The 51,338-nt window shown below is 43.4% G+C and overlaps 6 protein-coding genes and 1 non-coding gene across 12 annotated transcripts; 3 read left to right on the top strand and 4 right to left on the bottom strand.

Moving 5' to 3' along the window:
- The first annotated feature begins 730 nt into the window (after window positions 1-730).
- LOC117850823 (E3 ubiquitin-protein ligase ORTHRUS 2) lies at window positions 731-5,930 on the top strand. 3 transcript variants are annotated; one of them, XM_072292279.1, is made up of 10 exons: window positions 731-1,153; window positions 3,084-3,616; window positions 3,715-3,840; window positions 4,096-4,195; window positions 4,334-4,398; window positions 4,507-4,609; window positions 4,816-4,954; window positions 5,083-5,297; window positions 5,383-5,548; window positions 5,591-5,930. In XM_072292279.1, the coding sequence occupies exons 1-10, from the start codon at window positions 731-733 to the stop codon at window positions 5,896-5,898; spliced, it is 2,178 nt and encodes a 725-aa protein (XP_072148380.1). In that variant the 3' UTR covers window positions 5,899-5,930. The 3 variants fall into 3 exon arrangements, with proteins under 3 accessions (XP_072148380.1, XP_072148379.1, XP_034588590.1); XM_072292278.1 differs by having other exon boundaries at window positions 3,724-3,840; window positions 5,383-5,930; XM_034732699.2 differs by having other exon boundaries at window positions 5,383-5,930.
- A 10,089-nt stretch (window positions 5,931-16,019) lies between these two features.
- TRNAL-CAG (transfer RNA leucine (anticodon CAG)) lies at window positions 16,020-16,100 on the bottom strand. The gene has a single exon. It is a non-coding gene; the product is annotated as a tRNA-Leu (tRNA).
- A 1,013-nt stretch (window positions 16,101-17,113) lies between these two features.
- Window positions 17,114-23,707, bottom strand: LOC117849653 (uncharacterized). 4 transcript variants are annotated; one of them, XM_034731277.2, is made up of 9 exons: window positions 23,289-23,707; window positions 21,369-22,217; window positions 20,116-20,882; window positions 19,622-19,901; window positions 19,316-19,537; window positions 18,659-18,832; window positions 18,377-18,565; window positions 18,129-18,242; window positions 17,114-17,650 (listed from the first exon to the last, which is right to left on the bottom strand). In XM_034731277.2, the coding sequence occupies exons 2-9, from the start codon at window positions 22,068-22,070 to the stop codon at window positions 17,354-17,356; spliced, it is 2,745 nt and encodes a 914-aa protein (XP_034587168.1). In that variant the 5' UTR covers window positions 22,071-22,217; window positions 23,289-23,707; the 3' UTR covers window positions 17,114-17,353. The 4 variants fall into 4 exon arrangements, with proteins under 4 accessions (XP_034587168.1, XP_034587171.1, XP_034587169.1 ...); XM_034731280.2 differs by having other exon boundaries at window positions 23,327-23,707; XM_034731278.2 differs by lacking the exon at window positions 23,289-23,707 and adding an exon at window positions 22,747-23,062.
- A 6,068-nt stretch (window positions 23,708-29,775) lies between these two features.
- Window positions 29,776-33,164, top strand: LOC117848555 (adenylate kinase 4). The gene is made up of 6 exons (XM_034730002.2): window positions 29,776-29,984; window positions 30,957-31,102; window positions 31,193-31,312; window positions 31,439-31,606; window positions 32,266-32,355; window positions 32,826-33,164. The coding sequence occupies exons 1-6, from the start codon at window positions 29,882-29,884 to the stop codon at window positions 32,922-32,924; spliced, it is 726 nt and encodes a 241-aa protein (XP_034585893.1). The 5' UTR covers window positions 29,776-29,881; the 3' UTR covers window positions 32,925-33,164.
- Window positions 33,165-34,105: 941 nt separating this feature from the next.
- LOC117848554 (probable aspartyl aminopeptidase) lies at window positions 34,106-40,111 on the bottom strand. Its single transcript, XM_034730001.2, has 11 exons — window positions 39,951-40,111; window positions 39,714-39,852; window positions 39,466-39,544; window positions 39,057-39,259; window positions 38,804-38,876; window positions 38,437-38,523; window positions 38,168-38,323; window positions 37,019-37,195; window positions 36,807-36,881; window positions 36,476-36,616; window positions 34,106-34,775 (listed from the first exon to the last, which is right to left on the bottom strand). The coding sequence occupies exons 1-11, from the start codon at window positions 40,024-40,026 to the stop codon at window positions 34,554-34,556; spliced, it is 1,428 nt and encodes a 475-aa protein (XP_034585892.1). The 5' UTR covers window positions 40,027-40,111; the 3' UTR covers window positions 34,106-34,553.
- Window positions 40,112-43,837: 3,726 nt separating this feature from the next.
- LOC117850167 (fructose-bisphosphate aldolase-lysine N-methyltransferase, chloroplastic) lies at window positions 43,838-48,729 on the top strand. Its single transcript, XM_034731973.2, has 13 exons — window positions 43,838-44,368; window positions 44,458-44,533; window positions 45,494-45,699; window positions 45,817-45,903; window positions 45,992-46,084; window positions 46,735-46,889; window positions 47,034-47,118; window positions 47,194-47,280; window positions 47,353-47,472; window positions 47,821-47,922; window positions 48,012-48,180; window positions 48,258-48,443; window positions 48,550-48,729. Exons 1-11 carry the CDS (start codon window positions 43,853-43,855, stop codon window positions 48,177-48,179), a joined length of 1,695 nt encoding a protein of 564 aa, XP_034587864.2. The 5' UTR covers window positions 43,838-43,852; the 3' UTR covers window position 48,180; window positions 48,258-48,443; window positions 48,550-48,729.
- A 666-nt stretch (window positions 48,730-49,395) lies between these two features.
- Window positions 49,396-50,488, bottom strand: LOC117850169 (thioredoxin H2-2). The gene is made up of 3 exons (XM_034731974.2): window positions 50,232-50,488; window positions 49,919-50,059; window positions 49,396-49,832 (listed from the first exon to the last, which is right to left on the bottom strand). Exons 1-3 carry the CDS (start codon window positions 50,310-50,312, stop codon window positions 49,698-49,700), a joined length of 357 nt encoding a protein of 118 aa, XP_034587865.1. The 5' UTR covers window positions 50,313-50,488; the 3' UTR covers window positions 49,396-49,697.
- Window positions 50,489-51,338: the final 850 nt, after the last annotated feature.

Genomic DNA, 51,338 nt, shown 5'->3' with positions numbered 1-51,338 from the left:
TTCCTTCATAAAGTATAGGTTCCACACCCATCCCTCGCTTATCCACTACCAAACTGTGGCGATGAGCATGGATTCATAGTTTAAGATTTTCTCATATTGATGATAAGTAGTGGTTATCTAATGACTTAACTGATATCTTCAACCTTCAGCTTGCTTTTCTCTTATTCGATTGCAGTGTTCATCCATGCCTCCCGCGTCCACGACAACAGGTAGGAGGCTGCCTGGTCCGACCCCGTTGCATTGACTCGATGGCGCCATCACCCCCACCCCCGCCCATGTCCGCGCACTTCCTATTCGCAAGCCAGCAGCTCCCTCCTCGAACCACCACTATGGCGCTATCCTCGGTCCTCCCTTTCCACCGAACCGCCCTTTCAAAGTCCAATGAAATCAAATTTTGCCTCTTTTAACCTTAGAGCCCTAACCCTATAACCCTAATCTTGAAGCTTATTTGAGGTGTATGAATGTGGTTCATTTTTCTTACCCCTTAACCTTTTTTCCCGGTTTAGCACCGACAATTTGCGGGCAAACCAGCGCCGACGGCGGGGTGTGCGCGACACGGCAGCGGGCAAACCGAAAATTTGAAGCAAGCGAAACCCTCGTTTTCCTCTTCCTTTCCGCTTTCGTCACCGTCTCACGCTCCTCACATTTCCCCCCTCCGGCGCCCCACGCCAAACCCTAGCGCACACCGAACCCTCCCCCATCCCCGATCCCCCCACCCGCCGCAGCCGCCATGCCAGACCTCCCCTGCGACGAAGATGGCGTCTGCATGGTCTGCCGCGCCGCCGCCCCGCCCGAGGTCGACCTCCTCCGCTGCTCCACCTGCGCGACGCCATGGCACTCCCCCTGCCTCTCCGAGCGCCCCGCGCTCTCCGACGCAGCAAGCTGGAGCTGCCCCGACTGCTCTGGTTCCAGCGCTGCTCCCGCCGCCGCCCCCGCGGCAGGAGGTGAGCTCGTCGCCGCCATCCGCGCTATCGAGGCCGACGCTACTCTCTCCGACCAAGAGAAGGCGCGACGCCGCCAGAAGCTCCTCGCCGGATCTGCCGCCGCCGATGACGAGAACAAGGACGAGGGTGAAGGGGATGATGTCCTCGAGATGCTTGGCAGAAGCTTCAGTTGCGCCTTCTGCTTGAAGCTGCCCGATCGCCCCGTCACCGTGAGCAACGCTCTCTCTTCCCTGTGCACTGCCATTCTCGGATCTGGTGTGCCCCGATTTCTTCTTCCAGTAGTCTCATCCGTGTCTCCGTCTGCTTCTGATGTCGGATCTGTGTTCCTTTTTCTCTGTTACCGGAAGATGTATGTATTGGAATCGTTTTAGATTCTTCACATGATTTCTGCTTTATGTACGTGTTTCTTCTTTTTTTTGCGCTAATATCTCTTTGCTTAGGTCTACCAGTAGTTTTTGACTTCTTTTTGAGTTGTTGTATGTAGTTCCAGTATTTTTATTTACTACCTCTCGGAGGTCATCATCTCCCTGTTCAATCGTGGCGTAGGCGGTTTCTTTGCAGAACTTAAACCCAGACCATGCTTTGCTACGATATAGACGGTTTGGTACTTCGGTTTATTTATTTTAGGCGACGTCAAGAAACCATCCGTGCTGCTGGCTAGCCCTCCGATCCGATCGATGCTTCTTTTATCATCACTCAAAAAACGAAATAAATTCTTGAACCAAACTAGCAAGGACATCCGCCATTCCAGGGTTGGAGAAAACACATGAACAGCGAGGATATATACTCGGTTTGGTCCAGCCTTCCACGAGTTAGCTGGTTGGGGGGCAAACAGTGAATAGGCCTATCTGTATAATACTTCTGCTATGTCATCTGTTGGTGTGATTACTACCAGCTTCTATTGCTATTTGCTCCATGTTACTTGATTGGATGCTGTGCATATATAATTCCTTGCCTTAGGAGCCTGCTTATGAGACACTGTCACTGGTCTCTTACTCTCGCTTCAATGAAGTGGCAAGTATCTCCATTTCATTTTCCCCATGCGACCATGCATATTTTATATGCTGCCTGGGGTCTCTTGTTCTCCCTCCAATGCTTTAGAATTTGTATTTTCAAAAGAATAAGAAGCTACTTTGTGGTTGAGTTGTTTACTTTCTGTACTGCATGTAATTTGTTAATATAATAAGCACACCTGTTTCTATTGCACATGAAGTCTTAGAGCAATGCTACTTCCTGCGCAGGCCGGGGGTGGTGGTGGTGGGGGGGGGGGGGGGGTTGGCTTTGCCGTTTTGGTACCATAATAGGTAAATTAGATATTCTTTAGTGCGATGCCTCTTGGTCCACCTTATAAATGATAGCTACCTTGATGCCATCCTATAAATCTGCCTTTTTCTTCTTTTATATCTCGCGTTACAGTTCCATAATTATGCTTTGAGTGGTAATGATAGTGATCTGACAGTTTGGTGTGATATTTTGCTCAATGTGACCATATATGCATTTATTGTGCCTTGAAACACTGAAATTTAGAAGGTAGTATGTGAGATGAAACATTAGTTATCAGTCATCTAATCATTTGTCCTACTTTCATTGCTCTTTACTGTTAGCCTCTCACCAAGATGATTGAACATTTCGTAGCCTATTTTCATTTTTAGCCGTGCTGTACCACTTATAATTTTCCTAATAAAGATGTTAAGCGAGAACTTCGTAGCTATTCATTGGCTTGTCATAATGGTTGGTTGCTAACCCTCGATAACAGTTTGAGCTAATCATTTAGTTGTGACATGTACAATTCGAAATTCAGTGGTTCATTGGCAAATTGAGCTAAAATGGTGTTCTACTGGAGGCAGCATGTTTGTTCTTCTTCATCTTTTTTCTCTCTTTGCTTGTAACATGTAAACTTAGTTACGGAGGAACTTTATTTGGTTCTTCTGCTGGTTTGATGCAACTCCATGTGTCCTAAAATTGGTGCCATGTTTTTATCCTTTGGTAGTTATTTGACTTTTTGTTTGTCTATATGTATATTCTTACTTTGTATGTCTTACTTTTGGTAGCCATGATATCCCCGTTACATTTATTTATCATCCACCGAAAATTTATTTCGTTCCATCTCTAACTAATACATAATTGTTTCTCTTACAGACACCATGTGGCCATAACTTCTGTTTGAAATGCTTCCAGAAGTGGATACATAGTGGAAAGAAGACATGTGGCAAGTGTCGTGCACAGATCCCGTCAAAAATGGCACAGCAACCACGAATTAATTCCAATTTAGTGGAAGCTATTCGCATGGCAAAAATTTCGAAGAATGCTAATTCAGATAGCTCAGCAGCGACATATCATTACATCCGGAATGATGATAGGCCTGACAAGGCATATAGAACTGAGAGGGCAAAGCGGGCTGGAAAGGCAAATGCATCAAGCGGCCAGATCTTCGTGACCATTGCTCCAGACCATTTTGGTCCCATTCTTGCAGAAAATGACCCCAAGAGGAACATTGGCGTTCGAGTTGGGGAAACATGGGGAGACCGACTTGAATGCAGGCAATGGGGTGCTCATTTTCCTCATATTGCTGGTATTGCTGGCCAGTCCACACATGGTGCTCAGTCAGTAGCACTTTCAGGAGGATACGAAGATGATGAAGACCATGGGGAGTGGTTCCTTTATACTGGAAGGTATAATAATTTGATCACTTGCTATACTTCTGTTGTTTTTATTGACTTATCATTGTTCACCTTATTGAAATGTCTGTAAATAAAATCTACTAATGCAGTGGTGGGAGAGATCTAAGCGGAAACAAGAGAACAAACAAGGAACAATCTTTTGATCAAAAGTTTGAGAAGATGAATGCAGCTTTGCGTATCAGTTGCATGAAGGGTTACCCGGTCCGGGTTGTGCGGTATGCTTTTTTTTTTTTTTGCCATGCTTATACCTGAAACTGCAATGTTGTGCACCAAGTAGACATTAAGATCTGCTGCTGTATTTATTTGTTTCCATTTCTATTTCTTGACATGGAGATAAGCTTTTAATTTTTCGGTATTATAAACTGTTCCCATATTCCTTTCAAAAACTGTTCCCATATTGAGATCATTTGATAGTCTATCTGTAGTACTTAACATTCTCTTATATATGAACTTGTACATTCTCTTAACAGGTCCCACAAAGAGAAGCGCTCTTCCTATGCTCCTGAATCTGGTTTGAGGTATGATGGAATTTATAGAATTGAGAAATGCTGGAGGAAGATTGGTATTCAGGTAACTTTTACATTCCTGTATACAGATTGCATAAGTGCTCTTCCCATACTTTTGCATTTTGCAGCTGCTTATCAGCTGCCAAGCTAAACAAATGTATGGAAAAAGTATAAAAGGCACTACTTCTTCCTTTTGCCATAGGGTAAGTTCAGAGTATGCAGGTATCTCTTTGTACGCTGTGACAATGAACCAGCTCCTTGGACCAGGTTTGACAAAATACTTGCCTTTAATCTATCTGGTCACGAATAGACTACACGGTTTTTAGAATTAAAAAACAGCACCGTTTCACCTGATACCATTACTTTGGTTTTCAGTGATGATCATGGTGACCGTCCAAGGCCATTGCCCAAGATACCGGAGCTACAAGATGCAACTGATATAACTGAGAGAAAAGGACGTCCTGCATGGGACTATGATGTATGTGCATCTGTTTCTTCTGCTTCCAATATTACTGAATCATGTTTCGAGCGAAGCCAGACAGTGATAGATGAGCTATTAGAGGAGCTAATATTTAATTTTCCCACGATTTATATGGTGGAATTTTGTGTTCACTAATGAAGTTCATGTAATGTGGGGGGGGGGGGGGGGGTTTTGACTGCTTATATATTTACTTGATCTTATAGGAGAAAGAAGGTTGGAGATGGATGGCTCCTCCTCCAATCAGCAGAAAGCCTGTTCTCACTGGTGTTTCTGAGACTGACAAGCAAATCCGGAGAAGAACAAGGTGTGCTCAGATGTCTGTGGCCGAAAGACTGCTGAAAGGTTATCTTTTCTTCTGTTATATTTATTTACGCATTCCTTTAATCTGCGGTACGTATTGGGTTTAACTTGCTTGAATTCGGTACCATGAGAGTTCTCTAAGAACTATTTTCTGTTAACTTGTCCTGCAGAGTTTGCTTGTTCTATCTGCCAGGAAGTGATTAAAGAACCACTCACTACTCCCTGTGCTCACAACTTTTGCAAGACTTGTTTGCTTGGGGCATATGATACCCAGTCCTCTGTGAGAGAAAGAAGCCGTGGTGGTCGGACTCTAAGGGCTCAAAAGATTGTGAAGAAGTGCCCTTCCTGCCCAACTGATATCTGTGACTTCCTAGTGAATCCACAGGTGAAATTGAAATAAAAGTTCGTCCAAGTGTGCTAGAGCTGGCAGAGTTTCTAACATGTTTGGTGATATTCCTTTTTTATTTCAGATCAACCGAGAGATGATGGATCTGATCGAGTCTTTGCAGAAGGCTGTTGAAGAAGGCGGTGATGACACTAACGAATGCGGTGATGATAGTGATGACTTGGAGGAAACTGATGGTGGTTTGGCAAAGGGAGAGGACGATATCAGCTTGAATGAGGATGAGCAAGGTAGTGATGAGGATAAGAAGATGGATTGCGAAATCGAAGATTCAGATGTCAACGCTGATGGTTCTGTCAAAACTGTGGCTGAAATCAAGGAGGGAGACGAGCAGCCTAATAAGAAGGATAAAGGAGATGCTGAGGAAGGAAAAGATGCTATGAAGAACAAGACGAATGCAACAGAAGTGGTGGATGCGTTAGTCGAAGAAGACGCTGTGGAAGAGATCAAGGGCTCCAAGGAGGTTGACAACAATGAAAGCCAGCAGCCTCAGAAGCGCAAGGGAGACGACACTGACATTGGCATAGATGGCAGTAAAAGGATGAAGACTAGTGCATCCTTGGACGAGACTGCTGGTGTGTAAGAGAGTGGTTGTAGCCTTGTTGCGGGCAAGGTGCAAGGACCAGAAGCTGATGATAGTCGTAATAGAATTCAAATTTCAAAACCGTGTGTAGGTTGATGGTGGTTACTGAAGGTGTGATAGAACTGCAAGTCACATCGTCTCGTTGAAGGCTTTCTCTTTAATTAGTGGACATTGTATTTGGACATGGAAGTTGTATTGTATGTAATTGGTTGGTTGCGTACTCTTGCAGGAACTGGACTGCGAATACCTGTATGGTGGTTTGTCATCGAATATGTTTAAAGTAATTATAAGTTACCCGGAGCAAGCGCAGGATGGTTCATGGTAAAGCTCCAGACAATAACAGTAGTGTCGTTATCTCAATGTTATTTCGCCAGCCGTTGCACACAGTTGCCGGGCATTTTGAGCCATTCGGAACTATATATTGAGATTTTGGTCCTAGCTATCAAGTCTCAAAAATTCTATAAAAAGTATCAACCCATTTTCCAAACTCTACGTATCACATAAGAACTAAATTAAATTAGTTTTAAGTTTCCTCTCACATTGTAATCGATATTGGAATATCCAAATAGTTCTAGAAAAGCATTAGTCAGGCACATGTGCATACGACCATCGAGATCAGGAATCTTGCTTGTCTTTTTTTCCCCAATAATATTGCAATCTGGTAGTGATTCACCTAGCACAAGATCATTGATTCCGCATGAGATCACACCAGTAGCAAGATGTGATTGTTGGAAAATTTTCTATTAGAGAAGACGAATAAACAATTAGCTAGGCAAACTAGACATACAATAACTAACCTACACCAGGAAAAATTAGCATATCTTTTTATTTGCATGTATGTGTATAAACAAAAGAATCCTTGATGCTAGGGATAAGAATACATACGGGCGGGAGAGCGGGACCGTCATTGCCAGCGGCACAACTAGATTCGCTTGATGGAGGGGGCGTAACCGTTCTCACAGAGTCACGGACGTAGCCGTTCACTACATGGATTGAATGTAGTCGTCGTTCAGGCTTGATGGAGAGACCATAATCGCTCAGCATGAATGCATGTAGAGTCATCGATTCCTTCTTCCCGGCGACCGCCACCATTGCCATGGCTGGATATGATATTGAGTTCGGCTCTCCTCTTCGTCTGTGTTGCGGTAAAAAAAGACGGAGTGGGAGTGAATACGGACCGAATACGTTTGCGGCATAGATGTTCATCGGTTTCGTCCATGTATCCAATAAAGTGAAATGACTAACTACAGAAAGATTTGGATTGTAGGAGGAAGGTGTCGTGTGAATGCCAAACCAAGAGGCCCACCTTACCAGTGACGACAGACATTGGACGACAAAAACCAAAATCAGAGACACAGACACTGCATGCTTAAGAAATATAAATAATTAAGTAAAGATTTGTTGCGCCACTGCCTCTAAGTATGTAGTATGCTCATGTTGGTGGTCAAAAGGCAAGTTCAGCTTATTACTTTGAACAGGAAGTCCAGAGAGATTGGAAGCTCATACGTACATGTTTCGATATCCTGTATAGATCATCTACATAGCCACTGGCTTGGTCTTGTTCTTATCAGCATGCCTTGTCAAAATTCCAGCAATCATTACACCAAAAATGGGAATTGGGTGCTATATCTCGTCGGTGAAGGGCTTCTGTGGCAGGCGCAAGAATGGGCACTAGCTTGTAGGTGCCGCACTTATGTTGCACGGGTGGAGGTAGGGGTCCAGGGGCCCATGCCCCCTCCCCCCAAAACACACATACACAGACACACAAAATCGAGTTTTTGGTTCCGCTCTATTCTGTGGTTAGATACACCAAAATGCTGTATCAATTGCATCTACTGCAATTCTCGGATGTTTCAGAAAGAAACTGCCATACAAGTGCCTTCTCAAAATAATCTGAACGTGCTTGTCTTCTTTTGCCAGGGTAATCAGGACCGGCTCTAGGGGGCAGCCTATGGAGCCGGGGGGTCCAAGACCATATAGGTAATTAGTACATATAATTTTCTATTTGGCATAGTAAGCATTTGAAGGCCCATCACAAAGCAACTCATGCCGTAGGTAACTTTCCCTTCCAGTCCTATTCTATGTAACCTGATCCATCGAGTGGAGGGCAGGCTGCATGCGACGTTGCGTTTGATCGTTTCCTACCACCGCGACCCTGCTTGCCCATCGACGCACTCTGGCTAAGGAGAGGCCCGCTCCGATCCGATTGGCTCCTGACCCGGTGAGGCGGCGACCGGCAACGGCAAGGACACCGATCCAATTCGCTCGTCACAGTAAGCAACACACCGATTGATTAGTATTTCCAATTTTTTTTCTTATTTGTTTTTTTATGCGCTATGCTTATACCGATTGTGCTACGGTTAAAATTTCTAATTCAATGTATTTATTTGAATATGATAGATGTTGCCTAAGAAGTATTTGTCCGGTGCTGAGAAAAGAAAAAAAAGAAAACAAGAAGATCAGTTCGTAGAATCGCAGAGAGATGTTCTACATAAGTTTTTTCCAGTTTCAAATAATGCTGAAGTCGGTCAGGATCAGGGTCAGGAACACGTTGCAGAAGTTGATGCCAATGAAGGTGCTACAGAAGAGCATAATTTAGATGTTGAAGCTGATGCCAATGATCATACTCAGGCTCCAGGCGGTGACACTTTACAGCCTTCGGATGATACTGAAACTGCAAATATTGATGAACAAGAAGATTCAGTTTTGACTATTTTTGATCCCAGAACATGGGAAAATCTTGGCAATAGCAAAAAAGATATCTTAATTAAGAAAAGATCTGTGAGAGAAATGGATCTACAATTCCCTTGTGATCCTAGTGGCAGACGTTTTTCTTATGCTTACTACTCCAGAAAATTATCTAATGGTGAGTTTGTTGATAGGAAGTGGTTAGTTTATTCTAAATATGTGGACAAGGTTTATTGTTTTTGCTGCAAGTTGTTCAAATCAAATTAGAACAAGTCATTGTTAGCATATGGTGGAGTAAGGGATTGGAAACAGCTCAGTGAGAAACTAAAAACATATGATAATAGTATGGAGCATTTGACAAACATGAGTACATGGAATGAGCTTCGGTTTAGATTAAGCAAAAAATCAAACAATTGATGATGAAATGCAACGGGAAATTACAAAGGAAAAGGAGCGTTGGAGACAGATCCTGGTAAGAATAGTTTCTGCTATGAAGTTTCTTGCTAAACAAAATCTAGCCTTTCGAGGATCAAATGAGAAACTTTATGAACGTAACAATGGTAATTTTCTAGCCACAGTTGAAATGATTGCTGAATTTGATCCTATAATGCAAGAAAATATTAGGTGATGAAATTCATCATCATTATCTTGGCCATAATATTCAGAATGAATTAATTACTATTCTTGCTAATGCTGTGAAAAATCATATCTTAAAGATTATCAAAGATGCCAAGTATTCCTCTGTTATCTGGACTGTACCCCAGATGTGAGCCATGAAGAACAAATGATATTAATTGTGTGTTGTGTTAATATGTCAAGTACCATTCCAAGAGTAGAAGAATTTTTCTTGAAGTTCTTACATGTTGATGACACCTCCGGATTGGGGTTTTTAATGTTTTGTTGGATGCACTTCGGTCTCTTGATTTGAACATTGATGATGTGAGAGGTTAAGGTTATGACAATGGTTCCAATATGAAGGGAAAACATCAAGGTGTGCAGACATGTTTGCTTGAAATTAATCCAAGAGCATTATATATGCCATGTGCATGTCATAGTCTGAATGTCTCCATTGCATATCAGATTCTCTTAACTATTCTAGCAACAGTAGTATTAGTTGAAAGAAGTTTCTCCAAATTGAAACTATTGAAAAATTATTTGAGATCAACTATGTTACAAGAAAGATTGAATGGCTTGGCTATGTGCAGCATTGAGAAGGATATTTTGAATGATATTAATCTTGATACTGTTCTTGAAAAAATTTCATCAAGAAATACCCGAAGACGATTTTTTACAAAGCACTGAATTGAAGCATTATATTTTTATTTGAGGTAATCAAAATGGTTATTGTTTTTAGTTTTTTTTGTTATACTATTGTTAGTTTTATGAGCTATACATATATTGCAAAGTAATTTTTATTATTCATACTATATACTTTAGTTTTGATATTAAAAATTAGTTCAACGGACCCTTATCTTCATGCTTGCCCAAGGACCCTTAAAATTATAGAGCCGGTCCTGACCAGAATATTCCTAGCTGGCATCGTATTTACAAATTTAAGGCTGATCATATATTTGTTATATTTTAGTACAAAATTAATCGTGTTTTTTTTGCAGGATTCATTTGTGATCCGCAGCGGTGCGTTACTGATGCCCCTGATGGTGGGCACTCTAGTCGCCTGATCCAGCGCATTTGCAGGCAAGAAAAATTATGCTGTTAGAAAGATTCACCTGCCTTATCTATTCTATCTCAGCGTGTTGCAATGCCAGGAATATGTATGTCGAACCAGTATTGGACTAGCTGAGTAGTGGTGGTTCTTATTGTGCAGCTGTAAAATCCATTTACCAGCTACTGAATTGATGGTTAGAAATTAATAAATGTCAATATTATTCAACAAGCTAGGATTAATGTCTCCCTCTTGACTTGCCGTGTGGCTCTGCCACTGCTTGCAGCAATGATCATTAAAGCGGACAAGGTTAGACAGATTCGCCTGCCCTATCTATTCTATCCGCGCGTTAGAATGCAAAGAATATAATGTCAATAACCCAGTATCTTGGACTATAGGTGCTGAGTGGCGGTAGTCCTGTCGCAGGCAAGAAACTGAAGGTGATGACAGCCGTGATAGGACCCAAAACCCACTGGTGGAAAACTGAGGCTTAGTCCTGGTTGGAGAGACGCATGGATCTCTAAAAATCCAACCGGGACTACCTTTAGTTCCGATTATTCCACCTGATCCGGTTGCACGGGTGGAAAATTCACCTTTAGTCCTGGTTGGTAAGACTCATAGCCCTCGAAAAAATAACTGGAACTAACTATTTGGAACTAAAGGTCCATCTCTTTAGTCCCGGGTTATTCACCTGGGATTAAAGACCTCCTTTAATCTCGGTTGGTAATACCAACCGGGACTTAAAAAGGTTTAAAAAAATATAAAAAAGTGGGTCGCGCTGCCCCGACTGCTTGTGCCCCCACCGCCCACCCGCGTCAGCCGCCTGCCTACCCGCCGCTCACGCTGGCTGCCCGCCTGCCCCGCTGCCCCTAGCAGGTCGACCACCGGGAGCCAGCCGTGCCAGCTCGCCCGCCGCTCCACCTGGAAGAAAGGGAGAGGAGGAGGAGAGAAGATAGGAAGAAAAGAAATTAAAGAGGCCTGCGCGAAGAGAAAGGGAGAGGAGGAGAGAAGATAAGGGAGCGTTGCCTACCACCTGTGAAGAGAGCGCTTTAGTCCCGGTTGGAAACACCAACCGGGACTAAAGCCCCCTCCTGTCTTGGTTGGTAATTCCAATCGGGACTAAAGGAAGGGGCTTTAGTCCTGGTTGGTGTTTTCAACTGGGACAAAACGCCCCGCCAGATTTTTATGCGCCACTAGCCATTACAATCAGGACTAAAGAGCTCCCCGTCGGTGGCCGTCAGTGGTGACCTTTTGACCCGGGACTAAAGACACTTTAGTCCCTGATCCAAAGACAATCGGGAAAAAAAATGTTGGATGGAAGGTCTCTTCTCTACCAGTGTTGGTAATACCAATTGTGACTAAAAGGTTTTGCAAAAAAAAATTTAAAATTCCTAGGAGGCTTCCACAATTTTTTACGTAAAATATGCGCGTGCGCGCTGTGTGGGATTTAAACCCGCAACCTCTTACCTCGCGCATAGCTTTCTTACCATCTCACCTACACAATACATCTAACTAAGTGGGGATTAAAACTCTTAGGGGCTTTAGTCCGGGTTTGTAACGTAACCAGGACTAAAGATGATTAAAGTCTCTTTTAGTTCTGGGTAAAAACGATCGAGATTTTTGTTGAGGGTGAAAGATCGTTTCTCTACTAGTAACCATGTGCAGGTTGATGATGCATGGTTTACTAAAAAAGAAAAGTGCAAGTCGCATCTCGTTGACGGATTGCCTTTTAGCAGAAGTTGTATTTGGACAGGGAGTTGTATGCAAGATCATCGAGATCAGAAAATTTTACTAGTATCGTTCCAATCGGCGACAATTGCAATACAGTGATTCACTAGCATATCCATTATTGATTCCAATACCTACGGTAAGCTAGCATGAGATGAGCAACATCCCGACTGTAAATAGCATAGGAACCACAAGTAGCAAAGAGATGCCAATAACACCACGACGATGATCACATCATAGTCCTGCAAATTAATCCCCTCTGCTTCCTGCCCTAACTCTCCACCTCTGCCTCCTCGTCAGCGACCTCGAAAGCCCTTCTCCTGGTACTGCTTCTTCATGTCCGCGTCGAAGATCATCATCCTCTCAAAGACAGCCTTGGTCCTGGCGTAGCTGTCACGGAACACCTCGAGTCGAAATGGGCGACCAATAATAATAATGCAAGTTCTCTCGATGCGGCTGACCGATTTTCTATCGGTCCAAATTAATGACTTAACATAACGAGGGATATAGGTACCTATGGTCCTCACCGACTAGGATACTGGCCGGACCTGACTAGTGAGCCCGCCCGATCAGAGCGTGCGGGCTGAAGACACGAAGATACTTGGAGTACACGCCAAGGCAACTAGACAATTCAAATCTACCCGGATACGCGTACTGTAGTCCGACTCAGATTACCTTCCATGTAACTATTGAGTAGATTAGATTCAAACCGACTTGTAACTCTTGGACGTCAGCCTATATAAGGCGGCCAAGGGCACCCCCGAGGGCAATGATCCAATCCCAACAATTCCAACATCCGAACATTGAGCAATACAATCCACCAACATACAGAATGTAGGGTATTACTCTCCGGAGGCCTGAACTTGTAACCCTCATGTCCCTCCGTGTTCTCGCGATCACCTTCAAGTTCTTGGTTTCACAATCACCCTCACCTACAAATCAACCACTTGATAACCCCCTGATGGACTGCCGGGCTTATAAATCCGACAGTTGGCGTGCCAGGTAGGAGTGATTATGAGATCCTCCCCAGCGAGCTCAATGGCATCTCGTTCCGACGTTATCTTCCCCAAGAGCACGAAGGATTTCCTCGCGCTCGCCCACCCACCCGCACCGCTGTCCTCAGCCCGAGACGCGGCCGCAATCACCGCAAGGGCGGCTGCCACCATCAACCACACCCGCGAGATGTGGCTATAGTTGAATAATGCAGTGCTTAGTGCTTAACTATGGTTCTTTAATTAATACTGGATGGACTTGGATCCTACAGATCATTTAGGTTTCTCCCTGCATAGCTTCAAGATAGGCATCAGTCGGACAGAGTCACGTATCAGGAACAAATCGACCGGCCAGACTCCGGAATTTGGCATGGCCGCATGGCAATTCTTCAGCGAGGCATACCTGCGCTTCTCTACTGCACTCCGACGCGCCGCCGACCACTTTGACCACCCAGCAACTGTTCACCGATGGCTATCCACTCGGATAGGACGCTGCTCTCCGACTCGACCACAAATCAAGCTAAGTCTTATTTTTAATTAAATATTTTATGACTTTCGTATACCTACATACGCCTCGGCTCCTCCATGTCTCCGTGACTTTTGCCGACTGCCTCGGCTCTTCTGTGTCTCTGTGACTTTCGCCAACCACCTTGGTCGCACCATGACTGCTTCTACAGCTTGGTCTTTTCACTACATGGGTGGGCGGGGGCTACACGCCGCGGGTGCCTAGCTCATGTTGATGCTTTTCTGCACAGTTTCGACTATTTTGTGGCTTGTTCGTCCCCCTTAACGATTGCTAAAGTATTCGGGTAGCACACGCCTTAATCCGTGAAACCTTGACTCATCCTGCGCATCTCCTATATGCGAGGATCAGGTCAGCCCCAACGCTATAGCCTGAGATAAGCCGTCCTCTTCATGAGCAGTGGTCAGCAAGGCTAGGTGCTTAAACGTAATAGGCTAATTGCTCGGAGAAATTACACGACCTACAAGAGCAGGACATGCAAGAATTTACTTCTACAACGAATTAAACTTCCGAGTTGTTCAATTATTAAATGATCTACACTATGCTACATAATGTTTGTATCGTCCTTTTACAACTTAAAAACTACTTGGCTTGTATTGTCCTTTTACAACTTAAAAACTACTTGGCGTGCCGCCCGGCCGACCTCACTGGCTCAGGGCGGGAGGCGACTTGGCGTGCTTCCGTGGCTCGTCCAGCTCCCAAGCTCAGGGGCTGGACGCCGTAGATGACTCGGCGTGCCTCCCGTCACTCGGCCAATCTTTCTGGCTCAAGGCGGGATGCGACTCGGTGCACCTCCATAGCTCCACCAGTCCTCGTCCTCAGGGGCTGGGCGCCTACTTCAGGTAGACGTGTCTCTGTGGCTCCGCCAGTCCTCGTCCACGGGGGCTGGGCGCCTACTGCAGGTTGGCGTGCCTCTGCGGCTCTGTCAGTCCTCATCCTTGGGGGCTGGGCGCCTATTTCTGGTCAGGCATGCCTTCGTGGCTTCGACTATCCTTTTGCTCGGGCACTTGAACTTGCTTCTGGGATCAACTTTTACTTCTTTTTTGACCATTAGACCGATTCTACTAATCGCTTCAATGCTCGAGGGCTACTCCTATAGAGTGTGTCTTGCAACAATATCCATACCCTTCGCTTCGACTTGTTCGATGCCTGACATCCATCAACTCGGCACTTGACTTCGCTCTGCACGTTGGCTCTGCGTTCACTCGGATTTTCTTTTTTTTTTTTAGCACTGCGCAGCCTCTCCGACATAATGACGCCATCGTAGCTTCAGCCAACCTCATTTCAAGCTTCGCTGTGATGACCTCAAGTTTCTGTTCACCTACACATCGCTCTAGGGCTTGAGGAATATGGGTACCCCGTGGGTCCTCACTGACCAGGAATCTAGTTGAACCTGACAAGTAGGCCCGCCTGACCAGGGCGTGCGGGTCGAGGATATGAAGATACTTGGAGTACACGCTAAGGCAACTAGATAGTTCAAATCTACCCCGATATGGTGGAACGCGTATTGTAGTCCGACTCAGATTACCTTCCATGTAACTACCGAGTAGATTAGATTCAAACCGACTTGTAACTCTTGGTCATCAACCTATATAAGGTGGCCAAGAGCACTCCCCGAGGGTATCGATCCAATCCTAACAATTCCAACATCCGAGGACGTAGGGTATTACTCGTCGGAGGCCCGAACCTGTCTAAAACCCTCGTGTCCCTTCGTGTTCTCGCGAGCACATTCGAGTTCTTAGTTTCGCAATCGCCCTCACCTATAAATCAACCAATTGGGTAACCCCCTGGTGGACTGCCTGGTTTATAAATCCGACAGTCCAATGCATTATCTGACCTGGGTTAGGATTTTACTCTAACACGTGAGTCCGCAAGTGATGATGATTCGATGGGTCCCAGGGCGGATCCAAACCTACCATGTCGGGGCTCTCCTCTTCTTCCTCCTCCACCTTCACCCTTTCTCTTCTCTTAGTTCTTCCTCCACCTCTTGCAACAGTGGAGCTTCCAAGCTGGGGGTGGGGGTAGCCCCCACGCTAGATCCGTCGCTGATGGGTCCATCGTGAATATAGTGACCAAGTTCAGTCTAGGATGCTGAATTCCATTTAACTGAATTCCATTTAACTTGTCTCTCATGCCTTCCTCCGTTAACGTAGTTCGAGTTGTTGGTCAGAGAATGATAGTGCTATGTAAACAAGGAATAGTGAGTCTAACTCTAATTAAACCGAAGTCAATCAAACTAAACCATGAGAATTGCATGTTACATTGTACACGTGCTCACATGAGCTGCTCCACTGCCCACACTTAAATTTCTTTCTGCATCAAATCTTAAACCTACAGTTCATTTGAGTATGCTGAGCTTTAATTAGAGGGAATGCCAAAGCAGCGAGGAAGACTGTTGGAGGCATCGCTGGGGGGTACAAGATGACATACGGGATCACATGTCATAGAACAACTAATAGCATACAAAGAAATTTCAAGGAAAATGTTCCTCACTAAAATCTACATCCCTACCAAAATAAAAAATCCTTGTCAAGAATGGGATTCGAACCCATGCCCTTTCGGACCAGTACCTGAAACTGGCGCCTTAGACCAACTCGGCCATCTTGACTTATCTGCTCAGAGTTCGTATTACGTATTTAAATAAGTTAACCATAATATGCATACATAGTTCACATTCTTTCAGAGTAACCGAGTTTATAAAAACATCTACGCTAAATCCTGTGATCCTACCAAACTAAGTGTTATTTTGGCCACGGGAAAACATGGGCCGTATAGGATTTGAGCTTCAAAATAAATTCAGCTTTTAACCACGTTATTGCTTTGCCTAGTAAAAAATTGGGGTTGGCTAGTTTGGCTGAAGGGGGAAAAATTGTGGCTTGCCACATACACAGTTTCACTACACTTATGGAATCTGATGTTTCATTTAATCATTTTTATACTCGCAATTATATTTACTTTACTTGAAATTACAAGATCAAAATGAGTACTTGTAACGTGCAGACGAAAATAGCAGTGAACTAAAAAGCATTGACTGATCTAATAAAAGAGAACGGAGGAACTGTAGAAGAGGCATACCATTTCAAAAAACTAAAAAAAAAAGAGGGCTACTAGGGGGATATATAGGGCGCTGATTGATTACTCAGGAACCCACCAACCCTATCCTGAGGGGGCACCCACGCAAGGCATCGGTGCTTGTGTTATCAAGGCCAAAGCACCGGCAGAAAGCCTTTTTTTAGAGAACCAGAAACACGTGATTAAGTGTCCCCTGCAACTCGACCCCACATGGAAGGGAGTGCAGTATGGTTTAGGGTTTTAGCCGCACAGGACGTGCGTTTTGTTACGTGGGAGCCCCTCCCGTAGGTCATCACTTCACCCCCCGCTGGTGGGACCCACTTCTCAGCTCGGCCATATAAACTAGTGATGCTCACCGCAGGTAAGCAGTGTGGGATTAAAGATTCTCACTGTGCCACTCACTGAGGGTAGAGTGGATGGAAATGGGCTGCCCTGCCCTGCCAACGCATTGGACTCAGCTCCGGCCTCCGGGCTGTCCAGGAGGCTTGCTTGCATTTAGTATTTGGGCCAGAGCTTACCCAAGTAAATGTCTGATGGATGAAAGGTTCATTCAGATCACAAAAAAATCCAACCTCTTTTCTCTGAACAGCCAAAAAAATCACACTGGAACACAGAACAGTTTTGCATTTAGACAAACCGAATTTATTAGAACTCAACCCTTGCAGCTTCTCCTCACTTCCTGTTGCTTGTGACAAAACATACATAGACTGAAATCCCTCGCATTAACTAGAACCATAGAGGGAACGGGAACTTATATATGTACAGAAGAGAACCATAGAGGTGCTAGCCCTACTGGTCATCCAGCCTCCAGACCTCATGGAGGAGCCTGTACCTCGATGTGCTCGAGTTGCTGATCCGCTTCAGCTTTGCAAGCGGGTTCGACAACGTGTTGGAGATGAAAGTCAGTGGAGAGCTCAGTTCATCCAGCTCGTCGTCGCTCGTGTTGGACTTGCGAAGGATGGCGGAACCGCTCTTCCTGGGATCGCCGATGACGCTTAGAATTGCTCCAGATGCCGGAGGACTATACAAGATTGGTGATGCACCACATGGGATCGAGTGTATGCCCTTGTTGCACTCCAGGTGGTCCTAGCAACAAGGAAGATTGAATGAGTATGTCAGATGGTCAGATATTTTCCATAAACTGAACTGAAACAACCAAAATTTGGCTCAGACTGCATATTGCTATACAGACTTCCAATGTCTGTTCTTTAACTACTGGTAGTTTCCTTCTTGTCAAACTAGCAACCTAACGAACCAATACTCCACTAAATGAGTACAAATTTATAAATATTAAGTTTATTTTAGTATCACATAAAAACTATTTTGGTTCCCTTGAAAAAGTAGAAGTAACAAAAGAATGCAGCTCTTGTGTTTCAGTCATACTGACTTTAAAATTGTAGGTGTATTAGGAAAACGTGATAAGTAAATATGCAGTTAAAATTTTTCAAAGTAATCATTGTGTCTTATAAAGGGAACATGATGGGTTTTATACCCTTAACTGCAAGCAAATTATGCTCTTAACCTTTGGGGATGTTTAATGCATCTGAAAGTTAAATGAACTAACCTCCAATTCTAGTGCTTCAAGTAAAGAGTTTTGAATTGGATCTGGGCAAAATTCATCTGGTACAAAGCCCACAAGGATATTCTTGATGATTGATGAACTGAAGGTAGGACAAAGCTGTGAAACATGATATGGTACAGTTAGGAACTATAAAAAAGCTCAAAACTGACAAGAAAAAAGGTTGAAATAGTTCATATCAGTAATGAGCAGTTAAATAATCGTAACAGTTTTAAAAAGATAGGCGTGCATGCCTCTTTTCTAGTACTGGTATCCATGAGCACATCCTTGGGGAGCATCAAGAGATCACTCAATGCATTCAGGAGATAGAATGGCTTTCGGGATTCAGCAAAGCCATTTTCACCATCTGCATTCTCAACTTCCGGATAGTCATCCATATCCATACCAAACAAGTCAGTAAGACTTCTGGACCAGCTGCCAATCTGGAAGAAAGATACATGTCATTGGACTGATAGCAAGGAAGATCCATCAATCTATGTCATGTGACCTCAACAGTAAGCATAACTATGACTTACAGCATTTTTCAGTTGGACCCCAGCACCGAAGCTAAATTTCCCAGATGGTATTGGAAGAACCTTGGGATCAGTTATCGGGTCAGACATGGGGTCTGTTGGAATTTCATCATCTGATTCACGTAATATAGCATTGAACATTGCTACATCCAATCTAGCTATGCATTGCTCCATAACCTGTTGAAGGGAGATAATGTTTGGAGTTACTACAAGTAAAGGATTTTATACATACTCCATAATATTTTTCATTCTCAGTGCTGCAAGCTTGAATGAAGATGCAGTTGCATTGAGCAATTCTAAAATGGACAGGCACATCAAGATGAATTTAAGGATCAAAATGCCTTATTCTATGTGATAACATAGATATCATGATGCTTACATTGAATCACATTGGACTAAAAAAAGAAATGTGGTTTTATGGCATAATGCTGATCTACAATTTACTTCTACCTCTAGTAGGAAAGATCACAGAAAAAGATTTGTAATATCTTCAATAGACCTTCCACAGTAATCTAACCAACAAAATTGTTTTTGGTAAGAGAGAAGCATTAACAGTATCTTTTCATGCAAGAAATACCAAATGTGTAATAAAATATTTCTAAACCTACTTTCTTAAAATAGGAGCACGCTCCAGATATTGCTCAATCAGATGAAGCTCACCAATTTGGCCAACATAGGTAGGCATCCACACTCATGTCCAGCTGCCCTTACTGGGCAAAGCCTTTCTGACGCCTCTTTGAAAGCCTTTTTCCATATGTCCATGGATATGGTTGCTTGTTGCTGGTCTCCCACAACAGTAATCCTTCCATAGCTTCTCTTTGCATTCGAACTAGTTTTCAAGTCACTGGTTATATAAGCAGATTGCATATGTGGTGTGAATGTCTGCAAATTAAGGTTCATGTTGCATCAGGTTTAACAAATTCCCAGAAATAAAGGGACATGCAACGAAGGATACAAGAAACAAACCTGCCACCAAAGGGTTTCAACAATTCGTGAAAATATCCATGATTCAATCTTCTTTATTGCAGCTATAAATGTGTCAACATCTTCCCAGTTATCAAACTCAGGGGAAATTAGTTTTCCTTTCTTCCTATTAAGTGACTCCCACATTGATGCAGAATTTTTCCTATATGCCGGTTTGGAACTATAACTAGCAGAATTGATGCCATTTATAGTACCCGATTGCTTAGAAGTTTCAGTAACAATTCCCCGCAATACTACACAGTTTGATAACCAGAAACTCAACCTGATAAGAGAAAACTCATGTCAGTCTACAGATAAATCAATACTCCATGATGCTTAAAATTACATCCCTGCTGTTAGGTAACAATACATTCAAGATAATGGCAAAAGAAAAGTCAATAGCATAAAGTATAAACATTTGTTGATTCATTGCCAATTGTTCTACCATAAAAAAAAGTTATAATTCCTTGGAACAGTGAAGAGTAAATCTCATGCACCTTGCGATATCATATCCGCAAGATTTTGCAACCAAAACCAGCCCAGAGGTAGCACTCCTTGCTGCACTTCCCATCTTGTCTCTTGAAAAGTTTTTTAGTGCATGCACGAAATGCCTGGAGAGCCTTCGTGCTGGTGTATGGACCTTGTTCACTGAGCTACCATGTTCTGCAATTATTGAATAAAGGCCTATCTCAGCAGCAGCGACTTCTCGTAGCTCTGCTTCAAGCAACTCAACCTTAAGTTCGAGTTCTCGAACTTTGCTGTCATTTCGATTATTTGAAATGCGTATTGGCTCCTGGACTTGCAATCCATCATCAGCACTGGTCGTATTCTCATGAGCAATCGCAACATCCTGGGAATCAAATTCCTTCACTTCCTCCTTTTGCACATCAACTTTCTTATTTATGACACTTCCATTAACATCTGGAACTCTCATACTGAACCTCATATTCCTTGCTCTATCAGTAGTTAAAGTGCTATATGTTCTATCCCCAAAGTGTCTTTGGTTGGATTCAGTCATACCATATGCAAATGACATTTTACGACCACTTCTGAATGCATTATGTGGTGGAAGAGACGGAGTTTGCTCTCTGGGCAAATCTGATGAGAGAGACAGATTCCCTGGATGGCCATTTGTCTTTCGGACTTGAATTGGGTACTTTTCGACTTCTTCACTCCTGGTTTTCGTACTGGATGATGCCATTTCACGCTGAGAATCAAATGTTGAGCTGGTGCCTTCATTAACAGCCAAGCTGATATCCTTCCCCTAGCAAGTTCGAAATAGACTCAGATATGGAAATTGGAGACGGTGTCAAGAATGGTGATGTGATGGGATACGACAAACACAATAACAGAATTACACTGTTTCTACTTTTATTGACACTTGCAAGCATGAAATTCCTACTTTATCAACAGATATCATGTAATTACTTAACAAGATAAGAAAACATGGAAATAAAAATGGAAAATGAATACATGAAGTATGGACTGTTCTATCAACCATAGTGACAGCTAAGGCTCACCTTGAGACGAACAATATGGAAGTTCAAAGAATGAATACAGGATGGCACTATTTTGGTAATGTAATAGAAACAGCATAGTACTAACCTCTTGCCCAGTGTTACAATTACAATTCATACTTTTTTAGAAAAGAATGTCTATTCACTATAATTTGGAAAAGCAACTTTTATTTAAAGTGAGATAGACATGCACAACAGTGAATTACACATCTAAAATAGAATTCTTCTTTTACCTTGAGAGATTCCTGAGATCTATTGCTACCTGTAGGAACAGTTCCACCCGAGCGGTATGGGTACGGAGCTTCCTCTTCATCATCATCAGTGAAGGAAGCAAACTCAGTATCTTCAGTGTACTCCTCACTCATCGTTGCCGAGGCGAATTCCTTTGAATCTTTCTCAATTGATGCCTCTTTTGATAATGCATCTCGTGAGGAAACACTTGAGTTATCCCCATCCAATGGTTGGATTCGAAGGTAAACCATGGGCTGGGCATTGCTTTTGAAGCTCCTCTTGGAATTGAGAGGTACAGGGACACTCGAGTCCTCATGAAACATTGCATGCTCTGCCAAGTCTAATGTTGCAGTCCCCAAATGTTGACCCTTCAGCTTATCCCTCCTTGGCTCATACAAGTTCAGCTCAAGCAGGTTCTTCTGCCACTTTCCACTCTTGGATGACCCCTCCTTCTGGAAAACAGCCTGTAAGCTTATGAACTCATTGAATTCAATCTTCCCAGATGCAGAACCAGACCCAATTGAAGGAGCAACAGTGCTTGTCTTCCCTGAATTGCGCTCGCCATTTTCCCAGAACAGGACCACGGAGCGCAAAGACTTCAGGGACTCCGAAGGGGGCCAAGGGCTGATTTCTTGGATGAGGATGTTGAAATCCACATGGAAGGCAGAATCCTTCCTCGTCTTGGTTCGGAGACCTAGCACCATTACTGCAGGACTGGATACAGACTGATCTTATTCAGTGGCTCCCCACAGTTTGCGTGGGGAATGAAGGAATCCTGTTCCTCTGTTTGATTCACTCTGACTTATGTAACAAATCAATCAATAGCACGGAGTACATTTGAAGCAAAGTTCCTGCATTCAGTAAGGCAGTGATTACGTTATTACTAACTAAAGGAGAAAAGCAGGTAGCATAACAACGAATTAAGACCATGTGCGAAGAACCCTACAAGAAGCTAAACAGAAGTCCAGGTGAAAGAAAAAAACACCTGTCAACATTAAAGTCTCACCAAAAGCAAATTTATTTCAATCATGAAGGATGGGAGAAGAATTTAAGTCAATCATTACATTTTACATGAATGCAACTCATTGCATCACATCGCTGCCATAAAGCTGAAGATTGAATCAAAGTAAATGATACAACACAATTTCCTTTTTTTTTTACAAAAAACTTTGTGAAATAGCACAAGAGGATCAGAACGGGGCTGAAAATGCATTTACAGTAGTGGTGTTTAAACCCTAGCAAGGGGCATTAGCAGATGGATATAATAATTTGGAATCGACTAAAACAAGTGAAAAATAAAGGGGAACTGAGGAAATGTAGGGACAGGGAGAGATCTGGGAGTAAAAGTTGGCTTTGACCAGACTGCAAGTCTGCACTAACCCATGGAACATCCAATTCCAAAACATGGCAAGCACCAGCACAGTAGCAGAGGAAAAGAAAACAGATACCAGCAACTTGGATTAATCCGAACGCAGCCGGTCTGCAAGAGCAAACCCCCAAAAAGTGAGGCATCAAAGAAACAGAGCCGCTGGAGAGAAATGAGGCTTTGTGGGTGAAAAAGGCCGGAACTTTACCGACACCCAAAATGCAATGTAAAGCAAAACTGCCACGCAACAACCCAAGAGGACTCAGTACGAGAGCTATCAATGCCGATTGAATGCTAAATCAGCTGAAGCAAGTTAGGACAACCAAAATGCAGTACCAAAAAAAAACCAAGAAAATGGGAGGAAAGGGAGAGGACTGAGTACAGGGCCCAAACCAATCCATCACATTAAGTCACTCAGTACTCTGAAAAACAAAAACATCTTCTTCTTCAAATCGTTGCACTAATGAGGAAGCGCAGAGACGGAGGCATGAATCGAATCGAGGTCAAATGCGGGGAGAAGAAAAATTAAAGGACATGAAAGGGGCCTCGGGCAAACCTAAGTAAACGCGTCAAGAACATTAGTTGCTGCAGGACCTGAATCTAGCAGGGGCAGGCTAATCCAGACGCAATGCGACGAACTGGGAAAGATTGACGGGAAGGAAGCATCGGCCGGAGACGACCGCTCGAGTTGGGAATGATTGGGTTGGTGGGCGAGTGCGTTCGTGGACGCGCAGTCTGGGGTGTCGGTGGGTGGGGAGAACAAGGCGCTGGATACAAGAAGCCGGCCGGCCTCCTCAGCCTCGAGGAGGAGGAGGAGGAGAGATCGTGACCCGAAGCAAAGCGGATTAAACTATTCGGGAGGAGGGGAGAGGAACGGAGGAAAGAATCTGAGCGAGTTTTCTTTAACCGAAATCTAGGCGGAGAGCGCGTGGATTTTGGAGTTGATTTGGAGCCTGGAGTTCTGGAGCAGCAGCGGAAGAAGTCACTCCTTCATTACTTGGCCAATTATTACTTGTATAAAAAAGGTCTTGGCTTTTTCTTCCTTTTCATGGGTCGTTTGGTTCCCTTTACTTATTTTTAGCACATATCACATCGAATATTTAGAGTATTAAACATAGATTATTTACAAAATCCATTATATAAGTGAAGACTAAACGGCGAGAAGAATCTATTAAACCTAATTAATCCATCGTTAGCAAATGTTTACTATAGCAACACATGGTCAAATCATGGACTAATTAGGTTTAATAGATTCGTCTCGCCGTTTAGCCTCCACTTATATAATGAGTTTTGTAAATAGTCTACGTTTAATACTCCTAATTAGTATCTAAACATTCGGTGTGACGGGTGCTAAAAATAAATCAGAGGAACCAAATCAGACTTCAGTAAAGGGGTACTGGTTTTACGGCAAAGTTTGCTCTCATAGCGCATTTAGGACGCATGGGTAGATATCATTTAAATTTCTTTATCTTTTTACGTTTTTCTAATCGTAGACTGGATGAAACAACACGTTATGCTACAATGATCTACCCATTTAGGCCTCGTTCGTTTTCACCGGATTGGTCCGGAATGAGGTCCATTCCGGGTGGTTTGAAGTGGCCCGATTTGAAACCAGACTTGCATTGAAAGTGTTGTTCGTTTTAGTCCCGGAACGAAAACCGGCCTGGATTGGAATCCTTCTACATTAGATGGCTCGGATTGAAACCATACCTCCTCACCCCTGGAATGAATCCTAACCGGATTGAGTGACACGGGTGGAATCACTCGAACCGGACCTGGAAGTAATTCTGGCTGGAATCCAATCCTGGTGCTGGAAGTAATCCTAGCTGGAATCCAATCCTGGTGAAACGAACGAGGCTTTAAGTTTTGTTATGCGGGGTTTGGTTTTTACGTGTGCTAGAGGATGCAGGGCGTGTTTGACAGCCCGAACGGTCATGCCACACATGTTGCTCGTCACAGCTATGGCGCTGATTTTCGACACCTTATTTGTCATGTGAATTTTCTTTGTTCATTGGTTTTTTTCATGCTGCTCCCACACTCTGCGACTCCTAACCAAGCAACAACCACGATTCTCTGTGGCAGATATAGGTGTAGTGTGCCAAATGATGATCGGGATCCAAATATCCTTATAGTTCAAGCATGCATGGAGCGCTAGGTGGGTCAGGTCATGTCAATGATCAAGTCTAATTAATAAATTTTTCAAATCTAATACTACAAAGTTTATGCATCCAAACATCTTTTCACAGCAAAAGCAATTAGTAGAACCATTGCATTTTCCAAAACTTCAGGGACTGTCATGCCTAAGTCAAAAAAAAATCCATCAAGATTAAAGGGCATTGATTTGTCTCGTGAAACATCATCTCATCATAGTGCACTGTCTACGAGGCCCTGTCAAGATTGGAAGTCAACGCAGGCTCTAGCTGAGACGAGACGTCGATCGTCAGGAACAAAACGATATAGGAATGTCGGGTCACGGACGGCTCGCAGCGAGAAGCACGCCAGGATCGATCGAAAAGCGTCGCTGGCTCTGCCTCTTTGTTGCCGCAAGCAAGCAAGGAATGAGTACGTGTGCAAGCCACGGAGAAACATCATTCAGCCGCGTGCTGCCACGCCACGAGCATCTGATCTCTCTCTCTCTCTCTCTCTCTCTCTCTCTCTGCACAGCACAATACCGGCCCATTCACCTCAAACCAGCAGGCCGGGGTTATTGGGCCTTGCAGGCAGTACTCCTTCCATCGGAATCTAGCCATGGCCCAAAAGTGCTGGCAATTGCTATGATTTCACAACCTTTACAGCATGCACGCGACCTACAACAGATGAACAGCATGCACACTACCTTCCTCAAAAAAAGATAAACTCAGCTCCAAGACAACATTCGGTATGAAAAATGACTGACTGGTCAATGGTCATGTAATCAGCGCATGCACACATTAATTAGTGTTCAATTACAGGTACAGATGAGGGCGTGCTATGAGGTTCGGCTTCAGAGTTGGAACATGCAGGCAAATTAACAAATATATAGATGTTGTATGGCACACCTTCCTTTTAACCGCTATATATCAGCACCAGGTTGCAATATTGCACCGGGCATCGCAGCAAGACATCAGCATCTGGAACACAAGTTGCGTCTATGCAGATAGTAGTTTGCGTTTCACGTCAAATCTGCTCAATTTCTGAGTGAAAATTGTCAAGTGAGGACTGTGACGACATTAAAATCGTCTCCGAATTTCGTTGGTGACGATCACACTGAATGAGGAACCCAGTAGTGATCCGACCGTCCATGTGGCTTCTCTCTTTGCTGTAGGAAGTACAATACTACAGTAGCCAGTAGGGAGGAACATAGGCCCTGTTTGGCATGGCTCGAGCTCTGGGTGGAGCTGCTCCACTTCAGAACTCCAGAAATAAAATAGGGTGATTGGCTAGATGGGTATTCTCAGCTCCAAAAAAATCGATTTCAGTGTCGATTGCCATTGTTGCCCCCAATTCAGGCCCCACTTGTCATCCTCTCCCCCTCCTTTCTTCCTCCTTTCTTTTTCCCTCTGCCTCTCTGCCATTGCCCACTGGTCACTATTGCCACGGTCGCACCTAGCTCCTCCCTCGATCTCCTCCTCACTTCCGGCCGCCGATCGATGGAGAACGAGCTGCCGGCGTCGGGTGCCCACGGCATCAGCCTCAACGACCTCTTCCCCGCGGCTGCTGCCTTGGACCCGCCGTTGCCGCCGTCCCCGCCGCCGACGCCGGTGCCACCGGCCATCGTCTTCCACGCCGCGCCACCATAGGGATCCGTCCACCCCCGCCCCTTCCAGTGGCCTCGCCGCTGCGGCAACTAGCGTGGCTGGGGCCTCTGGTGCCGACTGCGGGTGGTGCGGCCGGCGGCGGGATGGTGCGGCCGGCGGCGGGGGGTGCAGCCGGCAGCAAGGATAGGGCGGCCGACGGCGGGGGCGGCCGGTGGCGGGATGCTGCGGCCAACGGCAGGGCTAGGGCGGCCAGCGGTGGCCAAAACCCGAATGGCACCCTGTTGTCGTGAGAACAGAGTCGACGGAGGGAGGAGAACAGAGTCGACGGAGGGAGGCGCGGGACGGGGTAAGGGGACGGGGAATAGGTCTAGCAGAATAGAACGAAACGTTTTTTTCCATAACCAGTGGCATTAGTGAGTAATTATCCACCAACTCCACGAGGAGGTTCAAAAGAGTGGTTTCTGGAGCAGCAAAAGAGGTGCTACAAAACTCCACCTCCATTTGCACTACAGCTCCATGGAGTTGGCAACTCCATGGAGTTTTGGAGTTGGGGTGTTTGGGTGAATTTTTTGATAGAGTTGCTAGAGTTTAGAAGTGGAACTGTGCCAAGCAGGACCATAGTCTCGTGTTCTCTTCTCTGCTCTCGTGCCTTACGCTATTTTCAGCTAGATGGTATGTACGTTATATTAGAAATTGATGCTGTTGGACTTCCTAGGCCTTGTTTAGCTCACAATTTGGGAGTGGCAAAATTTGCATTTTGCCATAAATGCGCAATTGTAGCATTTCGTTTGTATTTATGAATTATTGTCCAAATATTGACTAATTAGGCTCAAAAGATTCATCTCGCAAAGTACAACAAAATTGTGCAATTAGTTTTTGATTTTGTCTACATTTAGTACTCCATGCATGTACCGTAAGTTTGATGTGATGGGAATCTTCTTTTTGCATAGTGTCAAAGTTGGGTTTGGGGGGAACTAAACATACCCCTAGTAGTGTTCTGCTGCCTAGTATTGTTGGTTACAAGTCAGAACATTTTCAATAATTATTCAGTATCATTCTTTGATTGCTAATGTAAATCTATGGGCTTGAAAACATCTGTATCTTTTTCTTCCCGCAATCGTATTGGTCATGGCGGATTAGCTCTTGTCGTAACCTGTTGGGCTGTCCATTCAGTTCCAAAGCGTTGCTTGTTGCCTGCTAGGAGATACACATTACAACGCCACACACAAAAGGAATGCTGATCGAAGTTTCCAAGTTGGAAGGTAATTTTATTGTTACTTGGTCACCTGCATCTGTTGCAAAGACTATAGAAGAACAAACCTCTTAGTTCACTGTTTCGAAGAGTGATGGTACTGCATTGTCTGAGGAGATTGTTGATGTAAAGCACGTCAAGCCTTGTCCACAAGCATCATCAGCTGCTAGTTTCTGCATCCATGATGAGGTTGAAGCATTCCAAGTTGATGACTGGTGTTCACTCAGAACTAATTAACACACACACACACACATTTAACTCAGCACATTTGGGGAAGGAAGCTCAGTTGAACCAGAAATTACTGAGGCTTCGATATGACTGGGTTTATATGGTGAATCAAAACAAGAATCAAAGGTCCGAACAAATCTCCCTAGGATCTATATCAAATATGTATACCCTGTATCTCAAGTCTTGTTTACTGGACATTCGGTGTTACTACAACGCTAAGGATCACAAGAAAAAAAATCTGAAAAGAGGTCAAGGAAACTTTGATGAGTGGAGTATTATTGCTCCAGATGACAACAGTTTGAATGAGTAAGACGTGCGCCATTGAACTTCTCTCGTGGAGATACCGAAGGAAAAAAAAAACTGTTTATTTGGTGCTGGCCTTTGTCCAGCACATGCATGCATGGAAAATATAGGTTGATTAGGTGGCCACCAAACCTTGGAGTTGGTGGTAGCAGCTGTTTGTTGAGCTTGGGTTTCACAGTCCGATCGACAAGGAGAAGGATGCTCAAACTAGGGATTAGAGAATTAGGGTATGTGGCTGCAAAGACACATAAAGTGACTCCTCAAGCTATTCTCTTATACTACATCATATTTAGTTATTCCAAATCAAATTTGGAACTACACTATGCGAATTAGATATCTTATATGATGTTATGGACGAGTCATTTAGAATGCTTCTGGGTTTTATTTAAACTTAGTGCAAATTCAAATAGACCTGGGGAAATATAGCTCTGAAACATGATTCATGCCGCCGGGGTTGGCAGCCACCTACTACTAGCAACAAATCAAATTGACATCACGATACATGTCATAACCATGTTTTCAGCCAAATCATTCAGGACACAATTAGCGTGCACCAGTCTTACCTACCTCTGGTCCAACCAAAGCCATTGGTCACCAACCATCTGAGTTTGGTTTCCTGCACATATCATTTTTCTTGAACAAATAGCCACCCTTGAACAGGCAACGGGTAAAAAGTTAGTTGCCCGTTTTATTTCATTTTAAAATAAGGTTACTCCAAGACAGTTTTGTTCTGACATTTATATTAATTAATGAGCCATAATGTTATTTGGTTATGTTTCTTTGTTTCCTCTCTGAACCCTCCGGTTGGATAAATTTTCTCTCTCTCAATTCTTGACACTGTGATCGTTAACGACATCATTTGCTTTGGTGGTCTCTAGCTGAATTGGTTAGATGGCCCCAGTAGCACTCCTCAGGTCCTGAGTTCGACTCTCCGTGGGAGCGAATTTTAGGCTGGGGTTAAAAAAAAATCCTCTCGTCTGTCACCATAATCAAAGTACAGGTCAAGGTCCGACTCAGGTTGTAGTTGTGGTTGGTTTGGTGCCTCCTACCTAAGGTAGTTGCAGTGGTCGCTAATCCAGTGGTAGTCTCACAAGAGTTACAAAACCCTATGTAAAGGTGGGGTAGAGGTTCGGAAGTTTTCTCGACCTGAGAAGATTTTTTCTTAGTAAAAAACATGAGGATTGTCTTGCCCCCGCGGTCGAGTTCACTTTGTCGCTTACCTTCCCTACCTTGATATGGTGAGTTTACTCGTCATCCACTTACATGACTTGTTAGTGAGCTAAAAGAAAAAGAACGTGATGTCGTGGGTGTCATCCGCTGCTTGTCTATCATTTAATTATTTTTCCCTCGTTTCCCCCAAAAATTCAAACCCATCTGGTTCTAGCTGAAGCATATTTTTTTCTCCATAATAATAAATAAAAAAGCGAACAAAAAGAGAAACAGAAAGCGCACCGCGGAAAATTCCGTTTGTCCCCACCTCACCAGAAAGGAAAAGGAAGGAAAAGCCCAACAAAACCCCGGACCCGACCCAGCCGAGCCGAGAGACAGCCAGCTGCTGCACCTGCACGCCTGCGACGCCCCCAACGCACGCGACTCGAGCTCTTCTCTCTCGTTGCGGCGGCGGCGGAGATGGCGGCGAACCTGGAGGACGTGCCGTCGCTGGATCTGATGCACGAGCTGCTCCGCCGCATGAAGTGCAGCTCCAAGCCCGACAAGCGCCTCATCCTCATCGGTACGGAACACCCTCCCCCTGTCCCCTACTTCCAATCTCCCTCCTCGCCGGCGCTCGGTGGATCCGTCCCCACGCCGTTCCTGATGCCACCGGGAGGGAAAGCCCGTGGCTTGTCGTCGTACTTGTTCGGGATCCGCGGAAAGTTTTTTTCTTTCCTGCGGAACCTGGGTTCTTTCCTTTTTTTTCCCCTGTTGTGCATGCGTAGCAAAGAAATATTGCTTCCTTTTGCGGTGGATTGATTGGATGGGGGAGTTTTGAACAGACGAAAAAGAGAAATTGTGCGCTGATTGTTAAGTCTGGAAATTCAGGTGCCTGAGGCCTCGTTGTTTGGTGTTGGTGGTTTTTTTTTTCTTCCATATACCTATAATTCTTCAAGAATTAGCGAAAATAGAAAGGGGATATGAGAAGGATGCAACTTTGTGAACACGAGTTAAGATGTAGATCTCGAAAAAAACTGCTACATTCGGATATGTCCTTTTTTAATAAATTTATTTTGCTTTTCATTGGGTGAGTCTGTATTATCCTCCAAGCTTTTATGACACTGTGTGGTGAACTCCCCTATGCAATTATGTTTTGGTGTTTTGTATTATGGAAATGAACAACCTGTGATAGGGTGAGTAAATAGAATGTAAACGATGTTTGTTCTTCGGTGTTCAGCTTTACCTGGTGGCTTTTTTTTCGTTGTAATGCATGGTTCAGTGGTGTCGTATTGTTTTGGTCTCTGTAGCCTTCTTAACATCATGTTTGACTTGATATGTTGTTCTTACTCTGGTAGTCAGGATGAAAGAATGTAGGACTGTATAGTGAGAGATTGAGGGCAGCAATGCTTTTGTGGAGAGCAGTAATAAACACAACATAGTTTAATACATCTTTTGTCTTCTCATTCAGTTCTTGAGTGACAATTTCAACTATTTATTTCTATTGTAAAGTGCTCTTGATTTGGCGAACTTGACAACTCTACGCATCTTGTAGGCCCACCTGGCTCGGGAAAGGGAACTCAGTCTCCCCTTATCAAGGATGAATATTGCCTGTGCCATTTAGCCACTGGTGATATGCTGAGGGCTGCTGTGGCTGCCAAGACTCCTCTAGGGATTAAAGCTAAAGAAGCTATGGACAAGGTAATGTTATCACATCAAAACAACTGGTAAACTACTTACCAGCAGAAAAGGTGCCTTCTGACTCCATTGTCTGATGACTTCCTCTTTTAGGGAGAGCTTGTTTCAGATGACTTGGTTGTGGGGATTATTGATGAAGCCATGAAGAAACCCTCATGCCAGAAAGGTTTTATCCTTGATGGTTTCCCTAGAACTGTCACTCAAGCACAGAAGGTCAGATAATCAATCAATTCCTCAGCTTGAAGAAACATTCTTGTATCTAATCGTTATAACTTATAAAGGCTACCATATTTGATGTAGTATAGTTTGCCCTTCAATGATGTTTAACATACTGTGCAGCTTGACGAGATGTTGGCAAAGCAAGGTGCTAATGTTGACAAGGTTCTGAACTTTGCAATTGATGATGCAATATTGGAAGAACGGATCACTGGTCGTTGGATCCACCCAGCTAGTGGTAGGACTTACCATACAAAATTTGCACCTCCAAAGGCTCTGGGAGTTGATGATGTAAGAACACATTTGGCTGCTTATGTTATGTTTCCATGATCTGTACAGTCTCCCTATTGTTTCTACTTTATACCTGTTTGAGTGTGGACCAGTTCAACTTTCTGCTGCATATACTCTTCAGCTTGCATTCCAATCAGCTATGCTCATGTGGGTAACTACGTCTTGGATTCCAATCAGCTTGCATTCCAATCAGCTATGATTTCCAGTTCGTTAGATAATTTAGAGTAATTATGTCTTGGATTTTTATGGTACAGTTCTGCTTGTGAATGCTAGTATTTCTGCTTAGATGGTGTATTGGTTCATTTGGATAGCGGAGTGTGCCCTCGTATTGTTTTAAATTCATTTGTTATCATATCATTGCTGTATGTGTAGTATGCCTTTTGTGCATCCTGTTTCTCAAGGTTTGATGTTTTCATCACTGATATGACCATAGATGAATTCAGCATATATAGATATGTTAGAAAAAAAATAGAAGCTGCACTATCTGGAATACTCTGCTTTCTGTTGTATCCAACTCTTTATTGCTAAGAGTTTGTATAATTTGCCCACAAAATATTTTTGCACTTGTGATTTTGAATTATATTGATACCGATTTTTTTTTTCCGGTATGCATTATGCTGAGTAGTTGTACACTGATTGCCTTTTCTCTTTTCACTCAGGTCACTGGAGAGCCATTGATTCAAAGGAGAGATGACACAGCTGAGGTCTTGAAGTCAAGGCTTGAAGCCTTCCACAGACAAACCGAACCTGTATGTTATTCCTTAAATGAACGATGCCCCTGTATATTCTTCCGGGAAAAATTTCTATCTACTACAGCTAATATGTATTTCTTAAGTTATGCTACTTGTTTCCTTATAAATATTCTTTTTATTGTCTAAGTGTACCAATATCCTATTTCTTAATTGACATTTGTCTGCTTTAATGTATTTTGTATAGTTAACTATGCTACAGTTCTGCATAAAGTCCTTCAGTGATTTGGTGGGACTGGCCTTTATTTTGTCGGAATCGTCCTTTAACTTTGATGCTCCACGCATGTATTTATAGTCATCCTCATGGACCTTCTGTGTTTTCCACCTTTTATTCGTAGTTTTGAATTATGCCATGTGGGTTTGTTGTTTATTCTCTTCAATCAATTAAGAAAGTAGAGTTATAAAGAAATTGAGCATGATGTTTAACTATCGATCTTATTCCTAATATGGGAGCAATTGGCCTCATCCAGGTGATTGACTACTACTCCAAGAAGGGCTTAGTGGCGAATCTGCACGCCGAGAAACCACCAAAGGAAGTGACTGTTGAGGTGCAGAAAGCCCTCTCATGATGAAGCTTAAGCATGAATTGTACCAAAATCCCTTGTTTGGGTTCCGTCAAAATTTATGCTGACACTGACATCCTGCGGTTTTCGTTTTCAATTTTCCATTTGTGCGGGCGCACCATTTTATCACAGCTTTGACAAGCTCGGGAACTGTCTGAATAATTTCTGTTTCGAATGAGGCAAGCTGTTCTTTTGGTACTAATACTAAGATGATTACAGCAATTCATACTTGGCAAAATTTTCTTCGCTGCCTTCTTCCAGTTTGTACATCAATGCTTATGTTCTTGCTCTAGTGCGTGGTTTTGAAGTTGTACGATTACCTTGCGAATGATATGTGAACTTGAATAGTTTAGTCTTTTTTGCATTATGGATTTATGGGGTAGCTTGTATTCTTAACTTTCTACACTAGTGTAGTAGTGTGCTTGCATCCATGCTTAGTCAATGCCTATATGACATGCAAATGCTGTTTTTTTTCTAAATAAAAGTTCGCTCAGCAATTTCACGACTTGATTTGGCGGACCTGGGAGCCAAGAGGAACAATTCAAGCGCAATCTGGATTTGATAACCTTGAGGAGAAACAAAAGAAACTCGGCACAATGCTTGGAGCTGTAGGTGGTTACTGGTTAGCCATCCTCTCAGACAGGTTAAAACAAGAGATGAGGCGCTATCCTAAACAAGCTTGCTATTGGTTGCATGGAAGTCCTGTTGCCATGACAACCCGTTTTGAACAAAAATACTGTATCCGTACCAATTCCATAGATATTTCATTGAATATGTAGTTCTCGTTTCATTTTTCACAGCTCTCAACACAATTTTTTTTTGCAGTGTGAACATGAAAAGCAATGCAATTAAATATGAACGAATGGCATTGGATATAGAAGTTTTCCTTTCCTTTTTTTTTTGAAAAAATGATCCTCTGATCCAACTAGTTTATAGACTACGATGGAGACGGAAAAAATAAGTCACATCACTCATCAAGCTCTCTACTGTGCGCCAAAATCTACATCATAAATTTAAACTTTACGAAATCAGAAACTTTGTTAGATTTTTTTTAAGAATATTTCTGAATCAAGACATTTGTATAGAAGAAAGATGGGAACCATGCATAGTAACAAGAAATACGAGATCGGAACCTTGCTTTTTAAGATATATCTTGCCAATGCTGTAGGAAGCCAATTCAACGAAAATGATTTAAAACATATTGGTAATGGGGTTAGATGATAAATAGATAAAATTTAGAACAAAGTATGCCTAATACATCCTCCCAGATTTGTCTTTTTTACTTATTCATCCATTTCGCAGTAAAGTACACCTTGCAACATAGCTAACCAAATAGTGTTTTACTACCAAATATTCCCTCCATCCCACCAAATTATAAGTCATTCCAAGAATCTTGGAGAGTCAAAGCATCTCAACTTTGACCAAATTTATATGATAATATAATAACATTTATGATGTTAACTAAGTATCATTAGGTTCTTCATCAATTATATGAAAATTTTCATAGTATACCTATTTGATGTCATAAATCTTTATAATTTTCTCTATAATTTTGGTCAAACTTGAGATGCTTTGACTCTCCAAGATTCTTGGAATAACTTATAATTTGAAATGGAGGGAGTAGTAAGGTACACCTTAGTAATCCACCTTGACCTTTCTATCCAACTCAGTGAATTCTTCAAAATATGCCTTGAAATGCTCATATGAGTGGCTAATATCATCAACGGCACACATTTCTCTGATGCTGTGCATGGATAGCTGTGGTGCCCCGATGTCAACAGTACGAATACCAACACCACTGGCAAGTATTGGGCCAATTGTTGAACCACAACCCATGTCATTTCGAACAACAAAATCCTGCAAAAGATGATCAATGAATAAGATTCTACCTTGCATTACATAAGTTTTGATTTTCCATATTTATTACGTTAAGGAATGCCTGCTACTACCAATACTAGCTAAAAAATAAAAAAAAATAGGTAAAAGAAACACTGAAACTTGAAGCATTGTTTGATACCACATTTGCAAAGACAATGTTGTGAAATAAAATTTTAGATATATTATAAAACAAAACCATTCAGTAGTCAACGTTCCTAGTTCCAACAGGATACTAATTCTCATGGGAGCGAAGCATACAAATACAAATAAACAATAATAAGAAGCAATGTTTTAAAACCTAGTACATGGGATCTGCTTAAGATTAACATCAAGGTTACCTTAAAAAGAAAAAAGAATCTTGACCCAAAAAAAATAATAGGAACATGCATTGGAGCTCATTTAAATCTGTGATCACAACTAGCTGATGAGGCTTATCAAATATGTTAGGCCCTGATTGGATAGCAAGTGCTAAAGTTTAGCACTGTGCTAAAGTTTAGCACTGTGCTAAAGTTTAGCACCCTCAAATGAAGTGCTAAAGTTTAGCACTTTGGCTCGTTTGGATACTGTGCTAAAGTTTAGCACCTTTGGTGGGAAATGACTAAATTACCCTCATTTACTCCTCTTAATTCCTCTTCATGGCTACCCCCACCTCCCTGCGTGCCCAAAACTAGCAAGCGCATAGGCGCCACGCCAGTGAGCGAGCCAGGGGGAATCGATGGCGGCCATGGACTTGGAGGACAACGAGGACATTTAGGGGAACACTGCCAGCAGCCCAAGCGCGTCCCCGACGCAGCCCTTCACCTTCCCGCCCCACTCCGTTGGCGCCAGCATCTTCGCCGGGGATGGCCTCCGCCACCACGTGGGCCTCGGCGACGGCGGCTTCCGCAATGCGCCCGCGTCCCCAGCGCCCTTCTTCTCCGCCTACGGCCAATCGACGCCGGCGCCGCCCGCAGCGCGCTCGAGGACCTGCTCATCCCGCTGCCGTCGGATCCATAGGCGTACGACGTCGGCGCTGGCGGAGGCCGTGCTGGAGCACTTCCTCGCGCAGTTCTAGCGGCCCACGCTGCCTGACGAGCACCAGCGGATGGGCGCCACCGTCACCGCCTCCCTCCCCACTCCTCCCTCGCGTCCCCTTTAGATCCGCGCGTAGCCTCCCATGATGACGCGGAGGAGGCGGGTGCCGGGCGGAAGCAGAGGCGGCGGGGGTGCTCAAGGCCTCGCTCCTCCCGTCGGGTGGTGGCGGCGGCGGCGGCCATGGCCGCCCACGCCAGCGGGGCTAGGCGGAGGAGGACGGCGGCGGGTGTTGCGGCGCGGGGGAGAGAGGGGGGCAAGAATGGGAAAAGGTAGAGAGAGGGATCACTTTTAGCAGATTAGGACCCTTTAGCACCCCTTGGGTGTGCTAAAGAAAAGTGGGGTGCTAAACTTTAGCACACCACTTTTAGCACACTTGTTTGGATACCCAAGTGCTAAAAGGGTGCTAAAAGTAGGGTGCTAAAGTTTAGCGCCCCGTATCCAAACAGGGCCTTAGTCGGCCTTGTAACAGATAAAATGGCTTGCTTATTATAATGTAAATTAATATTAGAACTATAAGGAAGCATGTCAGATTATAAAGCATAAGGTTGAGCAATGATTAGTAATTCACAACTATTATATAGGGGGTCCATTTTGCATCAACTAACCTGTACAGGTAGTTGGTGCCTCTCAGCAATTTCTCGGAAAATAAATGCTGTCACAGCATTTGTAGCATAACGTTGATTGGCGTTATGCTTGATCACAAGTCCTCCATGCAATTTTGGTTGGTGATTCTCCTCATGCTTGTCCTGGAAAAATAAATCACAAATGATTCAGAGTTGTATTTCTATCTTTTTGACTGAAAACTGTGGGAAAAAAATCCCCACAAGTAAGATCATTTTATAAATATAGGAAAAACAAAAGAGGAGTAACAAGGACTCCTTTGTTGTATTTCTATCTTGATGCACTTATATATGTAAAATGTTGGATAATTCTTACCATATAATTGGGGTGTAAAGCATGTGCCATGTCGGCAGACACCAGAAAGCTCCTCTGAATAGCTTTCTCTAGCAACTGAAAAGTAAAAACAGTTTTGTTATTATCTATTATCAATTTGGAAAAAAAAAACTGATGTGCGAAACTGCAAATACAGTGGTAGGGTGAAATAAAGAATAACAATTCTGAACAGGGGAACACACATTAGTAAGTACCTTGGAATTTGAAGAGTTAAAAGACCCTGTGATTCTTGATAAAGCATCCAACATGGCAGGGGAACCAGCTCCCTGAGCAGAACTAGACCCCACTTCCTCATGGTCAAATAGAGCTACCATTCGCACACCAGATTCATGATCAAGTGAGTGTTCAGCAGAAGTTGAGTCGATTAGCGCCTGAAATAGTATTGGAGAAATAATTATATGATGATTGTATTACAAAAATTGGCAATAATTAGTAACTGCTATTAAAAAGATGATGCCCTCAGCATGACCTGGAAGTAAATGTAGTGTTAGAATCCATGGAATCATACAAGTACCAAGGTGCAATTAATATTATGAAGAGGTTTGTTATCCAAAGAGAGTATAGTGCTTATAGTAGATAAAGCCTTAAACCATGCTAATTCAATAACACTCAACAGTTACTTTTCTTTAAACAGAAGGGAATCATTGAGTCGAACCAATTACATTAAAAGGTGAGAACTTCCTTTGAAGAAAGAAAAGGAAGGAAAGAAAGGTGATAACTGAGTTGACGTTGAAGCATAGGTTACCATTCATGTTCAACAATATCAAAGGTTACATTCTCCTCCAAAAAGTTACTTTGATACAAGTTTCACTAACTGTTGTTTGCAGTGTTTTTCTCCTTTCATTTTAGATAGGAAACCTCAATTTCCTGCTTTACAAACAAAAGATTTAAAAGATAAACTACCTTAAATTACATAATGCTGTAAGATACATCCGGAATTTCCTATACATAATTACTTCCTCTATTCACAAATATAGGTCCACCTAGTTTTGTGTTAAGTCACACTGTTTCAACTTTGACCATCTATATCTAAATTTTCATACAGATTTATTATGCAAAATACTTTAAAAATATACAACTCTTTTTGTTCAAAATAATATATTTTTATATGGTAAAAGTAATTTTTTTACTTAGGACAAACCTAGATGGACTTATATTTGTGATCAGAAATAAGCCCCCCACCCCCTAGAAAAAAATGAAAATTGCCTGAATCATACCACTGGTGTAAGTAGCTAGCTCTAAACTGAGACTTACATGGAACAATGGAAACACAAAAAGTCACAAGATGTGGTAGCTAAAACAGTAATGAGGTAGCTGTAGGTAAACAGAATAGTAAGGCAAACCTTCAATGAACAAAATGACATGCAAAGGTTGTCAAGCCGTCCTGAAAAAATGAACTCTTTCATGGCACCTGCTACAGCGCTTGGTTGAGTATCACAGAGTTGCAGTTCAAAGTCGCATATTTCATCAGGCTCACAGTTAGCCTCTTTAGCAATCAGCTGCAACAAAAATCACATCAGTGGAACATTCTTCAGAACCCATGGGCTCTTAATGTTTATTTCTTACATGATTTAGTTGAACTGTGAGTCTGCAACACCAAAAAGGAGGATACCTGCAATAGCAATGGATGGTGCTTTGTGTTCTTATTCTCCGATGACTCCTTTGGGCCATTTTCTCCCACTAATTTCTGCATTTCATTCTGCAAATAAAATGATAATGAGTCGGTACTTACCTTCAGCATAAAAAATATGCCCACAATTGATTTGTTGTAAGTAGAATATTCCGGATTAGTTGCAGATGTTATACAGAAGTTTGTCTTTCCAATCAATAAACAACGTAGCCAAGCATTCATATTCACTACTCAATCAGATGATTTAGTGCCTTCCTATGAACTATCCAACAACACAAAACTGATATTGGTAACAAATATGCAGATAATAAGGAGAAAATATCAGATTCTGTCAGTGCATTAAAATCACCTTGATAGACGTCGCCAGCACTGGGACAAGATGATTCTGATTGTTAATTTTGAGACCTTCTGAGGAGATAGTCCTGTACATAATGTATACAGGTGGATAACAATTACTTAGTGCTACTGTGACAGACCACACTTTCAAAATGAAAAGAACCTACATCCTGTAGGATAGGTGGTACCATCTCAAGTGACTGCATTATAATAACAAATAGTAACTCGGATGAGATATTTAGCAACCAGAAAATTCCTGTACCAACCTGTCAAGGTGAATAGCCAAAGTAGGAATCCTCAGGATCGGCTCTTGCACCCGAACAAGCTTATGTGCACAAGAGTCCCCGCCATCCCTCTTCTCCCTTATAATCACCCTACCAGCAACAGTAAGATCGCGGTCGAACCATGTGTACCACAATCCACCACCATATGTTTGAACCCCAACCTCAAGATAACCTCCTTTGGTCACCTGCAAATCAAGAAGTGAGATACTGTCACTAACTGATCAAAATGTGTATCATCAGCTACTACCTAATACACATTACACAGTAACGCACTTTTGTTCCTGAATAATACACAAACTACCAGTTACACAGATACGTGCTATCATATCAAAATTGCAACACAGGGCATTCGGTTCTCTGAAATCAATAAGCTAGAGTTGAGGCCTTATACCTTGGAGACAGGCTTGAGCTTGAGGCAAGGGCTGTCAGTGTGTGCACCAATGATGTGGAACCCATTGCCAGCAACGTATCTGCGAAACATCAACGCATCAGCCAAATAATCCACATGACAAACCACTTAGTAAAGATTATTTTTGTTTTCTTCTAACGACTATAGAAAGTAGTATGAACTTAAGGAACTTTCAAGAACCAGAGGCTGGTAAGAACAAGGAGGACGGCGAGCGGATCTAGCTGACTCACTTGGCGCCGATGGCGAAGGCGACGATGGTGGAGTGGTTGCGGGTGAAGAAGTACTTGCGGCCGGGCTCGAGCCCCGCCCACTCCTCCCGCTCCGAGAGCTGCACGAACCCCGCCGCCTTCAGCCGCCGCTTCGCCTCGTCTGCTCCCGTCGGAAGCAACAGCCGAATGGAGTGTCAGCTCAGATCAATCCGCTAGAGGGGGGGAAAAAGAAGAAGGAAAGGGAAACAGGCGTCGTACCGACGGCGTGGAAGGCGGTGGGCGATGCGTTGAGGAAGTCGACGAGGTCGGAGACCACGGGAGCGACGGCGGCCATCGGCGGCGGCGGCGGGCGAAGAGACGGAAGCGTGGCCGGATGAATTGTTCGATCCGATGGTGTAGTGTTGGAGTGGAGTGTTCGGCCGTGCCTCTGTACCAGTTTAATATTTCGAAGAAAGATTGGTACGGGCACGTCGGGTACAGCTCCGCTCCAAGTTATGCAGCTCTAGCTCCAACTATACCAACTTCAGGAATAAGGTGGATTTGGGAGGCAACTCCAAAATTTTTATAGAACTCCTCAAAATGTACTTTCAAAAAACTAGTTTCATACCTTCTCTTGAAGTTGGGTGGAAATTAACCACCAATACCATTGTTTACACACGTACCGCTTCGAAGGAAAAAAAACCAACGCCTCCCTCGCGATATCCTGTTTCACCGCCGCCCCCTCCCCCTCGCGACGCCTCTGCCTCCGCCGCTGCTGCCATCTCCCCGGCAGTTCCACCTGTCGGCGCCCATGGCCGGGCGCGGCCTGGCCGACGACATGCACCCCCTGGCTGACGCTATGCCTGACCTCGAAGAGGTCGTGGCCGGAGGCCTGGCCAGGTTCAGGTTCTGCATCGCCGCATCCCCTCCCGATACAGCCTCCCTGCCCCACCTCCTCGAGGTTCTGCACCGCCACGTCCCCTCCCGATACAGCCTCCCTGCCCCACCTCCTCGCGCTCCAGCCAGTCGCCCCGTCTCCCGCCACTGACGAGCTCGCGCGCCTCCTCCTCGCGCACCACAACCCCTTCCACCCGGCTGAGTTGCCGCTCCAGCTTATCTCCAGCGGCGGCGACGCTCTCTCGAGGGACCTCCTCGTCCAGCTCCTCCTCCGCCTTCGCGGCGCGTCCAAGCTCGCGCTCTCGCTCCTCCACGCCACGTGCCTCCACCCATCCATGGCCCCGCGTGGGCCCCTACGACACCGTCGTGGATGCCTCGGCCGACGGCGCGGCCTCGCTGGTGTACGTTACCGCGGGTATGACGCGGCAGGCCATTCGAACCTTCAACGACATGGAGGCGTTCGTCGGGAGGGAGCCCGACGCCAGCGAGTTCGCCACACTGCTTGACACACTCTGCAAGTACAAGTACCCCAAGATTCGTGATGATGAAATCTGTAGTTGCATGAGATTATTATTTGATTGATTTGCACTTGCTTCATTGTTGTGTTTGGTCTTTGGAAAAACCTGAAGGTAAACCACTCCTGGTTGCTTCTCTTTAAATATTCTTTGAAGTATTGCAGGACTAGTTCTGAACCATTTCATCAGTCTTTTGCAGGAATAAGTTTGCTTGGGAGGCTCGATTTTACTGAACAGGCAGTGTTGTTAGGAATGCAATCCCACAAATAAAAGTTTCCCTTCCAATTGTGCAACATAATTTTGGTGTTTCCACTTTAGGCGATGTTGCTGGCATGACATGAAGCTTTGTAAGCAATGCAGGATCAAACATGTCCAAACTTTAATGTTGCATTTTTTAATACGTAGACCTTTGATTGTGATACCTGTTTTATTGGAGAGTCGAGGAAGGTACTAGAATTCGCTTTATGGGAGGATGTGCTTTTCAGTCGGACCATTTGCCCGTTCATTCCCTCACGCATATGTGTAGTGGTACAGCAAACTGAGACAGCATATTGGAATGACGGATACTGTTTAGCTGTAGCGACGGGTAGCGTAGCGGTGTGGAAAAAAACTACCCAAGGGCCACAGTGACTGTTCCACTAGTTCCTACAATTCCTGAAGCTGAATTTGCATCCGGTAGCCAAATAGTTACCTAGCTTCCTGTTGGCGCTGAAAATCGGCCGATGACCCTCAGCGTCGACATACGATCCGAAATAATCTGCTTAACTCATGTTCAGGTTATTGCCCTGGTGCGGTTCGCGCGGCGTGCCAGTCAATCTGACCTGTTGATTGACAAGGAAAGAAAGATATTAAATTCTAGGGGTTTCGATCGGCTAAAGTTCCGATGTGTCTTGAAAAGCGTATCAGCGAATCGACCGATTTACTGTGTGAGCAACCGGCCATAGGGCAATCGATCATCACGGAGCGATTGTAAAGAAACTACTAGAGAAATCTAGATAATACTACAAAGCAACACTTGGAATAGATCTGATCGGCTATGTGATAAAAGAAAGTAATAACGAAAAAGTCGACAGTTTAAGAGGATAACTGGTGATAAAAACTAAAACAATAGATAAAAACCTATAGTTGATATCGATAACTAGTGAATAAATCTAAACGAAACGACAACGATGCGCCCGAAGTTAAAGCTTAGATATTACTCGATAAGCAGAACTTATAGAATTGGCCGGAGATCGTGTCAATGCAGCCCTACCAACCCGTACGAACTCGTGAAAAAGAAAGGTTTTGGCGAAGTCGCCGACTTGAAAGTAAGGTACGAGGAAAAAGTTACTGTATTGATTGTGTGATGATTTTTACAAGTCTCACGAGGCAGCTATTTATACCCTATTACAACTAATTTCCTAACTGACTAGGATCTGTCTCTAATTTTAAACGATAACAAACATTTACAAACACAACTCGTATCAAAGTCGGTTACTACCTTCCCACGGGCCAATCTCTCTCTTCAGCTGATCTTCATCCTGGCCCACCTTTGGGCTCATACTAACCAAGTCGCTCTGGCTCCCAATCGGCTAACCTCTACCAACTCCTTTTGCCAGTCGGCTGAAACACTGTAGCCTTAATCGGTCGATTCCCAACTGTAGCTTTAGCTCGCCGCATCGGCCCCCTTTCTCCTCCTTTGACGCCAATTCCAAGCACGTGTCAAAATCCGGCGTCAATACTTCCTATTTTCTTGGAGTTGGTGGAGTGGAGCTACAAAAAGGTGGGATTGGTGGAGTGGAACTATTTTTTTAGTGAAGCAGTCCCAAACAAGCCCTTAGAAGGAGACATGAGTTGAATATTGATTCTCTCGAATTGGTACGTATTTGAAACTTTATTTGGGTTTAAAACAGCTCTACATCAACTTTCATCTATTCCAAATTATAAGTTGCTTTGGATTTTTTATACTATTTACTATACATGTAGATATAATATAGTACATTTATGTACATAGTAAAAATCTATAAACCGATCTCAGTGCACAATTTCATGACGCAGTTACCAAAGCTGAGAACTTGTAACTGTGCCTGTTAGGTTTCATGATGATGAAACTCCTCTCATGTATGATGAAACTTCCTCTCCTCTTTCATCATAATGACTTTGTCATGTCAGTAAAATTGTTGATATGGTATTTTATTTAACGGTTATGAATTTTTTATGAAACCTCCACTGACACTGACCTACCTCTAAAAAGTCAAAATGACTTATGATTTGAATAATTTGAGATGGAGACATTATCCATATGACAAGCACATCTATTTGCTCGAATTAGTTTGAGAGTATTTATATTCCTTTGTCTCATTTCTGTTTGTAATTTGAGATGTGTGTTGTCTTGCTTATTGCTGATGTCTTCGTGCATATAGAGATGTAAAATATTTATAAATTAAACTATATTCCGTAGCCCTCTATTTACAAGGCAGGATGGATGTCGTTCGATTGAGATAGTAGCACTCTCTTATACGAACATGTAGCATCGAATTAAGTGCATTCGTATTTTCGCACTTTATTACGTGGCATTCATCATAGCTTGTAACTTATTTCTTATTTTTTCTGCGAAGCTTGTAATTTATTTCTTGTGATTTTGCTAGAAATACAATATACATGTACGACCTATTTTTACAATTATCACTATTAGTTAGGTTTTTATCGTTTAACATTTCGCCATGAGCACAAATCACATCACAATCAAACTTCAGATACAAACATTTTTTCCAGAGAAATACAATAGACATGAAACCTACGATAAAAAATATCTGTCCACCTGGCCCAATCGTGGCCCTCCCCTCATCCGCACGGCCGCGCACCACCAAACCTCCGCCCCGCCACTCTCCCCCATCCCAACCGTCGCCTCGCCGCTCCACGCCCGAATCCCTAACGCCCATGGCCTCCGTCTCCCCGGCCGCCGCCGCCGCCGCCGTCTCCGGCCCCCACCACGGCCGCCTCCTCCTCCCCTCCTCCCCACGCCGCCTCGCCCGGCCCCGCCGGCGCCCCCGCGCGCGTCTCCGCCTCGCCGCCTGCCACGCCGACACCCTGCTCCCCTCCTCCTCCTCCCCAGCGGAGGCCCGCGCTCCGCCGGCACCCGCGGTGGGGCCCTCCGCCGAATCTGCCACCGACTGTTTCGTCGACTGGCTGCGCGCGAGCGGGCTGCCCGGGGCCAAAGTGGATATCCGGGAGCGGCCGGTCCCCTGCCTGCGCGAGGGCAAGGATCGCCCGCTGCGCTACGTCGCCGCCGGCGACGCCCTCCAGGTTAGTGTGGCAGGGCGTGGGTTTTGATTCCGGTAGCAATGACGCGATCATGACCTGGATTTGGTTGGGCTGGCTCGTTCGTTACGCAGGCGGGGGATGTGGCGTTCGAGGTGCCCATGTCATTCGTCGTCACGCTGGAGCGGGTGCTTGGGGACGAATCAGTCGGTGAGATAGCCTCTTGCTCTACTCTAATACTCTCTCTGTGTGGTTGTATTGAGCTCTGCAACGCCCTAGGAATGGGGGAATTCCAATTCTTAGATGTACATTTGGCTATAATAATTGATTTAGCATCTCAGTAAATTGATACATGCGCTTTTAGACAATTATATGCTGATGGCAGGCTTACTTTGCTCCAAAGACTGTATGCCCCTCTCATTCCGGTCTTGACTCTTGAGTAGATATCCTGAACACGGGTCTGTTGTATCTCTCTACATTCAGAGGCATGCTTAGAATAATCAAATATAAGAGAGACTGGGTTAGATTTTTAGGGCTTCCCCCCAAAATGTTGGCTGCTCATCCGATTGTTATGTTTTTTATTACTTAACATTCTAGTTTGCAGCCGCTGGTATTTTACATTTATCATATTTCCAAAAAAAATAGGTTTACATTTTTTTACCTTGACTTGGTAGCTGATTAGAAATGCAAAACGGCTTTAGCTCCTTTTGACCTGTTTCTTCTTTCATAGATCTTTTCATGACATTGCATTTGTTATCTGCCACTTTCACTAATGTTTTGTTGTGTAGTCAGGGTTGCAGAAAATTGATGTGATAGTTCTGTTTCATCTGTATTAATGCATTGTGTGCTCTTTGTATATTTTGCTGTGTGATATGCAAATCCACTACTGATTCTGGCTTGGCAATTCTTCTTGGCTTTTTATGTTCATGATGTTTCTCTATTTAACCTGGGTATCCCTAAAAGGGTACAGCTACTTAGAAAGTGTAACAATTGCTCACCCTTTTACCACAGTGGGGGCCTCCCCCGCTGTACAGTTTTTTTTAAAACAATTACTCACCCACGGCATTACATTATAGTAATGCTGTTTTTGCACAGACATGAAGCTATAAGTAATTAATCTATATGTTATAGATATGCTTTTCAGTTTGTTGATACTTCTGCATCATGCAGCTGAGTTGTTGACAAACAACAAGTTGTCTGAGCTAGCATGCTTGGCATTATATCTCATGTATGAGAAAAAGCAAGGAAAGGATTCCATTTGGTACCCCTACATTAAGGAGCTCGACCGACACCGAGGAAGGGGGCAGCTAGCTGTTGAATCACCACTTTTATGGACTGAAAGTGAACTTGATTACCTGACTGGAAGCCCCTTAAAGGTTTGTGATTTTACTCCTTTGTATCTCAATATGCATGATTACCTTTTTGCTGTGGAAAGGATTAATCAATATTCTGTAAGAAAAATTAATACCCTAACATAGATGATATCTGTTTAGGATGAAGTTATTGCTAGAGATGAGGCAGTAAGGAGAGAGTATAATGAGCTTGACACATTGTGGTTCATGGCAGGCTCACTGTTTCAGGTATTCTTTAATCTTCCAAACATATTTTCTTTCCAGGACAGTCTAATTGGTAAATTGATTTTTTTTCACACTGATTCTTGTTGTGCAGCAATACCCTTTTGATATACCTACTGAGGCTTTTCCATTTGAGATATTCAAGCAAGCTTTTGTTGCAGTACAGTCTTGTGTGGTCCATTTGCAGGTAATGTGTTGTGTTATGGACTTAGGTATTATCTAAACAAGTATTGTTCTGGAACCTGTTTACTGTGCATTTATTTTATTTCTTCCTTATTGTTAAACTCAACGCTTTAAGTGTAGGAAAATTTAGTGCTGATGAACTGCTGAGCATCCTGGCCACACTGATACTGTCAGTTGTAAAAACCTGACCCTGAAATCGTCGGTCGTAAAAACCTGACAATGTTTTTATACCCACTCACTACTTTCTTAATGTGCTTCTCTGGTTTCTGTAGACATGTTCTTCGCATGCATTCTATTTGTACCCATAGATTTTATAGACTGAAAATACAGGTCATTTAGCTTTGGGCCCAAAACTTATGGTCTAACCTACAATGACCTTGGTGCGCAATATAATTTCAAATTTTATCATTTATGTTGGAAGAAGGGAGCCTTGGAAAGATGCTTCATCTGCTGTTAGTGTAGTATACATATCATTTAAGAACTGTCTAATAGGAAGAAGTGAGATGATGCACTGCAAAGTTTAGAGAAAAGTTCATAGGGCTTATTCAACTTATAACACCATTAACACGAGAAAGTAGTACGTGTATATTTAACATTTTTTGTATGAGATCAGCAGTGTTTCCTATTGACGTATTTGTTCTTATTCAAGGACAGAAAGTTAGTTTAGCTCGAAGATTTGCACTAGTTCCTTTGGGACCACCACTATTGACCTACAAAAGCAACTGCAAAGCAATGTTGACAGCTGATGGTGATTCTGTTCGGTTGGTGGTGGATCGGCCTTATAAGGCTGGGGAGCCAATAATCGTCTGGTACTATGTTTTCTTCAGCGTTTATTAACATTCGTGTTCTTCCTCATGATATTTTGCAATCTGAGATGCTTATCGCTTAGCACAGATTTTGTGCATTGTTTTGATACATGCATTCAAGAACCTCAAATTATGTAGATTATACAGGTGTGGACCACAAACAAACTCCAGGCTGGTTCTGAACTATGGTTTTGTTGATGAAGACAATCCCTTTGATCGCATATCAATTGAGGTAAACAATCTTTATCATCCGCCTTTCTTCTTTATGCTTTGGTTGGTGTAACTCTTAACTGAATCACTGTTACAGGCATCCTTAAATACAGAAGATCCTCAATACCAAGAAAAGAGAATGGTTGCTCAGAGGAATGGAAAGCTTGCTATCCAAAATTTTAACGTTAGTTTTCTTCCCACTTCCTTTTGTAGTGTAACCAGAAGTTTTGTATATTGATTTGCCTCGTTGAATCAGGTCTATGTAGGTAAAGAGAAAGAAACTGTTGCAGAAATGCTGCCTTACCTGAGATTAGGATACATTTCAGATCCGGATGAAATACAGTCCATACTCTCTTCTGATGGAGAAACATGTCCAGTAAGTCTGCCTACCCTTCCTCGATCTTGCTGCTTATTGCTTTATTGATTTGCCTGGGTGCTTCTAAAATATGATGGATACAATCATAAGAACCTTTGCCTCGATACTTTATTGATACTGGCCTTCTGTCTAACTGACCTGGGTCATGGTTGAGTGCCTGTGCGCCGTTACTTGCTGTAGATGTTAGCTTGGGTAAAACTGTTGAGTACCTATGTATTATTTATTTCCTTTTGTCAATTGAAGCAAGATGTTTAATGAAAATTTCCGCACACTAATCTTACTGCATGATTTTTTTTTGTCTAGAATATAAGCAACATTTTGCTTACACCTGCTGTATATATTCTCTAGGTTAGTCCATGTACAGAGCGAGCTGTACTTGATCAACTTGTTGGTTACTTGGAATCTCGATTGGCTGGTTATCCAACAACTCTGGATCAGGATGAAGCTATGGTAATGAGCTTTGTGGATTTTTATAAAGTGTTTCTTGACTAACTCTATGAACTTGCTGAATCATTTATCGTTGCTTTGGTCGTCGCCAGTTGGCAGATGGCAGTTTGGAACCAAAGAAGGAAGTTGCTACTAGGCTTGTAAGGTTGGAGAAGAAGATGCTCCATGCCTGTCTCCAGGCAGCTAAGGAGTTCATAAACGACTTGCCTGACCACACAGTATCGCCTTGCCCTGCTCCATATGCCCCTGAATTGAAATGAGGTACCACCGTCATCGCTCTACATGCCAGTTTTTCAAGTATAATATTTTAGAACGTAACTTCATCATCTATCTTGTAGGTTGCCTGTTGTTTTCTTTTCCCTGGTGGTTATATCATCAAGACTGTCAGAATTTGGCCAATGTGCAGAGAATCATGCTCTATATGAGACCATTATATGTTGCAAGGTGGAAATGATATTTGAAAAGAGTCTGCTACATGTTTTCTGTAGAGATCACAGATATGTTAATTGCATCGCTGCTAGAAGGTAAATGAGATCTCTTTCAGCAAATCAAAGTTATTTTTCACTAATATGTTACACCAGAGAATTCATCTAAGGTACGCCGCTTATAGTCATAACTTTCGTGTTGCAGGGATTCACAAATCTGGCTGTTCAAGTGTAATAAGGATATCGCTCTGGCCTTGAGTGGATGTGGTAGCTAATTGCAATGCATAGAAGCGTGCATGGATTTCTTTTGTTAATCAAGCAGGGATTGTATTCATAATGTAGATTCTTTATCTCTATTCTGATAATCATGGGTTAGGAGTGCCAATCATGAATCTTGTACATTGACTGCTGACTCACTTCCTTTGGTCCTCAGACATGGCTCTCTGTCTTCAGGATTTACTGAAAACAGTGAATCTTTGCCTGGTTTAACATGGTAGGCTCTCCTCATGCAGCACCTAAGGGAATTTACTCTTGTGAGAGTCATTTCATCGCACCTCATCTATCAACTAAACACATGGAAAAATGGGGTGGGATGATCCCATCCTACCTCATGCATGAACCAAACACTTAGGAGTATGTTCCTGGTGCTTGTTCCCAGCTGATACTGATAGAGTTGATAATAAAAAAGCCTTCTGAGAAATAGGAGCCCCTCCCTCAAAACAAAGGACCAAGGCGATCCTGGAAAGAATTGGGGAGTGGCTAATAAGCAACTTCAAGCCAAAGGCTACCTGCAGTTTCTTTTGTGGACTCGCTTGGTTAAGCTGATGTTCCAAGCCGGTCGTGACTTGCAGCAGAAAGAGCAATAGGAGTATGGTTCTGACAGCGGGGAAGAAGTTAATAATGGCATGATTGGAGGAACTTGATTTTTTTGGATGACGTGGATTAGTGATACTGTGCGAGCTCGAGGTTAATAAGTGATTACGACTCATGCCGACGTCGTTACAGATTATATAAGCACATCAATGTTAATGACTGCACACAGGGAAGTATATATTCTGCAAAATATATGATATATATATTCCAAATACTCCAAACCGTTATTTTTGTATTACATTTCTCCATGGCATCAAGGCGGGACCATCGATCTTGTACTGTTGCCCGAAGAAATCAAAGAGAGGTACGCACACGGACCGTATATATGACCCCACATGAACTAGGCATATACATACAGGTAGATATAGGTGTGTGTAAACTCAAACTTACACGTACAATAATGTGTCATGCATGTGTGTGTGTGTCATGCTTTAATTTGTGTCTGGATCGTCACGCCGACTGATCTGATCAATATCGATTTTAGGGTTCAAAGGCTGCGTTGATGGCGGTCATGAGCTCGTCTTTATCGGTTGTGACGAGGCGGTTCACCTGCTTGCCGTTCTTCACCATCACGAAGTCCGGCAGCGCCTGGACCTTCCACTTCGTCTTGAAACCCTGCAATGCACGCACGCACGCACGCACGTTAATTGTTAATCCCAGCCATATGCCAACGTCCACATATATTTATCAGCTATACATACCTTGAACTCGTGGTTGTCGACGTCGAGCTTATAGAAGTAGGCACTGCCTCCGAACGCGGGGACGATCTTACCATCCAGAATCGGCCTCATGAACTCGCACGTCGTGGTGTAGTTCACCGATCCCATAAGCTCCAGCACCAGCTGAGAGAGAGATCGAGAGGAAGAGAGAGACTTAATTAGTATCACATTTTATTTGCTTTGAGTAAACAAAATGAAGTAATTAATTAGCAGCCTGTTCTAAACATCATATATATATATATATATATATATATATATATATATATATATTAAGAAAATGAAGAGATCAGTATACCAGCTTGGAGTCCTTCTTAGCCATGGCCAGAACCTCCTGCAGGTGATTCATATCTTTGACGGCCATCACGGACGAACTCATGGTGCCTTGATCACTTCTTCAGAAAGTTGCTGTGGATCGGAGGCCAGTCGGGGCGTAATAAGTTGCTATGTGTAATTTACGACGGAATTTGCGAGGAATGAAGAAAGAACTGCTACCCACAAGCTGCTGTTGTGGTGAGCACAGACCTGTGGGGAAGGCAGTGCAACGGGTTGGCTTTTTATAGCTGGACTGGACGCTGGTGGCCTGAGCCGATGTCTTAGCTTACTTGCAACAATGGATGCTTGCCAGTTTCTCGGAAATTGTGGGAAAGCCGGTGGCGCAGTGCAAGCGAAAGGCAGTAGTGCCCTGTCGAAAGAATAGATGCGCTTGCCGATTTCTCCGAAGTTTCGACAGTTTTAATTTTCTATTCGATATGGTAGTTCAGTTTTTGCAATAAGGTGACTCCAAGCTTTGTTTTGCTCAACATTATTGTAGCTTAAAAAAAAGGAGAACGGCAAGTATATATGAACATCTGTTATCTATATATCTTCACTCTAATTTTTGAATTTTAGAGTTTATAAAGTCGGTATGCATGCTAATATTTTTAACACATACTTAGCCTCCTTTTGTTCAATTTATCTAACAGTACTTTATCATAGGAATTCTCCAAGAAGTTGACGGCTTGGCCAACCGCATCCTCAAAAGAAGGGCTGTAAACGCAAATGCTTAAAACCATCAATCTGATTTGTGTTTCTTTAGTTCAGCTTTCGTTGACTCCAAGTAGTCCCTCGCAAGATCAACGCCTAAAGCTCCCAGGGCGGTCCTGTATCCAGCTGTAAACGTAAGTAAAGGCAGTTAACACACCAATCTGATTGGTTTCTTTAACTCAACTTTTGGCGGCTCCAATTTGTCCCTCGCAAGATGAACGGCAAAGTATCCCAGCTGGTCGGCCGATCGATGTGAACACGACGAGTGACTTAGGGTTCTTATGTGCCATGTAATAAAGGCAGCGCGAGCATGCAGCACGTTGGTCAACAGAGCCAAAACAGTGCTACAAGTCGTCGTCGAGACTTGCACGGATGCACA

The sequence above is a fragment of the Setaria viridis genome, chromosome 3 (genome assembly GCF_005286985.2).
Source record: "Setaria viridis chromosome 3, Setaria_viridis_v4.0, whole genome shotgun sequence".
NCBI lineage: Eukaryota > Viridiplantae > Streptophyta > Magnoliopsida > Poales > Poaceae > Setaria > Setaria viridis.
The sequence above is the reverse complement of the archived record's forward strand: the minus strand, read 5'-3'. Positions and strand labels throughout refer to the sequence as shown.

Bases quoted from the DNA above. Each gene is read 5' to 3' on its own strand.
- LOC117848554 (XM_034730001.2), bottom strand. From the start codon at position 40,026: ATGGCCGCCGTCGCTCCCGTGGTCTCCGACCTCGTCGACTTCCTCAAC. The intron at 36,617-36,806 runs GTAAGAATTATC...TTATTTTTCCAG, and splicing joins CTTTACACCCCAATTATATG to GACAAGCATGAGGAGAATCA. The intron at 34,776-36,475 runs GTTAGTTGATGC...CATCTTTTGCAG, and splicing joins GGCACCAACTACCTGTACAG to GATTTTGTTGTTCGAAATGA.
- LOC117850823 (XM_034732699.2), top strand. From the start codon at position 731: ATGCCAGACCTCCCCTGCGACGAAGATGGCGTCTGCATGGTCTGCCGC. The intron at 1,154-3,083 runs GTGAGCAACGCT...TTTCTCTTACAG, and splicing joins TGCCCGATCGCCCCGTCACC to ACACCATGTGGCCATAACTT. The intron at 4,196-4,333 runs GTAACTTTTACA...CTTTTGCCATAG, and splicing joins GGAGGAAGATTGGTATTCAG to GGTAAGTTCAGAGTATGCAG.
- LOC117850167 (XM_034731973.2), top strand. From the start codon at position 43,853: ATGAAACCTACGATAAAAAATATCTGTCCACCTGGCCCAATCGTGGCC. The intron at 46,890-47,033 runs GTACTATGTTTT...TAGATTATACAG, and splicing joins GGGGAGCCAATAATCGTCTG to GTGTGGACCACAAACAAACT. The intron at 47,281-47,352 runs GTTAGTTTTCTT...TCGTTGAATCAG, and splicing joins TTGCTATCCAAAATTTTAAC to GTCTATGTAGGTAAAGAGAA.
- LOC117848555 (XM_034730002.2), top strand. From the start codon at position 29,882: ATGGCGGCGAACCTGGAGGACGTGCCGTCGCTGGATCTGATGCACGAG. The intron at 31,607-32,265 runs GTAAGAACACAT...CTTTTCACTCAG, and splicing joins AGGCTCTGGGAGTTGATGAT to GTCACTGGAGAGCCATTGAT. The intron at 32,356-32,825 runs GTATGTTATTCC...GGCCTCATCCAG, and splicing joins TCCACAGACAAACCGAACCT to GTGATTGACTACTACTCCAA.
- LOC117850169 (XM_034731974.2), bottom strand. From the start codon at position 50,312: ATGAGTTCGTCCGTGATGGCCGTCAAAGATATGAATCACCTGCAGGAG. The intron at 50,060-50,231 runs GTATACTGATCT...TCTCTCTCTCAG, and splicing joins CTAAGAAGGACTCCAAGCTG to CTGGTGCTGGAGCTTATGGG. The intron at 49,833-49,918 runs GTATGTATAGCT...CGTGCATTGCAG, and splicing joins TCGACAACCACGAGTTCAAG to GGTTTCAAGACGAAGTGGAA.
- LOC117849653 (XM_034731277.2), bottom strand. From the start codon at position 22,070: ATGGTGCTAGGTCTCCGAACCAAGACGAGGAAGGATTCTGCCTTCCAT. The intron at 20,883-21,368 runs GTAAAAGAAGAA...CGAACTTGCTAG, and splicing joins GATCTCAGGAATCTCTCAAG to GGGAAGGATATCAGCTTGGC. The intron at 19,538-19,621 runs GTTTGTTTCTTG...CTTAATTTGCAG, and splicing joins TTGAAACCCTTTGGTGGCAG to ACATTCACACCACATATGCA.